Source organism: Zingiber officinale, chromosome 6A (genome assembly GCF_018446385.1).
Source record: "Zingiber officinale cultivar Zhangliang chromosome 6A, Zo_v1.1, whole genome shotgun sequence".
In the NCBI taxonomy this organism is placed as follows: Eukaryota; Viridiplantae; Streptophyta; class Magnoliopsida; order Zingiberales; family Zingiberaceae; genus Zingiber; species Zingiber officinale.
Window position 1 is genome coordinate 124,937,259 of NC_055997.1, and position 60,948 is coordinate 124,998,206.

Below are 60,948 nucleotides of genomic sequence, written 5' to 3' on the forward strand. Positions count from 1 at the left end.
GAGCATGATGTCGCGATAAGACATTCAAATTATGATCTAGACATTCGTAATTCAATCCTTAAATGTATTTGTAAAAATTTTCCTCCAAAAAAAATATATAATAAAAAAATATTAGATGTCTGAGTTGACCGTCACATGTATTTCCTAATTTATCTTGATGATGTCTGATTGAAAACTTCTATGGAAATCATCCCAAAGATAATCAATAAAGTTAACTGAGATTCATCATTTTATTTTCCAAAAGCCATTTATGATGATGAACCTCAACAAGGAATCTAGTGCCCTCCAATCGGAAATAAAAGCAAATTTATCTTATTTGGGAAGTAGGAAAAGCCACACACAACGTTCTCAGATCTAACTATTTCTCCTTCCGAAGTCACACAAGAAGCTTCCCCTTCTGCATCAAATTCAAAGAGAAAATAGTGCATACATCAAGCTATGACAGAGAAGGATATAACTACGGCACGAGTGACAATGATACAGCAATGAAGATACCTCGCACTAAAAATGCCAAAATTATGCGGATTACAACAAAACAGTGATAAAAATAAACAACTCATGCAATTCAGAGAAAATTTGGCATCCTCGAAAGAGTTGTCATACAGACATTGGATCTCTTCACAAGAAGCAACATCATATTAATTTCAAACTACTAATTATCATAATTCAAGAGTCAATCAATCTACGAAGTCATGCGCTTATGTGTTGCATTGAGAAATGCAAAGATATCACCATAAATCTTGTGCGAATCCACCTCAATCTTCATTTCGTCTTCCAAATGCTTCTTCCACTTTGCTTGTAAAGCTTCGGCCTTGGCGGAATCCAACCGCTTCAGACTTGCCTCCAACAGTGCACTCGACAAGCCATATGTTTTCCAATGAGCCTCTGCAGCATCGATCAAATATCGGTAGGATTGACGTGCATCTAATTTTTCTTCGTTCTCCTCAAGATCATCTTTTTCTTCCATCTGCACATCCTTAATCGGCTTCTCTGTCTTCTGTTCCTTCTTAACATTCTTCACGTCCTTCGTGTTATGATCCTTGGTCCAGAGCTCGGCGGCGAGTTCGTAGAGTAGGCCGCCATTCGGTACATGGCTATTGGAAGGCGCCTGGCTGAGCTTGGTGCGCAGACGGCAATACTTATTAAAAACACGTTCCTGCGACAGGGACTCGTGAAGTTTGCCCTTCAATGAGTCGTAGAAGGCGGGCAGGTTAGACTTGGTCGGAAGCAAGCCCGTCAGGCGGCGAAAATCCACGGCACCACGGAGGATCACAATGGCAGCGTCGTCGCCAGAGGGGTCACCGGCTTTGCCGCTGCTCTTCTGCTGACCGGGAGAGGGCTCTGGCGGCGCCGAGTCAAGATTCACGCTTTTACGCTCGCCCTTGGAGCCAGAGGAGCCTCCGTCGTACCTTGTGGTCTTACCTTTGCTGCGGCTCCTCTGCTCAACGGGAGAGGGATCACGCGGTTTCGAGTCGGGACTTAGGGTTTGACGGCCGCCCTTGGAGCCAGAGGAATCGTCGGCATTCCTTGAGATCCTGCCTTTGCGGTGGCTCCTCTTCTCGACGGGAGAGGGATCACGCGGCTTCGAGTCAGGATTTAGGGTTTCACGGTCGCCCTTGGAGATAGAGGAGTCGGCAGCATGCCTCGCGGCCTTGGCTTTGCGGCGGCTTTTGTGGCCATCGGAAGAGGGAGAGCGATCGCGCGCCATCGAGCCAGGGAATCTCTCGACACTCGAAGGAAAGAACTGGAAATTTTAGGGCAAAGTTGGGTAAGGACTTGCCCCCGGCGGCCCGATCTCTGAGATTTCTTTTATAGGAAAAAAAAGGGAAGAAAGGCCAGGGCGTGGGCGTCGTAGAAGCTCGCGTCAAATAGACAAATATCTCGCCGCTGGCACGCACCTCCGATAAAAAGAAATATAATAATAATATGATCGGAACAATATTATTTTTATTATCGGTAAAAGATTAAAAAATGCATTTGGAAAAAAACATTAAAACAATATTAAATTTTTATTTTTATAATATTTTTTAAAAAATTATTTATAACGGATAACAGATTTAATTAAAATTATTATTCATCATATCCGAGTGCTGAGTCGATGAACGCTGGAAACGTGGCGCTCTCTGCTATCCTCTGATGATGGTGTAGATCTTCGGTGAACCTGCAAAGAAGCCGAGCCGGGAGGGGTTTCCTGGTGACGACCCTCCGACGCTCAAGTCAGGCAGTGAAGAAGAAGAGGAGCAAAATAACGCTACTGTGGCTACAGTGATGAGAATCGCATACCTCCGTCGAAGTCTGAGGGTCCTTATATAGGACCTCGGGGAGGCGCGAGCATGTTTCTCAATACGTGCACGCTTCCCCAAACATACCTCAGTAGGGTTGTGTCAGAAAAGCATGTCTGACGCCATTCCGCAATCGTCCGAACATATCCCTGACGTGACAGTGGAAACTTCCACCGTACGACACTCTGTCCACTCTGGCCGCCGACCACGCTGTTTGTCGGCGGCAGGTGTCTCGATGATGATGTTACCAGCTGCCCCTTTTGTCCCTTTGCGCCTCTTGCCTGTTCCCGGGCCGAGTGGACCGGCCGCTCGGCGCTCATGGCCTCCGGAAATGCGCATACCTCGGACCGGGCGAGGAAACCGTGCTCATGCGCTCGGATGAGATTGCACCTTATTGTCTTGTGGCTCGGCCGAGTGGCCTGTCCTCTCGGCCCAGAGACTTTTTTACCTTGAGCATCGGAAATCCGACCCCTGGTCGTGCTGTCTTTCGTCTGGCCTCGGAGACCCCTGGTTGGATGTTCGGTCGGCCCGCCAGTCCGCTCGGCACGACCTCTGTCCGCTCGGCACGACCTTGGGGTTGACTCTCTTGACCATTGACCTCCACGTGTCGTTGACCTCCCGCCAACGAAGGTTCCCCTTCCTTACAACCGGATCAATTATAATATAAAATAATTTAATCAAAATTAATTGTGATAATTAATCGAGTTTGGAAATTCTAGGAGATATTTTGATAATTTTAAAACTGTTAGAGGTATTTTGAAATAAAGTGAAATGTAGAGGGCAAAATGAAATATTCCTTATTGCTTACTTGTGTTTACCACAACGAAGCTGGTCTATAAATACCCCCCACTCTTGCTCATCCTCTGGTTCTCATTCTCACCCTTCGGTGGTTTGATCATAGAAGAAAAGGGGCCGCAGTTTTGCCCGATCCCCCCGGAAGAACGATAGAGAACAAACTCCCCTCCGCTTCTTCTCTCCCTCGAAGGAGACGATTCAGCCGCCGATCTGTGCCTATGCTTATCGATAGTCGAACTGGCGGAGGTAATTTGGCGAGAAAGATTGGATCGTTCTTCTTCTCTAGCTGCTAACACCGTATCGTAACCTTTCCCCGGCCAAAATCCCGATGGTTTTGCTACTCTTTTTTGGAAAAAGTGGTCCATCTTTGTCCCATTTGTGATTCGTGCTTTCCCGCTTCTACACCCTTGTGCGAACCCCTGTAAAATTCCTTCTTTTCGGTCGCTTTTGTGGATTTGGAGCGTTTCTTCTCGGCCTCTCATCGGTTTCGAGGATTTAGTTGTCGGAATAGGTGAATCTGACTCTAGAAGGTTTCCTGAGCATTTTGGAGATCGGTCTTTGTGCTTTGAGTTCGGATCTTTGCGGCTGCAAGGGCTACGGTGTTCCTTCTTGGGGTTTGCTTCCTTATCAAGGGTAAAAAGGTCGTCTTCTGACCTCTGATGGTGTTTACTGGGACTACGTGTGGTCACTTTTTGAGACACGGAGGTTGATCCTCCTCATGTATTCTGTTGGATATTGTGCTTATTCTGGTAGACCACTTCATGAATTCCTGCAGTTCGTTTCGGTAGTTTAGTTGGCGGGCAACGCTCCATGAGTGTTATCTGAACTTGGTTGCTTTCCAGGTCTGTCGCTTGCTTGCTCTTCTCTAGTATTTCATGGTTGATTTGGCTTAGATACAGAAAAGGAGGATCTTGGCTGGTGCTTATTGAGCTACAGATTGTTTACGGCCAACTTTAATATTATCTGGTTGCTTGGGGTTGCTGGTGGTGATTTGCAGTAAGAGCAATGGGGAGGAGCTGAATTTGGAAATGAGTGTGGGGACATGTTGCAGAGACAGGAGATTGGCTGGTGGTCTGTTCCCTTACTGGAACAGTTGTATTGGATACTAGGTTACCTGGCCAACCAAGGCTCACTGTGCAATGTCTCGCTGTTTTCCATTTCCTCCACCAGGATATGAAAAGAGGACAAGGAGTGACCACTTAGACTCACTAGCCGAGGTGCTTCTTTTATTGCTTAAATCAGTTTAATATATATATTTTCTTTCTTGTTTCTTCCGAAATTGTTATAGTTGGCCTTGCACTTTCTGATTGGAAAATTGTTACGATGAATTAAGTAGTTGTTCCATGTGAAGTTCTTATATATCAGTTTATCTTACTATTTTGATCATGAATGAGTTGCTGATTTATACCATGAAACAAATCATTTGTACAGTAGCAAATTTCTCCTACTTGCTGAAATGGGTCTTCCTGTATTAGTCTGAGAAACTAAAATTGATGTTGTGTGATGTATTTGAGTTAATGATACTCCTCAGATGCTGTTCTGATACAAACATTGGAAAACATATGTTTTTGTGTTCACAGTGAAAATTAGGCTTAGAGTAGGAAATTTAATGCATTAGTGGACTTGATGAATTGTCACACAATTGGCAAAGCCATGAACTTTATCTTTTACATCATATATGGCTTCTCATTCAATAAGCAAAAAACAGGTGATTGGATGTAATAGCACATTACTACAAAAGTCTAATTTCACTTAGATGAATGTTCAAACTTCAAACTAGTATAATATGAAATCTTCTTCACTGGAACTATTTGATACTCATTACGATAATTAATATGATAAAGTTTTATATTTGACATGCCACTTAATGGTTCAGCTACATGTGATAAAATTGTGGTTGATCATTGATTATCTGGTTCTGCTTAATATTCTTATTTTCAGTGTCAGTTACCTCACTACTTATGTTTCAGGCAGTGTATTTGCAGCTTTCCAATTCATTTCATCTTGTTGCTCTAGTCGTCTAGACTTTATCACAGTGAATGTCAAAAAACTAAGACTTTAGAGCATCCCTCATAGATGTTTGCAAATAAAAGTTATGGTAGATGCATTAGATTTTATTGAAAACCTATCCTTGATTGTAGTATATAAGGCATGCCATTCAGTTATGTACCACCGTCAAAGAACTTCTCTTAGGACATGCAAGACCTTTTCTCTAACAGTATTTGAGATGCATGACTCTCATGAAGTTATGGTAAAACCAGAAGATTTGGGTGGTTTTCCAACATTTGGGCATATTACTACTGTGAATGAACTTATTTTTATTTTTATTTTTATTCAATCTGATAACATAAATTTATGAAGTTGGTTATCTGCTGATTTTCATGGAGTTGAAACTAAGGTTATGTGGCGCAAAGGTTAGAGATTTTATGCTCCCGACAGTGCATGAATCATTTTGTGTAGTTGGCCATTTGCACTTAGTTGAAAAGATAGTGGCACGAAGCTACTGTGTGCAAACTGATTCATAGCTATTAATTTTGCCTCTTGATATGCAGTAGGAGTATCAGCCCTCATGAGTTTGTGTTGTAGGCGTCACCCCTAAGGTGAAGTGGCAGAGGGTCACCTAGGATCACATTCTACATGAACATGGCAGAGTCCTTCACGGATGACTTAAATTACCTGACCTACTTTTGGGCTTCTTAAACCTTGAGACAACACTTGCTCTCTATAGGTTTTTACCCGAAATCTTTCTGTTATGTAGCACTAACCAACAAGGATGTATTACTATAGCTGTTTGACTTGTAAATATATTGTGTTTTACACTGTAATGAAAATTTTTGCGTCTTAAAAGCAAATCAAATGATACACTCACAGTTGTTTGAGATCGTTGAAACATACTTCGTAGTGAGGTTAGACTCTTTTCTAGCCATTAGAGATGAACAAAAAGAGTTATTGAACAGGGTGATTTTAATGCAATAAACATATATGCATCTTTCTTCTTCTGGGTATGTCATCAGTTTTCGATTTCAAAGTTTAAGAATGATGAATGGATTAGAGTCTAAGGTAGAGAGAAATCAAAGAAAACTTTAATTGACAAATATGATTTTCATTGAAATATTACTAGTAATATGACCTTGCATTAGGCTCAATGGAGGGATGAAATCGAAGTAGGTGATTCCAAATGTGTTGGGACAAACATGGCTAGATGATGATGACAATGACAACATATATAATTTCTTTATCAATATAGACATTCTCTAATTTTGAGAACAATTAGCATTTAGCATACCTGTCAATGAGGCACCATTTTTAGTTCATTTATTGTCAGACTAAGAAGGGGAACAACTTTGGTGCAATGATAAAGTTGCTGCCGTGTGATCTAGAGGTCACGGGGTCGAGTTTTGGAAACAGTCTCTTGCAAAGTAGGTAAGACTGTATACAATAGACCCTTCCCCGGGACCTTGCATTAGCGGGGGTTTTGTGCATCGGGGTGCTCTTTATTGTGTCAGACTAGTCCCATTTATTAGGGTTGTTTTCATAATTAATGTTTTTGTGATTTTAATGTGTGTTTGGGCTGATGAAGGTGGATACTAGTAGGACTTATTCTAGTTCAATTGTTGGCCATTAAATAGACTATTAACGTCTGATATTTGGATCACTCTCAGTATATTACACCACACTGACTACTTGTTACTTTTTGTAATAAAAGCAGATTGTGTATTAGCCATAGGAGAGAATATTGGCTTGTTGATTCAAACAAATCAACTCAGTATATGATTTTCATCTGGCAAGCTGCAACCCATTGTTTTATAGTTTTTCCCTCCAAAAAATTAAGACAATCCATGTAAATGCAAATATATTATACCATTATTAAATTAGAGGATAGTTATAGCCTTTCTAGATTTAATCATGATTGTCCAGGGCTCTGCTGCTCCTTTGTGTGGTACAACTTATGTTTCTATCCTTTGTTTGTTTAGTGATTAAATACTTTTCATTGACTCACTGATGCTACTGAGAATTGTTTAACTACCTGTAGGGAGGTTAAGCTTTGGAATGAAGCATAACTTTTGTTGCATCTGCTGACCAAATCCTTAAGGTGCCTTAATTGAAATTATACAGATTGATATAGATTTATAGGGTAATAATAACGTGATTGGAGTTGGCTGCATCAAATTTGTCAATACTGATGGAGCATAGATGTGTATTTATTGAGTAGGTCATTGGCTTCCTGATGCATCAATCGATTTAAATCAGCTCTTTATTTGTTGAACTATTCAAATAAAGTAAATATGGTTTGCATGATGGTAGTTTCTGTTTTACTTCTTTCTTTTTTTTTGTTGAGAATTTGAATTTTTGGAGCTGATATGCCTTGATTGTCAATTGTTAACTTTCAGGAGAAACGCAAAGAGAAGCAGCGGAAGAAGGAGAAGAAAGAAAAGAAAGAAGGTAAAGAGAAAAAGGAGAAACATCGAAGTAAAGAAAAACACAAGGAGAAGAAAGACCGAAAAGAAAAACACAAAGACAAGAAGAAAAAGGATAAAGACAAGGATAAAAGTAGGGCACAGAATGATAGGGCCAACAAAGAGAGTCAGTCTTCCCACAGAGATGTGCTTGGAGAGTGCAGCCATAAGCCCGAGGAGATTGATCATTCTAAGGTTAAGGAGGAGTTGGACAGGAGGATCAAGGGTGAGCAAAAGGTGGCAACAAACAGAAAGGTTGAGTGCCCAATTCAAAAAAGTGTTGGCAGCTTGGGTGTTGCAACATTTTCATCCTCCATGGTTCCTCCACAAAGGCAGGTTGATTGCTTGGAAAAGCCAGCTGACAAATTCAATAATTCGACTCACAGAAAAAATGAGGTGTCTGCAAGTACCATACAAAAGGAAAGAAGTACAAGTGGTAAGTTGGCACAGAAGCTTCCTAGTGCTGGACAAAGAGGAAATGGTGGCGCGCCACTGCCAATGGAAAGTTCAGCAGGTTATCTTCATAGAAAATTTGAAGGCCTGCCCTCTGCAACTTCTACGGAGATTGATAGTCGCAAGAGTAATAAAGTTCCCTTTCATTCGGGTAGTTCTGTGCAAAGAACAATCAATGGAATGGGGCAATCAGTCCAAAGCCTTTCTGCTCCCAAAAATATCAACTCAACTAGCCTTCCCATTAAGATGGAAGGCGGAGCAGATGCTAGCAAAAGTATTGCAAGGAGCCATATGTTTGCAAAAAAAGTTGATGGAATCAATCGACCAGTGGAGAAAGATGCAGATAACAAGAGTGAGGAAGAGAAAGCAAAGAACAAAGAAAGAGAAGCTGGTATTAATGGAGAAGAGAAATACAAGAACAGGGATCATGATAAGAAGATCAAGGATAAAGACAAACATAAGGACAGAGAAAAAGAAAAGGCAAAAGTAAAACAGAAAGTTGAACAACTTAAGGAACAAAAAGAACCTGGAGAAGACAGAAAGAAGAGTCAGCTGGATATCCTCAGACTAAAGTCTTTAGGTCCTCAAACAGATAATTCAAAGAATAACGTTATTGATGAGAATATCAAGAAGAGGAAGGAAGCTGATAAAAATGGCTTTCTTGATGGTAAGTCATCTAAAGTACTTATATTTTTCTGCAGTTCTGCAAGCATTCTTACTTGCTTTGGTGTTATAAACCTATTTTGTTTGGTTTATATCACTACGTTTGCCATGACATTGCAGACACTAATTTGCGGCCTAACAAGGTTCAAAGAGCAAACTTTTCCACCCACCTTCATGAACAAAATGGGAGGACACTTGGGTCATCCTATATTGCTCATACTTCATTAAAACCTGAAGCCGCAGGTAATAAACTACCTACAAATGCAGTGGGTCAAAAGGAACATACGATGAATGGCATATCTGAAGCTAAGCCATCCTCAGCTGGCTTGATGCACTCAGTTGCTGCAGAAACAGATATAAACAGAAAAGTTCATGCAAGTCCTCACCCTGATTTTGTATATCTCGAGCAACTGTACTCGATACCTAAAGTGGATGAATACCCCGAGTATGATGACCAAGAGTGGCTTCTTAGGAGCCATCACGCTCAGAAGTCAAAGTCAAAGCTTGACGCCTGCGAAATTCCCCAGGTTTGGTCAGAAGCAATGAGAATTGAATCAGTGGATACTGTTGCTTTGCCTTATGTTGTTCCTTTTTGATACATGATATTCCTCTCATTTTACTTGAAGTGGCTCATTTATGACTGAAAGATAGAGCAGCATGATTAACTCGTCGATTTGGCAATTTAGCTGCCTTCAGTTGCCGAAGCCTGTTATTTCTGGTTTGAGCTCAAACATGTTTCAGATTCAACAAATGGCACACTCAAAACTAGTGTGGCTTGAAATACTAGAATAACTTGTAGTTGTTTGGTCCCAATTGGGTGACCAACTCATTTCAGCTTCAAACAAGTTAAGCTTCAGTATTTCCAACGCAGAAAACAGGAGGAAGAAATGAGAGTGCACAAGTTGTGCTGGAGTATCAGATCATGTGGGAGGTGTGGCTTTGCTGCAATGTGCACAATTTTGATTTGTATTAATGTACATTTTCCAGAAAAAAGAAGTAATGTACAATAGAGGGCAGGTGGAAATGAAAGATGATATTTTTCATTATTATTACAAGTTTGTCTGACTTCATTGTTCTAGAGGGCAGTTGGAACTTTTCACTGTTCAGTAAACAAGAACGTTAGTGATTGACCAACGGTGAGTTTATTGATAATATTTTATTGAAACAGTTATAATGATTGTTTCCTATTTACATGTTCTTGGAGATGACGAAGGATTTATTGCTGTAAAATAGGCTGATTAATTTTTCTGATCTTTTTTTTATTAATTGGAGACTTGAGGTTTGATCTATTGCACAACTAAACTTATGCCAATTTGATTGATTTCAGACTTAAAATTTGATTAAATTTAGTGGCTAGTTGTTTAGATTTTATTAAATACATTGATTGATGGATCATGCCCTTCATTAATTGAAGATGACTGTGTGGCTAGGGGCTAGTTGTGCGGGACGTCCGGATGTCGCGTATGATCAAATGTCTTTCATTAATTGATTATTTAGTGCTTTCTATCATGTCCGTGCTACAGTGTATTTTCCAATTAATGCTGATAATTTTGGTCTGTATTCCTACAGGTTAGTTAATTGCTAATATGGATAATATTTAAAATTGAAAAATAGTGGTGACAAAAATGACTTGCTAACCTCAATATTCATATCTTTATGTGAAAGAATAATTCTTAAATGTTGGTCAAGTTTTTGGCTCGTCGTCCATATCCAATATTATTAATAACCATGGGTGCTTCGTAACCAATATTATTAGTTAACTCTGCTCAACCCTAAAAATCTGTTTTAGGGATAAAAACTCAATAAGTATCTTTTCATTCCCCCGCATGAGATACTTTCAATACTAATGAAAATAAATTACATTATGTCATTATTAATCGATTTTGATTGAAATTAATTAATAGATTTAGAGAGTTCAAAATAAATTAAGTTCTATATGTTCGTATAATTTTCTTAATTATATTTATTGTTTCAAATATCAATTTGATATAATATATTAAAGTCAATAATTTTTTTAAATAAGAAAGTGTCCGGAAAAACTAATTCATGTTAAAAAAATATTTGCACTTAATATATTGATATTTGAGAGCAATATATTAAATAGAGCGATTTTTTTTAACACATTAGATTTTTCAGATAGATTTCTGTTCAAAAAAGTATTACTCTCAATATATTTTATCAAATTGATATTTGAGAGTATATATATAATTAGGAGAATCACACGAACACATGGAACCTTATTCCATGTCATTTTGAGTTTTCTAGGTTTATCAGCTGATTTGGGTCAAAACCAATTGATGGATCTACAGAGCTCGAAATGATATAAAATCAAGTCTTATGTGCTCGTTTAGTTCTCTTGATTATGTCTATACTCTTATCCATCAATTTTATAATAATATATTGAGAGCAATAATTTTTTTAAACCTAAAATGATCTTTTAAAAACTTATACTTATTTTTTTTAAAAAATAACTCGATTGGGATAAATATGAAAGAGTAAAATGAGTATTAGGTATAATTTTGGAGGTCGGATCCTTTGGTCCACTTTTTATATACCAGGGGATGATCCACATGTTAGTATTTGCTCTAAGAGTCAATTATGAGATGATTGATATATCTGGATTAAACTCATTGAGTTAGATTCAAGTGAATCCAACCATATAGATCCAATCTAATCTAAATTACACTTGAGTTTGACTCAAGTGAATTCATTCACTAAAGAGGATTAATGGAGATTAATGAAACATTAAAAGAGTTAATTTCGAAATTGATTATTCATTCAATTTTAAAAATTGAATTCAAGAATGAAGAATTCGAAAATGACCTTAATGGAGTGTTAATGCTTATTAAGTGAATTAATGCTAAGTATTTTATTGGATGAAGTACAAAAGTTTTTTTTTTCTCTCATTTTTGAAGTAGGGATTCATTCTTTTTCTTCTCTCCTCTTGCTTTGGCCGAAACTTACTAGAGGGTTGCTAGCACAACCTTAAGTATTAATTTTCTCCATTTTCTTGTATTCATGTGGATACCAGAAGAGGCACGGACACGTGATCGTGCTGAGATCCTTGTTGTCGGGAGATCATGTTGGCGCTTCAAAAGTAGAACTCTTTCTTATAAAACTTAGTATATGTTATTCTTCCTCTTTCGTACGGATCTTCTAAAAAGATCTAGTAAGTTTTTTCACTGCGCTTTTTCTGTATTTAGCATGCTAGATCTTAATGGTGGTATTAGAGCCGCTTGCGAAGACATATACTAAGTTGTAGTAGATTTTATATGTGATATAGAAATTACATGAGATGTTACTTTGATCTGCATGATTATGAGTCTTTGTTTTTATTGAAACAAAATAGTTTGTGTTGAACAAACTAAAAGATATAACATCTTCATATATGCACTTCCACGTACTTCGTTTGATAAAAATATGTACTTCCAAGGTCTCAACCAAAAACTGTTGTGAACAGCAAGGTTTCGACCAAATTGTTGAGAACAGTAAGGTCTCGATTTTTATGGGCAGCAGGATCTCAGGTATGGCAGCAACTCATACAATGAGTATACAAAATAATTTTGTGTCGGGGCGCTGCCCCTGACCCTGTTCACTAACCGACAGACCGCTGTGACGTTGCGGCTCATAAGTCTTTGTTGAAATCATAGTAGATTTTATGTAATAAAGATATTGTGAATGTTATATAACATAGTACATGGTTATGACCCTTAACCCCGATATGATTGGATGCGTGTGTTGTAATTCATAATATGGTCTGCGTGTTGTGTCTCTCCTTTTTTTATTCTTTTTGTAAATTTAGACTACCCTCAAATGTAACTTAAGGTTTCTTTAGATTTTATAATGTACAAATTAGAAAAGAACTAGTTTACTGGATGATGGTGAAAAATGGAGAAGAATAATATCACACAATGACTAAGCACTTAGAGAAGCTACTTTGACCTAGGTTGACATTTTGCTCTTCTCATTGGCTTGAGAAGATCATAGTTGATGGGGCCATAACCATGTTACATTTAATTTAGCATATATGTTGATATGCTATGATATGCGATGTATGTATAGTTTACTCATAATTAGGTCTATTTTAAATACGTCTACTAAAGTTTGGTACTTACTTTTACCTAGATCAATTGTAAACATGTTTGCCATAGAAAAATGGCTCAATTTATCGTGGTAAAGTATGAGAGGACAATTGTGATGTTTGCTTATTAAACTTTGGGTGTGACTTAACTAGGTTACCTCAATTAGATTGAGAACTTAGAGACATATCCTATACAGTGTAATTCAAATTATACTAGTCTTAAGCGAATAGCCAAAACTAACTCAAGATGAGTTATAATGTGGATTTCATAAGATGGGAAAATGAACAAATAGTCTGATTCACCCAATGATACAAGAGTTACATATGATGTAATTGGTAAATATTGTCTACCTATGTTATACTAAGTCTTGAGCGATTAGCTAAAGCTAACTTAAGATGAGGTATAATATGAATCTTATCCCACATGAATGTCATCGCGATTAGATTTGGAGCTAGTAGTGTGGGTAAAACCACATCCATGACTTGCTCCTACCAAGTTTTACAATTCAGTGGGAGAATCATTTAATTAAAGACCTAATTAAATGACCTAAATATGATACTTATTTCTACATTTTATTGTTATAGATCATCATTTCATCCAATGCGTCGAATACTCTCTCTCTCTCTCTATGCGATCTGTCCTTGATAAAGACAAATCTCAATGGAGCTAACTTCTTGGACTGATACAGAAACTTGAGAATAGTTCTCAAATAAAAAAGAAAACTGTACATTCTAAAGCAGTCCATTCCTGAGACACCCCCACCACTGCCACTAGAGCTGATAAAGATGCTTATGAGAAACATCAAGATGATGTATTAGATGTATCATACCTTATGCTTGTCACCATGAATTCTGAGCTTTAGAAGCAACATGAAAATATGGATGCTTATGATATGGTTGAACATCTTAGACAACTATATCAAGAACAGACAAGACATGAGAGATTTAAGATCTCTAAGTCTCTATTTCAATGCAAAATACAAGAAGAAAGTCTCGTAGGACCTTATATGCTTAAAATGATCGACTATGTGGAGAATCTACAAAGATTGAGATTTCCACTAGGCCAAGAATTGGTCATAGGGATGGCAATAGGTAGGATTTGAGTAGGATTTCATATCCTCCATACCATTCTCATTTATTATATCTATACCCAAACTCATCCTCATCCCCATACCCATTGGGTATTTAACTTTCATACTCATGCCAATACCCATCAGAGTTTCGGGTATCCATATCCTACCCATCATCCTATTAATTCTTACCATTCTCATTTTAAAAAAAAAATATTTCAATGTACTTGTCAGCACTTCCTCGTCTCACACTCATAATCAGGTATAAAATTTCATCTATATTCTCCTCTATTCGGGTCAGATGTAGGATTAATCATCATATTCGGGTGAAATTGCCATTCCTAATTGGTCCCTGACCTTATTTTGTAATCATTACTCGAGAGCTATAGTCAATTTGTCATGAACTATAACATGAATAAAATTGACAAGTCATTGTCTGAGAATTGTTGAACTCAATCTTAAGAAGGTAAAACATAGTAATGTACTTGATCCGGCGGTAAGAATGGGGGATCCACTTCCTGAAGGGTCTCAGCCTGAGGACAGAGGGAGGGCTGACTAAGCGGTTAATGGCTGCGCCGAGCAGCTGAGTAGGTCCGAGCGGAACCAAAGATAACCCAGCCAGGCTTGGGTTTCCGACGCCAAGGCAGGAGGATTGAATGGCCGAGCGGGGCGTCTGCCCGGCTGGAACCGAGGGGCCGAGCGGGTTGTCCGTTCGGCCAGGATAAGGGCGAGGATACAAAGGTTAGCCGAGCGGCCTATTCGTTCGGCTCGAGATATGGGATGTCAGCAGAGGCATGTCTATTGATTATGTCGTACACAAAATTTCACGATAGAAGATCTTGCCGTCACATCATAGAGAGGTTGATACAGTAGCGGTATGGCCTCATGGATGCCCTTCTGACAGACCCATACCTGGGCATGGTCGAAAGCAGGAGATTGCTTCGATTGGCGCGCCCAGGCTTCTTGGAGAGGTCTATATAAGGTCTCCATTTCTTCACCGGAGGTACGCGAGTCTTCATTCTGCAGCCACCTTCTTCATCCATTCCTCGCCTGACTTGAGCGTCGGAGGGCCGTCGCCGGGACACCCCCCCGACTCGGTTTTGTTGCAGGTTCGCCGGAGCACTCGAGGATCCAGCAGGGAGCGCCACGTCCCCAGCGTTCGTTGACCCCTGGTTCGGACAGGATCAATTTGGCGCCGTCTGTGGGAATCGCACCTGCATCCGAAAGGGAACAATGGACGAGGCTGGACGACAACACACGGTGACGCTTTCGACGGAAGAACTCGACGCTCTGGTCGAGATGAGGGCCGCCAAACTTGTGGAGTTAAAACAAAAAGCATCAGCCGAGCGGCCGGAGCAACAAGCAACATCTGCATCGGGTGGCCGAGCGGACGCACCTCAAGCCACCGTTGCATTCCATCGGGCCTTATTCCGCACCCCTGAAGCCGGGCCAGCTCGGAGAGATAGAGGATCTTCTTCCGACGAAATGCCTAGGCGAGACGCCAGAAAGGGGAAAACCCCCCGAGCGGACTCATCTCCCGAGCGGATCAATCGCCAATTTTCGGAGGCTATTCTACGAGACCCTCTGCCTAAACATTACGCGCCCCCGGCGATCGGCGAGTACAATGGAACAACAGACCCGGATGATCATCTGGGTAAGTTCGATAACACAGCTACGCTCCATCAATATACAGATGGAGTAAAGTGCCGAGTCTTTCTTACAACTCTCTCGGGATCGGCTCAACGGTGGTTTCGGAGGCTGCCGGACGGATCCATCACTAGCTTCAAGGACTTCCGAACAGCCTTCCTCCACCACTTCGCCAGCAGTCGGCGTTATCAAAAGACAAGTGTCAGCTTGTTCGCCATCAAGCAAGAGCCGAGAGAATCGCTTCGAGCTTACATACAGCGATTCAACCAAGTGGCGATGGATATTCCAACGGCCACATCGGAGACGATGATGAATGCCTTCACGCAAGGCCTTGTGGACGGGGACTTCTTCCGGTCGCTCATCCGAAAGCCGCCCCAAGATTATGATCATATGTTGCACCGGGCCAATGAATATATCAACGTGGAGGAAGCGCAGGCAGCCAGGAAGAAAGAAACACCAACCGAACGGGCTCCTCCTGCCGAGCGGAGACCCTTGGCCGCTCATCAACCGCCAAGAGGACCGAGGGCTGAAGCAATCCGATCCCCCCATGCCAGATCACACGTACAAGAGGTAGCTGCCGCTCGGCCCAAGCCAAAGAAGAGATGGACCCCTATGTTCTGCTCCTTCCACCGGACGGATACGCACAACACGAGGGATTGTCGAAGTCTTCCCTTCGTGGCTAATCCCATTCCCAGGAGTGTCGAACGGCGGTCTCCTCCCATCGACAGGAGACAAAGGACCCATGAAGCCGACCGGACCCGCACCGAGAGGCGACATCAACAGACGCCCGATCGGCACCGATCTCCAAGACAGGAGAATCGACGGGCATCTAGAGAACGGTCCCGACCGTCCGCTCGAGAAGAGGAGAATAGAAGCAATATTGCCCGAGGCGAGATCAACGTTATTGCTGGTGGGCCGACCGGAGGAGACTCCAACCGAGCCAGAAAGGCGGGCGTCCGGCAGCTACAGATCCACGCAGCCGGTTGTAGCCAAGAGCAGGCAAGTGGACCGGAAATCACCTTCGGGCCCGGAGACTTAGAAGGAGTGGAAGTGCCCCACGACGACGCTCTGCTCATCAAAGCGGTAATAGCAAATTACACTATTCATCGCATATTTGTTGACACAGGGAGCTCGGTCAACATTATATTCAAGAAGGCGTTCGATCAGCTGCAAATTGATCGAGCAGAGCTGATGCCCATGATAACGCCGCTCTACGGGTTCACGGGTAACGAAGTGCAGCCGGTCGGACAAATACGGCTGGCTATCTCACTAGGAGAAGAACCGCTCAGGAGGACGCGAACAGCAAACTTCGTGGTGGTGGACTCTCCCTCATCATATAACGTCATTATGGGACGACCGGCGCTCAGCGAGTTCCGGGCGGTTGTCTCCACCTTCCACCAGAAGATCAAATTCCCCGTGGAGGATAGAGTAGGAGAAGTACGTGGAGATCAGCTAGCAGCTCGGCGGTGTTATATAGAGATGATCCGAGCAGAAGCCTGTTGCGCTCGGAAGGCGCCCCGGATCGAGGTGCACACCATAACCGAGAAACCTCTTGCTTTAATTTATGATGAAAAGGAGGAAGTTCAGATCCATCCGACCCGATCGGAGAACACGACTTTTATCGCCTCTGATCTGGAGGAGGAGCAGAAGGAGGAGCTGATCCAATGCCTCCAACGAAATCATGATGTCTTACGTTTGACAATAAGTCTCAGATAAATTAGGACTCAAATCGGACAAATGTTATTTTGTAGGATATCCCAAAGAAACAAAGGGATATTACTTTTATAATCTCACACAAGGTAAAGTGTTTGTTGCCAGAAATGATGTGTTTCTAGAAAGAAAATTTATTTCTAGAAAAACTAATGGGAGTACAATCATTCTTGAAGAAATTCAAGATATACAAATAGCACCGAAGCCTTAATGGAAATTGAACAGGCGCCATAAGATGTTGTGGATCATGATTTTGTTACTCCATAAGAAGTTGTGGAGCAACAACTTGTTCAAGTAGCATAAACTCTATGCATATCTGATAGGACCCACTATCAACTCGAGAGATATTCTTTTCTCTTATCTGACCATGGTGATGTAGTGCTTGTTGGTCTCAACCAGCCTACATCTTATCAGTAAAGCTGTACAGGGCCCAGATTTTGAGAAATAACTAGAGACCATGAGATCCAAAATAGAATTCATGTATACTAATCAAGTATGGACCTTGGTTGATCCACCTGAAGGATCAAACTCATTGGGTGTAAGTGGGTCTTCAAACTGAAAACTGACATGGATAGTTATATGCATACCTATAAAGGTCGATTGGTGGCTAAAAGATTCAAGTAGATTCATGGTATAGACTATGATGAAATCTTTTCACTAGTTGTGATGCTCAAGTCTATTCAGATCATGCTTACTATTGCAGCTTACTATGATTATGAGATTTGACAGATGAATGTCAAAACTGCATTTCTTAATAGAAATCTACTCGAGGATGTGTACATGACACAACTAGATGATTTTATCGATCCAAAGCATGTTGGAAAGGTGTATAAGTTGTAACAATCTATTTATAGATTGAAGTAAGCTTCTAGAAGTTGGAATCTTAGATTTGATGATGCAATCAAAGCATTTGGTTTCATCAAGAATGTAGATGAACCTTGTATCTACAACAACGTTAGTGGGAACACAGTCATCTTTCTTATATTGTATGTAGATGGCATACTTCTCATTGGAAATGATATCCCTACTCTTCAGTCAGTGAAGACGTGGCTTGCGAATTGTTTCTTAATGAAAAATTTAGGTAAAGCAATCTACATTTTAGGCATCAAGATCTATAGAGATAGATCTAAGCGATTGCTTGCTTAAACTAGAGTACATATATTGACAAGATGCTTAGATATTTTGCTATACAGAATTCCAAAAAGGGATTTCTGCCAATGCCACATGGTGTGAGTCTTTCAAAAACCCAATCTCCTTCTTCTAAGGAAGAAAAGGACTGTATAGATCAGATTCCTTATGTATCTGCTACAGGGTCTCTCATGTACGATATGCTTTGTACTTGCCTTGATGTCTCGTATGCATTAAGCATGACAAGCAGATACTAGTCAGAACCAGGTGAAGGTCACTAAACAGCAATCAAGAATATTCTTAAGTATTTAAGAAGAACTCAAGATTAGTTCTTGATCTTTGGAGGCGATGAAGAGCTTACTGTAAAGGGTTACACTGCTGCTAGCTCCCAAACTGACAAAGATAATTCCAGATCACAGTTAGGGTATATATTGTGGTTAAATGGTGGTGTTATGAGCTGGAAGAGTTCGAAGTAAGATACAGTCATTAATTCTACAACAAAGGCCGAGTACATTGCTAGTTCAACTGTAGCAAAAGAGGCTGTTTTGATCAGGAAGTTTATTTCATAGCTTGGTGTTGTTACTAGCATAGTGAATCCAATATACCTCTATTATGATAACAATGAGACTATTGCACAAACTAAGGAATCTGCTCTCATCAGCGTTCCAAACGCATACTACGGTGATTCCATCTCATTCTAAAGATCAACGTTAGAGGAGACGTGAGGATATGTAGAGTGTCGACCGATGTTAACATTGCGGATCTTTTGACCAAGACTTTGATATAGAGGAAGCATGATGGTCATACTAGTTCACTGGGTATTAGATATTTCAATGATTAACACCAGTGCTAGTGGGAAGTTGTTAGTATCAGCCCTAAAAGCCAATTGTGAGATGATTGACAAGGATATTTTTTGTATCATATTTCATTAGTTAATAAAAGGTAAAGTTGGTTATTATATTTATTTTAATTCAGTGCCGAATTAATAAGTATAATAATATCCTAGGATAGTAGATTTAGTCTACAATATATCAATTGGTTGAATTGATAGTGAGATATGTGTGTGTATATATATATATATATAACACTACTCTAGATTACTTCTAGTCAAACATTAGTATATAAGGACAATATTAATGCGTTGAGACTAACATGTAGGTTAATGGATGACTTAATCTCACAAATCATGGATATGAGATATCAGGTTGGCACATGTAAAGACACAAGAATGCATAGTCATGCTCAAATTAGTCAATATGAGATATTGAGCTTATTTGTGTTGGACTTCCAAGGTTGTTTTGGTGTGATCAACAAGTTAAGTTAGGTCCTGTGTGTTTTTAACCTTGTGTCTAAGTGTGCAGGAGCTTAGGAGCACAGCTAGTCGAGCGGAAGACGCAGCTAGCGAGAACGACGGCACACAGTGCGTCCAAGGGATGAGGCGCTGCGGAAGAGTACACCAGCGGACGAGAAGGAAGCGTGCGGTGGTTCCGAGGGACGAGAAGCCGGAGCGGAAGATTGCTCGAGAAGTAAGAGACGCAGCTAGCGAGAAGGTCGGCACGGGGTGCGACCGTGGGACGAAGACTACGGATGAGTACGCTTGTGGATGAGAAGGAAGCACGCAGCGATTCCGAGGGATATGAGAAGCCGGAGCGGAAGTCTGCTCGAGAAGACCGGAAGTTGAGTTCAAGTGAGCTATATTCTGGATGACAGAGATCACCCAAGCCAGCGGAAGACTCGGTCTGAGGCGAACAGAGCCGGAGCAAAAGACCCGAGCTGAAAAAAGTCAATGAAGTTGACTTTCCCAACCGAGGCGCCCGGAACTGTCCGGGCGCCCTGAACTGTCCGAGCACCCTGACCCCTCCGGGGCGCCTGGAACCCTTCCGAGCGCCTGGAGTTGACTTTTTGACCAAAACATGTCAATCATGATCTGAACGTTGGGAGATAAAGTTTTATCCTCCCAGGACGCCCGGAACCCCTTCGGGGCGCCCCGACCAAGGCCATAAATACAGCCTTGGTCCAGAAGCTTTTCAACAATTCCAAGCAATTCATTTCAGACACTTGTGCACTTCTTTCTAGAGTTAAGCTTCTGTTTTTTGTACGTCAACGTTGTAAGAGACTTCTCCACCTAGAGGAGATTTGTTAGTACGTTTTTCATCTGCCTTGAATTAACAACCTCCCCAGTTGTAACCAAGTAAATTGTGAGCCTCGTCCTTTCTGTTTTATTGACTTACTCTTTATATGCAAGTGTTAGTTTAAGAAGTCGAGAAGGGTTGTGCTTTTTGTTTTTGCAGGATATTCAACCCCCCTTCTAGGCGACCGCCGCGATCCAACAAGTGGTATTAGAGCCAAGGCGTTTCAGGAGGACTAACCGTCAATCAAAGCAAAGATAATAGCCGGACCAAATATCTACCTACCGACATTCAAGGGGGATTTCACTACCTGGAAAAAGCGAATGCAGGTATTTTTTTACAACAGATTTTGAGTTAATTCTAATAATGGAATTTGGTTTTATATCTCCAGAGGGCAAAGAAAAATACCAATGGACAAAAAAGGAGCAAGCCGACTACATGGCGAATGGAAAAGCAGAATATCATCTGCTAAGCGTTCTTCCGCCACAAAAAGTCAACTAAATCGGCAACTACAACTCCGCGAAGGAACTTTGGCAGAAGTTCCTCGAGCTGCACGAAGGCGCGTCCGAAGCCAAGCTCGCTAGATGAAATCTACTTCGCAATCAGCTCACCAGCTTGCAACATGGGGAAGACGAGGCAGTTGCACATCTGCACTCGAGAATTAAAGAAATCCTCACCAAACTTTCGAATCTCGGAGAAAAGGTAAGTAACCGAGATTCACTCAGGTACGTGTTAAATTCTTTTCCGAGAAATTCAAAATTAGCATCACTAGTAGATTCCTTTTACATTTCGAAAGACTTAGAAAAAATTTCATTAAAAGAGTTCTTTTTTTCTACATTTGAAGTGCATGAATCAAGATGTGCAGGTACGAAAGAGCCCAAGAACAACGTCACCCTCAAAGCATCGAGAGATGAACCTGAGTCGGAGTCTTCTCTCGACAACGAGGAAATGGTAATGATGGTAAGACGATTTAAGAATCTTTGTAAATCTAGGAAATCTAGCATCCGCAGGGGAAAAAGAAAAGGACCATCCGCTGCTACCACTGCGACGAAGAAGGGCATATCAAGGACAACTACCCCAAGTTAAAGAACAAGGACAAGGATAAAGGTAAGAAGCCTATCCAAAAGCGCAAGGCCCTAAAGGCGACGTGGGATGATACGTCGTCCGAATTGGAAGTCGAGGCATTCTCCGGGCTTGCACTAATGGCGAGTCATCAAGACGACGATTGTGATTCAAGCTCTTCCGAAATGAGCATCGAGAGCATCGATGAAGGGAGAGCTACGTCGAAAGAAAGCAGCACTTCAGGGGGAGACAAGGACAAAGAGATCGACAAGGTAAGTCAGGTACGATCTATTCCTCCCGATAAACTCTTTAAATTTGTTAAATTGTTAGCAAAATATTGCTGCAAATTAGAAAAAGAAAATAAAAGTTTAAAAGTAATACTAGCTAAATCTTGCCCTCTAGAAGATTTAGATAAATCAAAATTAGAAAATGAAAAATTGAAATCAGAAAATAAAAATCTGAAAATTCAAGTAGATAACTTGAAAAACCATGCATGCTCATCTAATACAAATTTTAGAAGATTTAATAATTTAAATTAATATTTTCGAAATCATAAGGGACAGATTAGAAATATTTCAAAGAAATATGTCCCTAATAAATTTTTAGTCAATCCAGTAGGCTGGAACCTATATTGAGTTCCAAAATCCTGTCTGACTTGAACTTGAATTAATCAGATTTAGAGCTTTCAGCAAGAAAATTAGACATTAAAATTTCTTTATGAGGCTTTGTCTAAGGAAGTGGTTGTTGCTCCAATAACCAAGAAGGCTTAGTGCCTCGCCACGACCTGGAAACCAAAATATTGAAATAAAATGTTTAATAAAAGCATTAAGGTGGAAACTTAATAATGCTTTAAAAAGTTTTTTAAACATTTTTTAAAAAAAATCATTTTTTTTACTTAGAATTGTTTTTTAAAAACTTTTACATAAAAATTAAAAGTTTTTCCTAAAATTTCTGCTTAAAATCTTTACTTAAATTTTTTTTAAAAAAAAAATTCTTACCCAAAAAGTTTTACTTAGAAATTGTTTAACTTAGAATATTTTTTTGCTTAAGTTAAAAAATTCTTCTAAACATTATAAATTGTTTCGTAATTTTTTTTTAAGTTAGAAACATTTTTTCAAAAATATTTTTTTTGCAAATTCTCTCACTTAGAGTTTATTCAACTTAGAATTTTTTTAAGAAAGTATAAGCCCCAAGCTAAAGGACTTTTTCGCTTAGTCTTGTTCGGAACCCCATTTTTTTATGTGATCAAAGGGGGAAAAGGAAAAATATAAGTCTAGGGAGAGGTAGACCAAAATTTAAATTTTCTATCTTTTTACACTTTATTGCAAAATTAGTTAGTTTATTTTTTTATGACTATTTTCCCTAGCTTAACTTGGGTTGCTCACATCAAAAAGGGGGAGATTGTTGGAACCCCAAGGTTGTTTTGGTGTGATCAACAAGTTAAGTTAGGTTCTGTGTGTTTTTAACCTTGTGTCGAAGTGTGCAGGAGCTTAGGAGCACAAGTAATCGAGCGGAAGACGCAACTAGTGAGAAGGACGGCACGCAGTGCGTCCGAGGGATGAGGCGTTGCGGAAGAGTACATCGGCGGACGAGAAGGAAGCGTGCGGTAGTTCCGAGGGACGAGAAGCAGGAGCGGAAGACTACTCGAGGAGCAAGAGACACAGCTAGCGAGAAGGTCAGCACAGGGTACAACCGAGGGGCGAAGACTGCGAATGAGTACGCTGGTGGACGAGAAGGAAGCACGCGACGATTCCGATGGACGAGAAGCCAAAGCGGAAGCTTGCTCGAGAAGACCGGAAGTTGGGTTCGGGTAAGCCCTATTCCGGATGACAGAGATCACCCAAACAAGTGGAAGACTCGGTTTGAGGTGAACAGAGTCGGAGCAGAAGATCCGGGCTGAAAAAAGTCAACGAGGTTGACTTTCCCAACCGGGGCGCCCGGAACTGTCTGGGAGCCCGGACCCCTCTGGGGCACCCAGACCCCTCCGGGGCACCCAGACCCCTCCGGGGCGCCCGGAACCCTTCCGGACGCTCAGAGTTGACTTTTTGACCAGAACACGTCAATCGCGATCTGAACATTGGGGGATAAAGTTTTCTCCCCCAGGGCGCACGGAACCTCTTCGGGGCGCCCCGACCAAAGCTATAAATGCAGCCTTGGTCCAGAAGCTTTTCAACAATTCCAAGCAATTCATTTCAGACACTTATGCGCTTCTTTTTAGAGTTAAGCTTATGTTTTTTGTACGTTAACACTGTAAGAGGCTTCTTTCCGCTTAGAGGAGATTTGTTAGTACGCTTTTCATCTGCCTTGGATTAACAACCTCCCCGGTTGTAATCAAGTAAATTGTAAGTCTCGTCCTTTCTGTTTTATTTACTTACTCTTTATTGTTGGAACCCTAAGGTTGTTTTGGTGTGATTAATAAGTTAAGTTAGGACTTGTGTGTTTCTAACCTGGTGTCTAAGTGTGCATGAGCTTAGGAGCGCAGGTAGTCGAGTGGAAGACGCAGCTAACGAGAAGGACGACACGCGGTGAGTCCGAGGGACGAGGCGTTGTGGAAGAGTACACCGGCGGACGAGAAGGAAGCGTGCGGTGGTTCCGAGGGACGAAAGGCGGAGCGGAAGACTGCTCGAGGAGCAAGAGACACAGCTAGCGAGAAGGACGGCACGCGGTGCTCCCGAGGGACGAAGACTGCGGATGAGTACGCTGGCGGACGAGAAGGAAACACGCAGCGATTCCGAGGGACGAGAAGCCGGAGGGAAGCTCTCTCGAGAAGACCGGAAGTTGGGTTCGGGTGAGCCCTTTTCCGGATGGTAGAGATCACCCAAGCAAGCGAATCCGGAGTTGAAGACCTGCACCGAGGAGAACTGAACCGGAGCAGTGGTCCCCGGATGAAAAAGTCAACATCTGTTGACTTTAGGCTCCGAGGCGCCTGGAACCATTACGGGCGCCCGGACCTAGTTTGTTGACCAGATCACGTCAAACGCGATCTGAACGTTGGGGGGATAAAGTTGTATACCCCCAGGGTGCTCGGAACCCCTTCCAGACATCTCGACCAAGACTATAAATATAGCCTTGATCCAGAAGCTTTTCAATCAGTTCAGAAATTGTAACAACGCTTGTGAGCTTTTCAATCAGTTCAGAAAATGTAACAACGCTTGTGCGCTTCCACTGTTTAGATTAGCTTCTTTCTTTCTGTGCCTACATTGCTGTAAAAGAGGCTTCTCCGCCTGAAGGAGATAGTAGTGCGATCATTTTTCTTGGATTAACAACCTCCCCGGTTGTAACCAAGTAAACATCTGCTGCCTCGTCTTTTTCTATTTTGATTTATTACTTTTCTATTTTATATGCAAGTGTTAGTTTGAAAAGTCAGGAAGGATTGTGTTTTATTTTTACAGGGCTATTCAACCCTCCCTTCTAGTCGGCCGCAATGGTCCTACATTTATATGCAAGTGTTAGTTTAAGAAGTCGAGAAGGGTTGTGCTTTTTGTTTTTGCAGGCTATTCAACCCCCCTTCTAGCCGGCCGCCCCGATCCAACAATTTGGTTGAGTGTGCCTACTAAGAGATCAAGAAACGCAAAAATTGATAAGAGGATGACACGGTGTATGCCTCATTGATCAATCTAGATATCAAGGATAGAAAGATTGAGTCATACAAGATAATAGACACGGAAAGGTTAGGTTGGATCTCAACATTCTTGTCACTTGGGTAGCAATGATGTCTTGCTAAATGTCACTCATTGCTTATGTATCTAAAATAGTTTTAGAGATATTGCCAATATTATGAGAACTTATTGGGTCACACACAAATAATATATTGATTTGGAAATAGGTTCATTTTAATTTGACTAAAATATGATAACCATTGGATGAGATTATTTTAGTGATTAACACTCTGTTAAGTGTGTAGGAGCTTAGGAACACAGGAAGTCGAGCGGAAGACGCGGCTAACGAGAATGACGGCACGGGGAGAGAGCCGACGGGCTCAGTGTGTCTGAGGGATGAGGTGACCGCTGAAGAGTACACCGGTGGACGAGAAGAACGTACGCGACGTTCGAGGGACGAGAAACCGGGAAAGAATGTTGCTCAGGAGAAGGCCGGAACTTGGGTTCGAGTGAGCCCTATTCCGGATGGCCGAGATCATCCAAGCTAGCGGAGCCGGAACAGAAGACCCGGACCGAGACGAGCTGAACCAGAGCAGTGGAACCGGACCACAAAATGTAAACTACGTTGACTTAAGTGGTCCGGGCGCCCGATCTGAACGTTGGGGGATAAAGTTTTATCCCCCTAGGGCGTCCGGAACTCTTCAGAGTGCCCCGACCAGTGCTATAAATATAGCACTGATTTGCACATATTAAACAACTCACTTGTAATCAGTTTCTTAGTGATTTACTTTTCTGTCTGTGCTCTCAATGCTATAAGAGGCTACTCCGCCCAGAGGAGATCATCAGATACTGCGCCTTCTTTTCCTTGGATTAGTAATCCCCTGATTGCAAACCAAGTAAACACTCTGTGTCTAATCTCTTTTAATTAGTCTCGTTTTTTTATTACAAGTGTTTGTTAATTAGTCGATATATCCGAGAAAGGCTAGATTTATTTTTGTAGGGCAATTCGTACCCCTCCCCTCTTGCCGGCCTCCAAAGGGACCAACAAGTGGTATCAGAGCAAGGCGCTTCAGGAGGACTAACCGCCGATCGAAGCAACGAGATGGCCGGACCAAGCATCGTTTCACCAAAATTCGAGGGGGACTTCGCACACTGGAAGCGTCGTATGGAGATATTCCTAGGAACTGATTTCGAAATTCGGTTAATTATAAAATATGGCTTTGTAGCTCCGACGAATCAGAATGGAAAAGAAAAAGAAGAGAGCCAGTGGACAAAAAAGGAGCAGAGTGATTCTGTAGCGAACAACCGTGCAAAATATCACCTGCTGAGCATGTTGCCGCCTCAAGAAGTCAACCGCATCGGAAGCTACTCGTCGGCCAAAGAACTCTGGGAGAAGTTCCTGGAACTTCACGAAGGGACATCCGAAGCAAAACTGGCTAGAAGAGACATCCTCCGGAACAAACTGACGAACATTCTTCTAGAAAAAGGTGAGAAGGTAGCCAATCTACACGCAAAGGTAAAGGAATTGATTACTAGTCTCGAGAACCTCGGTGAAACGGTAACAAACCGGGACACCATACGCTACGCACTCAATGTGTTTCCTAGAACTCCAGAATGGACGTCAATCATCGACGCCTATTACATTTCAAAGGACCTGGAGGTAAGTACCTTATAAGAATTATTCTCTACACTTGAACTACATGAAACCAGGTGTGCAAGGACAATAAAGGAATCAAGCCAGATGATCGCACTAAACGCAACTAAGAAGGAACCGAGTCAGATTCAGAAGAGGATTAGGAAGCATATATGGTAAGAAACTTTAAAAAGCTTTTTAGATCTAATAAGTTTAAAGAAATACAGAATAAAAAGAATCCAAGAAATAGAAAAAGGATGCGTTGCTAACAGTGTCAAAGGGAAGGACACTTAAAAGAAGACTGCCCAAAACTAAAGAAGAACAAAGGCAAGATACCCAAGAATCACAAGAATCTAAAAGCAACTTGGGACGATAGTTCATTATCTGAGTCTGAGATTCAAGAATATGGTAGGATAACACTGATGGTAAGCTATGAAGGGCAAAGTACCTCAGAACCCAGCATCGATGAAGGGGGAGCGACCTCAGATGAAAAATAGCGAAGCAGGGGGAGATTCAGGCTTCAAGTCTGATATGGTAAGTGAGGTATGCGTCTTACCTCCTGATCAACTTTACTTTGGAATTAAATCTATGGCAAAATCCATGTATAAATTAGAAAATGAAAACACTAAATTAAAAAATAAAATTTTAGAAACAAAAAGAATTTTGGCAAAATCATGTCTAATAGAGGATTTTGATAAATTGAAACTAGAAAATAATAAATTGAAAGAAGAAATAGAAAATTTGGAAAAGTCTACCTGTTCAAATATTTATGCTTTTAAAAATTATAGAGGATTAAACTGGTATTATAGGTTTCACCAAAGTTAAATTAGAAAAATATTAAAAGCCTATATACCTAGGAAATACTTGATTAACCCTATAGGTAGGAACCTCTATTAGGTTCTGAAAACATGTTTAACTTGAATTTAAAATTAGACTTAGCGTTTTCAGCAAGGAAATTAAACATCTAATTTCTTTATGCGGCTTTGTCTAGAAAGTGGTTGTTGCTCCAATAACCAAGAAGGCCTAGTGTCTCGCCACTTCCTGAAAGCCAAGTATTGAAATGAAAAGTTTAATTGACTAACTGAAAAAGCATTAATTTAAATTACTTAATGCTTTAAAAGGGTTATTCAATTTGTTTTAGAGAAAATTTTTAAAAATATTCATGTTCTCAAAAACTTAGATTTTTTTAAATTATTCCATTGCACATTTTCTTTTAACTTAGGAAATATTTTTTTGGTTTTGCAACACTTAACAAATTCTAATTTAAAAAAAATCAAATTTTTGGTTAGAAATTTCCTTCAGCTACTTAAATTTTTATTTTCTTCTAAAAATTTTCTAACTTAGTTTTTTGTTTTACTTAGAAAAATTCAAGTATGTTAGAAATTTACTTAGAATTTTTTTTCACTTATGAAAATTTACCTTATACTTGTTTAGGGACCACATTTTTTTATGTGATCAAAAGGGGAGAAGTATGTTAAGTCTAGGGGGAGGTATATAATTTTTTGAATTGAATAATCTTTGGACTCATTTGCAAAATCATTTGTTTTTATTGCATTTGTTTACCCTAGCTTAACTTAGGTTGCTCACATCAAAAAGGAGGAGATTGTTGGAACCCTAAGGTGTTTTGATGTGATCAAACAAGTTAAGTTAGGTCCTGTTTTGTCTAACCCTTGTGTCTAAGTGTGCAGGAGCTTAGGAACACAGGAAGTCGAGCGGAAGATGCGACTAATGAGAAGGACGACACGGGGAGAGAGCCGACGGGCTCGGTGCGTCCGAGGGACGAGGTGACCGCGGAAGAGTACACCGGTGGACGAGAAGAACGTGCACGACGTTCGAGGGACGAGAAACCGGGAAGGAAGGCTGCTCGAGGAGAAGGTCGAAACTTGGATTCGGGTGAGCCCTATTCCGGATGGTCGAGATCACCCAAGTTAGCGGAGCCGGAACAGAAGACTCGGACCGAGACGAGCTGAACCGGAGCAGTGGAACCGGGCCACAAAAAGTCAACTAGGTTGACTTAAGTGGTCCGGGCGCTCGGACCGTCTGGGCACCCGAAACCATTTCGGGTGCCCGGAAGTGGATTATTGACCAGGTTGAGGTTTGACTCAATCTGAAAGTTGGGGGATAAAGTTTTATCCCCTAGGGCGCCCGGAATCCTTCGGGGTGCCCCGACCAGTGCTATAAATATAGCACTGATTTGCACAGATTACACAACTCACTTGTAATCAGTTTCTTAGTGTTTTACTTTTCTGTTTGTGCTCTCAACGCTGTAAGAGGTTACTCCGCCCAGAGGAGATCATCAGATACTACGCCTTCTTTTCCTTGGATTAGTAATCCCCTTATTGCAAACCAAGTAAACCCTCTGTGTCTAATCTCTTTTAATTAGTCTCATTTTTTTATTACAAGTGTTTGTTAATTAGTCGATATATCCGAGAAAGGTTAGATTTATTTTTGTAGGGCAATTCACCCCTCCCCTCTTTCCGGCCTCCAAAGGGACCAACATTAGTTCTAAGAGTCAATTATGAGATGATCAACAAATCTATATTAGACTGATTGAGTTAGATTCAAGTGAATCCAACCATATGTATTCAGTTTAATCCGAATTAGACTTGAGTTAGACTCAAGTGAATTCATTCACTAAAAAGGATTAATGGAGATTAATGAAACATTAACAGAGTTAATTTCGTAATTGATTATAAGAATTTGAAAATGATCTTAATGGAGTGTTAATGTTCATTAAGTTTCATTAAGTGAATTAATGCTCGTTAAGTATTTTCATTGGATGAAGTACAAAAGTATTTTTTTTCTCTCATTTTCGAAATGAGGATTCATTCTTCTTCTTCTCTCCTCTTTCTTTGGCCGGAACTTACTAGAGGGTTACTAGCATAACCTTAAGTGTTGGTTTTCTCCATTTTTTTTTTTGTGTCAGGAGATCGTATCTACACTTCAAAGGTAGAACTCTTTCTCATAAAACTTAGTATATGTTATTCTTCCTCTTTCACATGGATCTTCTGAAAGAATTTAGTAAATTTTTCCGCTACACTTTCTATGTGTTTAGCGCGTTAGATCCTAACACCACAATCCAATTGCGGTCGGATTGTGACCGTAATTCGGTCGCAATTAGTTGTGATCCTCCATGGGTTCACCTTCTAATTTAGGTTGTAGTTTGGGTTTGAGCAGGTTGTTGGAGGCCGCCCATCACTCGGCAGCTTGACGACTCGCCCACTGCAGTGGCCTCCGAACGACTTTTGCTGCCTGCCCCAACATAAACTACAACCTATGTGGAAAGATGAATCCAGAGATATCACAACCAATGATGATCAAATTAAATTACGACCACGATAAAGACCATAATTAAATTATAGACTATCCCTTAACTAATAAAAAAAATGTACTAGGGAATCCTCTCCCATAATTTTGAGAGAAATACTTAGGGCATTTAAAAAAGTTTTTAGTACGGTTACCTAAAAAGTTTATTTTTTTAAAAAAATATTATATAAAATAGAAATTCTAAAATATTAAAATTATATTTTAAAAATATAATTTTAAATTTTATGAATTTAACAAATAGTCGACGTTTACGAGATGCAACAGAAGAGTTATGGATAAATTAATTGAAAATTCTAATATTTGCCAATTGTCTCACGTTTTTATTATTATTTTCCTAACGAAAGTCTTTTCCTATTTATTTGTTAGATCCAGACTCCGTTAACCGTTAACCCTTTTTCCTCCCTCAATAAATAATCTCGACAGTCCGCGTCCACATCCTTCCCCGTTCCATCTTTAAACCCTAATAAATCCCCAAATGGCACGCGATCGCTCTCCCTCACCCGGCGAGCAGAAGGATCGCTGCAAACGCAAGAAAACGAGGTCCGCCGGCGACTCTTCCGACGCCAAGGGCGACAGCCAAACCCTAACTCCCGACTCGACGCCGCGGGATCCCTCTCCCGATGAGCGGAAGAGCCTCGGCAATGGCAAGACCACGAGGTACGTCCGCGACGACTACGTCGTGATCCTGCGTGGCGCTCTGGATTTCCGCCGCATGACGGGCTTGATGCCCTCCAAGTCCATCTTTTTCGCCCTTTACGACTCTATCAAGGACAAGCTTCACGAGTCCCTGTCCCAGGAACGGGTATTTAGCAAATTCCTCTTCCTGCGCTATAAGCTCAGGCAGCCTCCCTCCAATGGACATTCATCATACAGTGACCTCCTCTATGAGCTCGCCGCCAAGCTCTGGCCCAAGGATGAGAACGCGATAGGCGTGAAGAATGTTAGAAAGAAAGAGAAGACACAAAAGAAGATTGAGGATGTGGAGATGGAAGAGAAAAATGATCTTGTGGAGATGGAAGAAGTAGAGCAATCCTACCCTTATTTGGTCGCTTCTGCGAACGATTTTTGGAAAGCATATGGCTTGTCGAAGGTACTGTTGGAGACAGGTTTGAAGCGGTTGGATCCCTTGAAGGCCAAAGCTCTAGAGGCGAAGTTGAAGAAGCATTTCGAGGCCGAAATGGAGATCAATGCAGAATTGCAAAAGATTGACTCTGACATCTTTGCACTTCTGAGTGCAACATCCAAGCCTATATATGAGCTCATAGATTGATTCAAGCTATTCTTGGAGAGTAATAACGCTGCTTACAATAAATCCACAGGAGCTTCGATCACCAGACTGCTGCTCAAGTTATTTATAAAGAGTAAAACCACTACTGTCATTGCGTCACTGTAGAACTATTTGTGGGTTGTTACTTATTGTATAAAAAGATAAGATTTTGTGAGGAAACTAGCAGATCAACATATATGAACATTATTTTGATCTTACTGCTGCTAGTTTGCTTTTATGTTTTTGGTCAATTGGATCTTAATGCCATCAAGAATTTGTGCATTCTCGTGAGGTATCATAACTGTTATGATGCCACTTTGATGCGCTAACAATAATCCAAGACATTAAATTTTATAACTCCCGGTTATATTAATCTACTGTCAATAATCATTTTGCCAAACCTAGTGAAGTTTCAAGTTTATGCTATCAGGCTCTGTTTAATATTTGGCACCAAATCATTGGAAAATGTAGCTTTACATTATAGTTTAGATCAAACGGATCAATTGATACACTTTTTAGTAATTACATGGAAGAACAAGTGCTCCAAACTGCGGTCACAGAAGTCTTAAATTTTGAATGATAGAGCCTGTGCCTGAAGAATTTGGTTGTCCTCGAGTAAACGATCATATTCCAGAAGAAGTTCCTCTGACTGTTTTTGAAGGGATGCAACATGAGCTTCGGCAGTCCGTGCCCTTTTCCCTTGCTCCTCGGACTCTGACTCGACTTTCTGTAGTTTCTCTTTTAACTTTGTCACCTCTTCATTTAGCTTTTTTATTTCGCTAGAAGATGTTGCATCCTTCTTTTTAAATCTTTGGTTCTCATTCTTTAGATTCTCCACTTCTTCTCGAGAAGTGTGAACAGTTCGTCTCAAGTTAACCAGCTTCCTAAGGTAGTGATGCAAACGATCAATCACTAGAGCAAGAAACAGAGTATAGCCTGCAAAACAAATTGTAGGTTTAAGAATCCTGTCTGCATAAATGGCATGTAATTTTCATCTTAGACACCTATGACACTATTTAAATAATGAAAGAAAGTGGCAGGGATGTTAACGGCAAGCTTGTGTGTTAGAGACAAATAACCTGACTAGGGAAAGAATGATTCAAAAATTCAACGAATTGAAGGGTAGTCTAAGGCATCAAAGAAAGGATACTCAATTAGAATTACTTAAGTTCACGTAGGACCTTCACATTTGACTTTGGAAAGGGCTTTTGCAGCCATAGGTTGATACCATTTTGTAACGACAGCAAAGTAACTTCTGCAATGTAAGAGCAAATCCCCTCCATTTCAACCATTGATTCAGACAGAGAAGCTGTTTGTTGATGTCCTTGGTAATCTGGTATACCTAGTTTGCACCGAAAATGCTTACCGAGTATGCCACTTCTAACCATTTCAATTTTGGAATCGATATGAATACCCTAGCAAGATTGACATTTTGACACTAGTAATTGTAGGACAGACCAAGAATTTAAAAACAGAATGTTCAGTCTAGGCATGGTTAACAACGAGATAGAATTTGTTGGCGGGAGAATTCTGATGAAAACTAATTCTCTTTGCATGCAACTACCCTTCTTGTTTCCGTCATGTAACCTACTCGATGTTCCTCCTAGATCCTTCCTTAAGTGCTGGTTACTTTTTCTAAACTTGTAGGGACAACTAGAGAAGTTCGGCATTTTGCTTAACAAAATACTGAAATGATCTTCTAGAGAAACATGGGTCTATATATTTTGATAATCCAGGTGTTTGGGGTTATTAATCTGGAAGTTCGTCTATCGGGTAAGTCCAGAGTATAGCTTATTCACACTCAGAAGTTCTTTAGGATATGGCAACATGGAGAGCAGCGAAAAAAAGTAATGTATTTGTAATTGGAATTACCGATGAGTGAGGCTTCAATTAAGTGAGTCCTCCACAAGACTTGATCCATTGGAGTGACTGTTCCAAGCTTTGTGCCCCTGTTCTGGATCTTAAGAATGCTGGTTATGCTCGACACAAAAATCACCGACATCGTGCATGCCAGTGTCTTCATCGTCGCCGGTCCCTTGCCTATTTTCAACTGGTCGAGCCCCTTCATCGCCAACTCCCGCAGTGGCCCAATCTTCCAAATCAGAATGAGCGCCACTGCCCCCTCGGCAAAGAGTACGAGAAACAACAGCTGAATCATCTCTTTTTAATGGCGGCCCCAAACACCTTCAGTAAACAAGGTGGCTATCAATTTACACTCTATTCTATTTCTCTCTACCTTCAGCAAAGATCTCTCTTTTAAAATATCAATTTTTATAAATAAAAAAAATTACCAGATCGGAGGAGGTGGGGCGGCGGAGAGGACGAGAGTGGAGAGCGGCCGCTGTTAGAGGCGGCAGTGGCGGTGGCAGCAGCGGCAGAGTTGCCGGCAACAATAGACAAAGAAGAAAAGAGGAGGTCGGGAGAGGAGGAACGGCTAGGAGAGGAAGAGGAGCAAGAGACGACGTCTCCGCCGCAAAGTCCTGGAGAGAAGAGGGAGTCGAAGGGCGGGCCAGCCGAGAGAGAGAGAGAGAGAGGGAGGAGAGATCTAGGGCACACGATTTAAAAAGTGCATCTGCAATCAACGGCCAACTAATTTTTAATGGATTTGGAAATTTTAGAAGTTTTAAGATCTTTTTGGTAATAATTAACCCGTGCTTTTATAACGTGCGCCTACCGGCTACCGCGTAGGGAAGAATCGTATCCGATCCGCTCGTCCTCCTGGCTTGAAGCCCTAATTTTGGACTGGTTCGTTTCCTCCGCGCTTTGATTTCCTCTCTTCCCTTGATGATTCTTGTTTCAGTAGCATGATTGAACGTTATTTTGTCCAATGCCACCGTAGGGGTTTTCTTTCTTGCTGACAGTCTCGCTATTTGCTTTCGTTTTGTGATCGAAAACATGCGGGCTGCGAACTTGTTCTTCTTTTTAGTGTTCATCTTTTAAGGGGATTCTGCTGGATTCTTGCTAACCAGATGATCTTGATTTAGAAATTTGTGCAAATTTTTAATTTTGTAGATTTTTTTTATGGAAATATTGGTTTCTACCCTTTTGATTCGAGGCGTGTATTCTTTTCCCGTGAATTCAATGATTTTGGTATTATATAATCACCTTTCTTTTTCTTCTTCTGCTTCTTCTTCTTCTTCTAGGGTTCTAGGCTTGAATGAAGTAAAATAGTATGCATTTTCGTTTCTTTTTTTATGCTCTTTGGTTGGATTCTTTTCTGCCCAGAATTTGGGTTTTATCTCTTGGAATATGAATCTACTGCTGGATCTTTTTATTAAACATTTTTGGAAGTATGTTTAAGATTTTCTTATGATGTGCAGTTGAGACTGATATCACTCACAACATGACCACTCTGGGGCCTTCTAGGAGGATTTCAAAAACGCGTTCCCAAGTCAACAATCGTGTCAAAATAGATGTAGATATCAATTCTCTTCCCCCTAGGAGCTACGATTTGGAAAAGTCTTCTGGTTCCGTACTCCTTCAGGTATCACAAAGGACATCTGTTTCCATGAATTCACAGCGCATTCACCCCACTGGACGGCATCGTAGTTCCAAGAATGGTCCAAATAGTTCTGTCATTGATGTAGAGGAGATTGAGGATGAGGTCCAGCTGCTCTCATCCTCCATAGGTTTTCAACAGGTTTGCTCTTTCTGTTTTTGCTCGTTAGAACTTCTTTTAATGACCCTATTTGTATTTTTTTTTGTCATCATTTTTAAATGGACGATCCATTAATCCAATTGAAAGAAGATTTTAAATGGATAGATATTTCTGTTTTTCGCTGGAGTCTTGGGATTGATGGACTTTCAACAGAACCCGTTTACCGACACAATGTAATCACTGGTTTACCTACTTTTTTTAGGCTATAAGGAATTTTCTAAAAGGCTGTCATATGATCTATCATATTTTATTTTATGGTTCAGGGTGGTGAGTTATCAGGTAACATATGCACAAAATGTTAGTACATAAAATGTTAATCTTTTAGAGATAAAAAAGTTAAGATATATGTGCAAACTTATTAAAAAGAATAAAATAAAAATATTAATTTTTGAAAGTAATCATTTGAAGCTTCGATTGATATTAAGATAGAAAAAATCAATTGAGATGGTATGAACATGTTTTGAGATGATCAATAGATTTTATAGTAGAAAAGCTAAATCTATTAGAGTGAAAGATGTAAATGAAGATCATAGAAAACTTTAGTTAATGTTATTAAAAATTCTTTAATTAATTTGAATACTAATGACATATCCTTGCATAGTGCTCAATGGGAGGAATAAGGTTCATGTAGCTGACCGATTCTGTATAGTTTGGAGAGAACACAAATTGACGACAACAAAGGAAGTTGGTGAAATAGAGAGAATGAAACTTTACAAATTTTAACTCAGTAATCTGCGAAATTTACTAAAGCACTTCTCCTAAGACTAATGACTGAACTTTACATGAGTTAAGTCTTCTTTTGCTAAGTTTTCTGTAGTCTATTGACTCTTTCAGTTGCTTGTGATATAGATGATTCAAAATTCATGGTAAACTACCTTGTTTTAGGCAAGAAGGAACCATTCCAGGAGAAATCGGCCTTTGACAATATTCCTAGATGAAGAACTTGACCCTCACACAAGAAGATCAGGTTTGCATTGTTTTCTTCTGTCATCATGTCAATGTCATCTCATGGCATACAGATTAAGAACTTTTTGGATGACTTTTATTTAAAAGGGAGGAGATAAGGCACTCTGAGTTCTCCCCTGAAAGCCATCTTGATTTCTGCCAATAAGCTATGCCCCTGTTGAGTCAGATTAGGTCTTTCAGTTTGCTATGTCCTTAATCCATAGGAGTAAGGTGGTATAATTAAACTAGATCTAGGTTCTATGATTTAACTTGATCTTTTAGTTCTTTTTTGAACATTAGATGATAGCTAATAGATGATAAGTGCTGACTTCTTACACTGCAGTGGCAGGAAGCTTATGCCATACTTCATTGGCATGTGCCTTTGTGTGCGGTTCAGCGGATGTAGTAACATAGTTTATTGGAGACATTTTCATATAGTATTTTGCAAACTATAGTTCCCTTATATAAGAACAAGGGAGACATAAAATTATGCAAACTATAGGAGTATTAAACTAATGAGTCATACTATGAAACTTTGGGAAAAAATAATAGAAAAAAGATTAAGGAAGGAGACCACAATGATAGAAAATCAATTTGGGTTCATGCCTGGAAGGTCGACAATAGAAGCTATACATCTCCTTAGACAATTAATTAAAAAATATCGGGAGCAAAAACAAGATCTACATATGGTATTCATTGACTTAGAAAAAGTTTATGATAGAGTTCCAAGAGAAATTATATGGAGAATTTTAGAAAAGAGAGATGTTAGCGTAACATATATTGAACTAATTAAGGATATGTATGAGGATGTAACGACCAGAGTAAAGACTTCAGGCGGAGTAACTGAAGCATTTCCAATAAAGATAGGGTTACATCAAGGATCAGCCCTAAGTCCCTATCTTTTTACACTAATTATGGACGAACTCACTGCGCACATTCAAGACACAGTACCGTGGTGCATGTTGTTTGCTGATGATATTATTTTGGTAGATGAGATACGTGAAGGAGTAAATGCTAAGCTAGAATCTTGGAGGGAAACACTAGAAGGGAAAGGTTTTAAGCTTAGTAGATTAAAGGCAGAATATATGGAATTTAAGTTTAGCAATATTAGAAATAATGAAACAATTGTTAAGATAGGAGAGGACGAGTTGCCCGGAACCGAGAGATTTAAATATTTAGGATCATTTTTACAAAATGATGGAGGGATTGAGAGAGATGTCGTACATAGAATACAAGCAGGATGGGTGAAATGGAGGGAAGCGTCGGGTGTTTTATGTGACCGTAAAGTACCTCTTAAACTTAAAGGTAAGTTCTATAAAATCACAGTTAAACCTGCTATGTTATATGAAGCTGAATGTTAGGCTATGACTCAAGCACATGAGCATAAGATGAGAGTTGCAGAGATGAGGATGTTAAGGTGGATGTGTGGACATACGAAGATGGACAAAATAAGGAATGAGAGCATTAGAGAGAAAGTTGGAGTTGCATCTATTGAGGACAAACTCCGCGAGACACGTTTAAGATGGTACGGATATGTACTTAGACGACCAATAAATGCTCCAGTTAGACGATGTGAAACTATGATAAACATGAATATCAAACGAGGAAGAGGACGACCAAAAAAGACTTGGTTAGTAACAATAAAACAAGATAAAATTTATTTAAATATAGATGATGATATAATAGGAGATAGGGCTCAATGGCGTAAAAGGATTCATACAGCCGACCCCACCTAGTGGGAAAAGACTTGGTTGTTGTTGTATTTTCATATAGTATTTTGAATAATGCATATTCATTTGCTTTCACCCAAAAAAGTAAGTTTATATGTGTTTGTCAGCAACCATGATGATTCCATTGCATGGGCATTGAATCGTGATATTAGAAAACTCTTTGGTTTTTTGTTGTTGTTCACATTTTACTAATCAAAGTACTGCTAATCGAATTTCCATGGTTTGTTGTATAAACAAAATGGTCCTGTTGCTGCACTGATAGGAAGTGGTAGATGTGTTTCTTACATGCAACAATAACAAGTTGCGAGGTGCTAAGAATTTGGACCGTTTAATGGATATTTTTTTCTACATTAATTTAAGTTTGATCTTCCTAACTTTATACGAGTTTCTGTCTCTTAGCTCTGTAATGTCAAATATTTGTTGCTTGTCTACCTTGATGGTCAGTCAAAAACATTTTTTTTTATTTTTCTCCAGTAACTACAGAAGGAAATTCAGGAAGCAAAATAGTCATCAACTGTGAACTTTATCCAGATTTACAGGATATTTCGAAGGTAATATTCTTGTATCGTTTGTGTTTTGTCTTGTTTTTCTTCATCGAATTTATTGCTTGTGAACTTCCACATAGATATACACACGCGCATATATGGGCTTTTAGGATTGGTAGATGAGATCCATGGGATCATGATTTAACAAAGTAAAATATTTCAAGAATATTTTTTGAACTAATTTATAACCCAAATTTAAAATATCAATTTTTTTTGCAAAAAAAAAAACTATTTAGTGGTCAAATTAGTCCATAAGTTGCTGAGTGAGTTTGACCACTCATTTGGAACCAGAATGGAAAAAAAACAGTAAGCTTAGAAATTTACTATTAATGTTTTCTAAACTGAAAAGGTATTATTTTTTAGCTTTCACAATGCTACTTGCAGGGTAAGGAAGTCGTCAAATCCATACCAGAACCACCAAAGCAACCATCTTTCACTTGCCCTATTTGCATGAACACAATGATTGAGGCGTCGTCAACTGTTTGTGGCCATATTTTCTGTAAGAGCTGCATTGTAGCCTCCATTAAAGCACAGAAGAAATGCCCTACTTGTCGAAGAAAGCTTAGTATGAACAATTTCCATAGGGTGTATCTTCCAAATACTGACTGATGTAGTTCAGGGTTTAGCTCAGAAGAAATGCCCTACTTGTCGAAGAAAGCTCAGTATGAACAATTTCCATATGGTGTATCTTCCAAATACCTACTGATGTAGTTCATTTTTAAGGGCTTCAACTCTCATTGATGATCCTTTTTTATTATTATTATTATTTAAAAACGCTCTAGGCATTCTTAATTTTTTTTTTTTTTAGTACTTTCTATATCAACTTGTAAGCAACTGCTCACTTGCCTGGCATAAAAGTTTGCAAGTTGACAATAGCATTGATTTATCTAGTTACTATGTTGTTTGTAATGGTATTTTGTTATCCGACAGCAATTTATCTAGATATTTTGTTATTTGTTTGAGGTTTTGTGGATCAAAAATCTTGGACTAAGCGTGTCTGTTGTAGTTCTCTCCCATTGGCCCAAATACTTTGGTTTGTTTTTATATGTTCTTGATAAATTGTGATTCAATTCCTACATGCTCTTGTAAAATCTAGTGTGTTGCAGTAATTGTCACTAGGTTAATAATACTTGTAAGTAAATTTATGCATACAATAGCGAATATCTTGCCAAAAAAAAAAAAGCTTTAAAGTAAAGGCAATTCACAAATTTGGCACTTTGCTTATAAATATTAATGATAGGGCATCGGACACTATTAGGCTACGTTTGGTAGAATATTATTATGCTATATTTGGTATGATGTAATCTATCTTGTAATGTAATCAAAATTACATTATAAGATTGATTATTTTATTTGGTTTAACTTTAAACTTGTAATATAATCTCGATTATAAAAGGTAGTGAAGTTTTATAATCTGGATTACAAAGCAAATACTATGTAATCTGATTACATTATCGAGTTGTTCCCCTTGCCTCCGCTTGTTGTCGGTCGCTCGCCGCCCGTCCGCTCGTCGTCGGGCGCATGTTGCCCGCCGCTGTCGATGGCAGCGACTGCTAGTTGGCAGTGGCTGTCGCAAGCTCTGAAAGAGGTGCTACAACTCGTCGGTAGAAGTCGCAAGATATTTTTATCATTTTATAATAATACGAAATACATTCTTTATAAAAAATAATGGACATCAAATAAATCATCCTTGTAATCAAAGATTATATATATTATATCACCAAACATAGTAATATAATCAAAATTAGATTATATTATATCCAACCAAACGTAACTTTACTGTCTGAACAAAATATATTGATGCAAAGCCTTCCAAATTACTCCCACAATTCCAATCCATAACAATAAGGTTCAATAGACAAACTGTAGATGATACAAGTAAATTGTTGGCGAACACATTAAACCCGAGGAAACGGGCTCAACTTGCGGGATAGTGGGTGACCGCAATCAGGATTTCAGTAAATGTAACAATGCCAACTACGGTGTCGTCCTCTATTGCGGCATCGATCACCCATACATGGGTTGCTCTGTAGGACAGCATTTGTGCCATGACGGCCGCCAGAGAGCTAGTAGGCTTGCAGGTTAATGGTGCACTCCTCCCTCGATACATGTTCCTCAATCTCCCAAGTGGCATTTGATTCACTTGACTACTAGAGAACCCCATACTTCTGCTGCTAAACTTTTGTCGCCTAAGGGAGGCTCCAGCCACTGTATTCTCTGGTGGCGAGTCGATTGAAAAATCAGGAACAGAATCTAGAGCGGTGCCGTAGTCATCTGCTCCTAAAACAAACTGTCCAGCCGACAAATTCCTCATAGCCCATGCAGCTGCCCAGTAGTCACATTTCCACAGCTTATACGCAGATATATCTCCGATTATTTTGTGGGTGCCATCGGAGTTTGTCTCGACAACTGCAATTGCACATGGATTGTGAGGAATCTTTTGGATAGCTTCAAGCGTAGGCGAGAAGGCTTCAATAAAAGAGTAGTTTGAGTTAATTGCTCCGAGTGAGGATATAGAAGACAGAGGAAGAGGAGCCAAAGCACCAAGGCAGCCGATTAGGAAACGGACTATATCTTCCCGAGAGAGGCAGCAATATTTATTCTCATGGAGTACAGAAGATGACGGCCGATCACTATTGCTTGCTCCACCTACAGATGAACTCTGACTGTTTTTGAGCCATTTTCCATTGTAAAGAACAGAAAAACGCTTGCTGAAGCCTCTCCACATGACACTTTTGCGTACAAGGAGCCGTCTCACACCTTGCTTCATCATGTCCAGTGCATCAATTAACCTTACAGATTAAAGGATGAAAACAGGGTAAGAAGACCAACTCTTTGGAGGGGAAGTGAGAAGGGAAAACACAATTAAATGGCAACATCATTTTTTTCTTTCAGTAAAAGAATACTGTATAATGCTAAAGTTTTAATATTGAGTAGTATCAGCTAAATGCATAATCAAAACATACGCTGCCAGTGGCCTTCAAAGAACAGATCGCCCTCCTAGACAATGTGCTTCCAAGAGGAGTTATGAGATATGGAAACAAAATTATAGGTTACAAATATTCTAACATCTTGTTCTACCATTGAACAAAATTGAATAACATGGTGGTAATAAAAAAAATATAATTCTTTTTCATAGATCAAGCAATTATTTATGACAAAAATAGAAAATCAAAAAACTAAAGTCACCTCGAACTGCCTGCTACTAACTCATTTCATGGTACCATAAGATCACAGAATTAGAGGATCAACTTGTCCATAACAAAAAATACAGTGCAAAAGCCTCACAGCAGATCTTCAGGTATGCAACTGAGAAACTTAGACTAGATACCTTCCATGTTAAATAATCAAAATGAGTATACAAGGAAAAGTTGTATGTGGTAGCTATGGACCCAAGGAAGAGAAATCCAATCAAGTACAATCTGCAATAAATCAACATGCTAATTGAACCTAAATTTTGTTTAAATATAAATGAAGATATAATCGGAAATAGATCTCAATGACGTAAGAGGATCCATATATAGTCAATCCCACTTAGTGGGATAAAAGTTAAGTTGTTTATTGTTGCCTAATTGAATATATACTTATCAGTGCCTATCACCCCATGGAGGATGTAAATCCAATCAAGTACACCTGCAAAATCAGTGTGCATAAATAATCAATATTTATCTATAACCCTAGTGCAAATCCGTGTCATGTAATCCACTTGATTGAAGGGAAGTTGAATTTACATTTAATGACTGTTGCAAGAAATTTGATACAAGTTTGACAAATTACCTAAATGCTATGCTCTGGATGCAAAAAGGCATAAAAAAGATACAAACTTCCTTTACAATCTGACTAAAAACTTAAATTAATTTTCTAATGCATTGTCTCAATAAATATAAGAGGTTGATTAGATTGAACAAAAAGAGAATGAATACATGATTTATAAATGTTAAAAATTTTCCAAAATCCATTACAAGTTTTCAGTTCTTCAAGTAACAGGAACAGAGTAACCTTTCTAATACTAATATCGTGCATGTTACACAATTATTCAATCAGTACCAGGATGCTACTCTCCAGGTTTCTGATTTTTTTAATATTACCAAAGGGATTGTATTTTTTTTTTATTCAATCTGCTCTTTGCAGCTCAGAAATCCAAAAGGCTGTTGTTGTTATTTTACAGATAGAAGAAGGTTTCCATCGCAAGTCTAACAGGCTTGAATAAACATATAATAATCTGGTCAAATTATGGCAGTAATTGTATCACTTGGACAAAGAAAAGGAAACAACACATCACCTTCAAACATTCATGCTAAGATTCCCATTATCAGTCTAGAGGAGAGTGATTTCTAGTGGACAGTGGTTTCTATAATTTAGCATAGTCGTCAACGTACCACAAATTTTCTTTAAGAAAGCCTCATCGCCAAGAGTAAGATGAATCCTGTCATTCTTCAATGTTCCAATCAAACACTATAATTATGATGAAAGGAATACATTGAGAAATTCTACAGTGTAGGGTAAGAGAGAAGCAACTTCACAACATCACATCAGTTTTCAAATATCTTGAAACAGAAGAACCAAGTTGATTGATTAGTATTGGCAATTTAGATCTGTAGATGTATCTCAGTATCTGAGAATAGCATAGAAATGCATATTAAATGGGTAATGTAGACCAATATGAATGATATCAGAACATTTCAGTAATCAGCTTCAACAGATAAAGTGGACAACCCACATGATATATAATAATGACCTATAGAAAACTGATTACATATGCATGGTCGACAATAATGCTACTAAAGAACAACAGACATGAAGTTGATGGATTTTTTTTTTTAAAAAAAAGTTAGAAAAACCGAGAGCATAATAAGTACATATATTCTTCTTCCACATGAAGATTGGTGCTTGCTTTATGATCAAAATAGGACAATAACTAAACGAATAAAATCTGTAATTAGATTACAACATTAGCAAGTAGAGAACCCAAAGAGGTCAATTCGTTAGCAAAAAACACTAGCAGTTCATCGAATGTAAGAAGAATGGAATTGAGTGATTCATAAAGCCAAGGGTAAGTCAAATGAATAAAGAACAATTATTTTCCCCAAATTTCAGATCCGATTAATCGACAATCGCAATAAATCATTAAAAGATCGCACCTTGTTGCCGGATCCACCTCCTTCAAGAGGTCGTGGTTGGGAGTGATCAACTCGGAGACCGGCGTCCTCATGGATTTCTCCTGATCGTGGACGCGGGCGCGTGCTAGGAACAAGACGACGTCCAGCGAGTTGAGCATCCCAACGAACCTGTCAGCGGAAGGGGGAGGCCGAGGAACGGCGGCGGAATCTGGAGATGGGGAACGCCAGACTGTGATGGCGCCCTCGGCGGAGTCCCCGATGGCACGGACGGCGGCTTCGACTGGCTCGGAGTCGTAGAACTGGACGAGCTCCGGCTTTCCGAGGGTGAGATCTCCAACGACGTGGTGGAGGAATACGTGGGCCATGGGCAGATGGGGGCTAGGGGTCAGGAGAGGGAGTGAAGGAGGGTGAGATGGAGGAGGAGGAAGCCGGTGATGGGCTTTGATCGGGTGGAGCAGAGGGAGGAGGCTACTAGCTCAGGAAGGGGGCGACCACCGCCGACGGAGCGAGCGGAGGGGACGGCGCCGGCCATGGCGAGGAAGAAATGCCCATCAAATAAATAAAATAATAAAATAATCTAATGGCCAATCGATAACAAGAAATGGAAAGTGGAAGAAGAATTGCGAGTAAGACGACGACAAGGAATAAAAATGTTATACCCGTACGTCAAGCAACAATGGCAAATTTGTAAATAGTTTTAAAGGACTGGTTATAAATAGACTTTTCCATCCTAATCCATTCATAGGAGCGTAAATGAATTATGTCGTTCATGAATTATTTCGATTCGATAAAAATTTATTTGAAATCATTTAAAGAACTCATTAAGATAAATAAATCAAATTCAAATTTTATAATATTAAGTTCGTTAATTTATGAACATATTTGAATCAATTTTTAAATAAAAAATAATAATTTTAATATTAAATTTATATATTTACACTCAATCTATAAAATATATATATAAATATATTAGATTTATTTATTAGAATAAAATTATAAATTTTAATAGGATATTATAATTTTCTCTAAATATATAATTTAATTTTTAACAAATGTTTAAATTTATAATTTATATTTATTAAGCTCGATAAAAATTCGAATAAACACGTGAGCGATGAATATATTTATTAAATAAAACTCGAATTCGATTCGATTAGAAATGAGTCCAACTCAAATATTCAAAAATTTGACCAGACTCAATTTAATTATACCTTCAATTATTGAAGATGGACTGAGTCTTCAAAAGGAAAAGAATTTTTTTTAATAATTTACATATTCGGTTGTTATAATTCATTAATTTCGAAGATGACTAATTTAATTTTATGAAAATTTTTTATTCATCATTCAAATAAATTAAGAAAATATATTTCAACTAGTAAATAATTAACTATTGTAAATGTCCAAAATAAGTTGCGTGAGTCTTAAGCTTACTCTGTCAGCGTAGCGTAGAGATGATAATTTTCTCTAAATTTAATATTTAATTTAAATATCTTAATATTTAATTTGAATATCCGATTATATATATAAATGTTTAAAATTTATAAATTATTTTAGTTTATATTAGGAATAAATTATATAGTATACAATTTTGTAATTATATATATATATTTTTTTAATATTATAGAAAGAAAAAAATTACTAATATAAAAGATACCTAATTTAATGAATATAAAAATAAATATTCAATCCTGACAAATACAAAGATAGAAAATATAAAATACGATTCCAATATGATCTATTGCCATTCCCATGGGAGCTGGAAAAATAGTTAATGTATCATGAGCCGCCTAATCTTTCCATAGTTGTTTCATTTTCTTTTCAAAAAATTAATTTTGGATAACTTCGTAATTAAAACAACCAACTTAAAAATAAATTATTGTTTCATTCGCCACTACAAACAAAAATCATGAAAAACGAATAGTCGTCATATAGACCAGGAATAGACCTGGGAATGGGTGGGACAGGGGTGGATTTTTCATCCCTATCTCTATGTCTGAATTATAGTCTCGTCTCCAATTTTTTCCTCATCCCAACTACGTCCTTCTACAGAGGAAATTCGGGATGAAAAAAAAAAATTCAAAATAAATTTGGACCTTAACCATTTAAGGTCTCAATTATATGTCTAAAAAGATAAAAATAAAAAATAATATTAAAAAATTCTAAAATATGAATTTGGGTCTGACTATTCAAGACCCCAATTATATACTTAGAATACATAATACTAAAAAAAAAAAAAAAAAATTTTAAACCCTCTCAAATTAAAAATCTAAGATCATCGTCCAATGCCATCCTCCTTCAAGGCTGGCCCTGCCTAATCCTTAGTTTTGTTTAAGCAGAAAATCCCATCTCCAATTTTATAGGGATTAAATCTTTATCTCAGTCTCCATGCAGGAGTAGTGGTGATGGTAGAATCGATTCGAAGATAGAGATAATTCAACTAATTGCAGGATTTGAAAAGTCTCCAAACTTGAATCCGAACCCAAAATTTAAAAAAAGAAAAAAAAAAAAACTTCGAATCCTTCCTGTTTTAGATTTTTCCTATCTGATATGGTGAAGAAGTAGGGCGGATTGGTATTAGAATTATTGATGATGCTGGATCGTCCTTAAAATTTATCATTTTAGGATTAATCGGTTGGTAGAGATGGAAAATTAGATTAAAAAAATAATAATCTGTGAGAAGGAAAAAAAAAATATAAATAAATAATCCTTTCCATATCATTCACGGTGGACCGAGGCATGAATGCATGGCTGGCATTGACTCTCACACACAGACTCTCTCTCTCTCTCTCCTCTTAATGCAACCTGCCTTTCAATCGGATTTATTTGCCTCCATTCACAGCTCCAGGAGCAAAGAACCAAAAGGAACACTCTCCTCTTCCTTCTTCCCTCTTTCTTCTTCCTTTTTCTAGGAATATCATCGGAATCGCAGCGCAAAGAGCAATTTTGAAGCCTTCTATAGATGTCCATGAGTTCTTTTACCTTAAAAATATGATCTTTTTGGTTTTCTCCTCCTTATGCGAGTATATTTACTTCCCTTTTCCATCCTCCATTTTATTTGCAGCTTCTTTTTTTTTTTTTTTTTTTGTTGTTGTTATCATTGCTCTCTTTTTGTTCCTTTCAGGATTTTGTTCGACAAAAAATCCAATCTTAAGGATGGGGGCGTGCACTTCGATTCCAAACGATTCAGATTCCTCCATGAGGTATCGATTGGGTTTAGCTTCCAAAGCCAAGAGGTTCTTCCTCGCGTCGCCCGCAAAGGATAAATCTCTGTATGAGGCGAATCCAGTCGATGGATTCTCTCTGAAGAGCCCCAAGTTAGGTATGCCAATCGAATTGATTCATGACCTTTTCTGTTTAATTTTGGTAATCACAAAAGCAAACTAAAATCTGGAGATTATGGCTTCGGAGTGCTCCTTAGATTGAAGAGTGATTACAGACTTTGGTAACTTGCAATTAAAGAAAATTGAACCCGAGTGGGATTATAAATTTCAGTTCAATTAACATAAAACTTGTTTGGGAGCTGAAAGAGTTGAATTGTATTGTGAAAGATAACTGAACTGTGATGTTCATATTGTGACAGCTTGTGTCCTTTTTTTCATTTTCGGTAGCTCTCGCCCACCAAATCTTCCTATTTTTTAATTAGATAAACTCCTCTGTTTTAGAATTGTCAATGCATGTCCTTTTCGACTGGTTGAATGAATGGGCAATCTCTTTGTTCTTCCATTGCTGAATGTGTATCTTTTGACTAAAGCAGGGAGCAAGGATGAGATCTTCTTCGATACACAAGTGTGGTTAGACTCAGACTGCGAAGACGATTTCTTCAGCGTGAATGGCGGTAAGGTTTCTGAACTCCTAATTTGGGCAGGCTTAGATTACGACTTATTGGTCATATTTGCAACACAGACTTCACACCTTCAAGAGGGAGTACTCCAATTCATCCTTTGAGCATGTCATCGACCCCTAAATTGGACAACCACTTTCTCTTTGACAAATCTCCGTATTCGATATCTGAACCTTCTCCTACCGGTAGGAAGAAGCTCGCTGAGCTGCTATACGAGACGAATGTTACTGAAGTGAAAGAAGATGCCACTGCAAAATCAGACAGGGACAAAACAAGCACTACTCGAACTTCAAACTCATTGAGCACGAGCTCTGCTTGCAGCACTGAGGGGTCACCAAGTAGAGATCTCGGGAGCAGGAAGGACAAGGCATGGAGTGCTGGGCATTGTTGTTTGCCAAGCCTGCGAAATTTTGGCTTGGAGGAAAGGAGGCAAAAGATGAGTAGTCCCAGTCCCTGGGCTGCGTGATTCCTCCCTCTCCAAGCTTTAAACCGAGTCATGTAGTTGAGCTCACTCTGAAACATCATCATTTCGATAACAATAAGTGCAAACTTTGCTCCAATAATTTCATCATTACTAGGAGGATGTAATAAGGTTAGAGGGGGGAATCTTGTATTTATATTATGTGGTTGTACATGTTTGTACTCACATCGAAAGTATATACTTCCATAAACTATGAAGAAAGCTTAGAACCTTTCCATATTGTTTCACCAGACGGAATGCAATTATAAAAAGCAATATTTTTATGATGGAAGAACTCCTCCTATATCAAGAAAAATGTAATTCAAATGAGTGTTTTTTAGTTTTGATGTTCCTGCGAATAGAGAACTAATCTGAATTGGAAACTTGCTTTTTGCAGTTTCCAATTTAACTGATTGAATAGCAGATCCGTGTAGTGCAGATCTTGAATACACCGGACATTTAATAACCGATTTAATTTAGATTTTTTTTATAAAAAAATCAGTTATTTTGAATCGGTATTGATTATAAAATTCAAAATTTAATTAAACCGACTAAATCGAAAGAATCAGATGCATTATGAGCAGTCATATGTTGATCCACAGATCAAGCACGATAAATTCAAGAAATTGATTGATGTAGTTAACTGATGATATAATATAGGGTCTTTTGTTTAGGGGAATAAGAGTGGAAAATGAGAATAATAATAATTAATTGTCATCGTTAATTTTTGGATTACATGAATGGAAATATAAAAAAGGGAATGAATCTTATAATTGGGTAATGACTCATTCTCATGTCTCCTTTAAATGAGTCATTACTCTATTTTCAACAATTAAAATATTTCCTTATTCCAAAAATACTCTTGACTTAAAATTAAAATTTCTTCCCTTAATATCAAATATCAAAATATATTTATTTAATTTTTCTTTTATATCACTTTCTCGTTTCCATCACACTCTCTTCCCTCATTTTTTTTCATCACACTTTCTCTCTCATCATACTTTCTCTCCCTTTTTTTCTTAACACACTTTCTCTTATCATACTTTTTCTCTCATCAATCTCTCCCATCACACTCGCTTCCTCTTTTTTTTTCTCATCTCACTTTCTCTCTCCTCAATATTTCCCATCACACTTTCTCTCCTTGTTTTTTTTTCTCATTATACTTTCTCTCTCTTCATCTTCTCCGATCATACTTTCTATCTCATCATATTTTCTTTCTCATCTTCTCACATCATGCTCTCTCCCATTACACTCTCTTTTATCATTTTCTCTCATCACACTTTCCTTCTCTTCATTCTTTCCCATCACACTTTCTCTCTCATCATACTTTCTCTTTCATCATATTTTTCTCTCACATCTAATTTTTTCTCTTATTTTCCTTTAAGGGTAAAAAAAGAAAATTTTGATTTATTCCTATAGAAAATATTCAACTAATCAAATATTATTTTTAATAATGATATTCATGCTCCTACCCATTCACATTCAGATTCCTATTTCTAAGAAAAACCAAACGCCCGTAGACTATGATAAAGGAAGAATTTGATAAATTATCGTATTTTTAAAGTAAAAAAGTTTATAATATGATGCGGACGAATGAACTACCGATGCGTTAGTTCAGATACTAACTTGATCGCTAATTGCCTAACAACAACGAGAATCGGTGGAGAGATCTTTTGGAACCTGGATGGGAGAAGATGAGAGAAAAAGGATTAGAATGATGGCTAGGGGTTCTCAGCGCAACTACTCCAACGTTTAAGTTAGTTTCGATAAAAGTAGAAGAAGATGAATGAAGAAGACTAGTTTTAGAATTTTGGATGTCAATATGTGCATACATATGCCCCTCGGAGTGGACTACTTGTTATAGAGCAACAACCGATTCTCACGTTCTCCATGTATCCCAAGATTTGCACGGGCTTTTCTTGAAATAATCTGACATTTGTGCGTGTGTTATTCACTTTCCCTAGAATAATCTGAGATCCACGTGTGCATTATCCACTTTTCCCAAAATAAATGGTGATATCGTCCCCCTCTCGAGATGATCAATGAAGAAGACTAGTTTTAGAATTTTGGATGCGAATATTGTTAGGACCAAAAGTAGCTAGAGGGGGGGTGAATAGCTCGTCGCGTGCTCGTTGCTCGGTGTTGCTTGTTTCTTTAAGAATGCGCAGCGGAAAATACATAAACAAACACAAACACGCTAACACTAGGAGTTTACTTGGTATCCACCTCCAACGGAGATGACTAATCCAAGGATCCACACCACGCACGCACCCTCCACTATGAAAACACTCCTTTTCGGTAACTACCGAGGGCGGAGAAGCCCTACAAGACTCTCAGTACAAGAAGAAGAAAGGGTAGTAAAGAATAAGCAAAAGCTTACAAGAAATGCAGTAAAAACCCTAGCTTCTTCTTCTTCTCGTTGCAACTCGCCTCTTGACTTGGATGAACCTCCAAGAACCTTCAAGAACTGGCGGTGAGGAGCTTAGAGAGTGCTGGGAAGAGCTGTGTTGAATCTGGAATGAATCGGTGAAGTTCTACTGAAGAAATCGCCTGCAGCTATAAACGACGCTAACGGTGAATCCCAATCGATTGGATTGCTCCCAATCGATTGGGAGGCTTGGATCGATCCACGGATTGATCCGGCCATTCCTGGAAAAACTTCGGATCGATCCACGGATCGATCCGGACTGGTAGCCGCGTCCCAATCGATCCACCGATCGATTAGACCTCGGATCGATCCACGGATCGATCCAGAGTTTTCTCGGGGACTCACCGGATCGATCCACGGATCGATCCAGATCTTCCGGATCGATCCACCGATCGATCCAAACTCGGATCAATCCACGGATCAATCCAAACTGGATCAATCCACGGATCAATCCAAACCTCCTGAATCCACGGATCATCCAAACCTTGGTTTTGCCCAAAACCAAGCCCAAAGCCCCTAAACCAACATCTAGTCAACCATGACTTGTTGGTACATAAGACCTAGCATCCGGTCACCCTTGGCCAGCTAGGACTCTCTCACCAAGTGTCCGGTCAATCCCTTTGACCTACTTGGACTTTCTCTTCTTGCCAAGTATCCGGTCACTCCCTAAGACCTACTTGGACTTTTCTTCCTCGTGCCAAGTATCCGGTCAATCCCTTTGACCTACTTGGACTCTCACCAGATGTCTGGTCAACCTTGACCCATCTGGATTTCTCTTGCCTGGCTTCACTCACCAGGACTTTCCCAATTGCCTAGATTCACTCACTAGGTCTTTCACCTGGCTTCACTCACCAGGATTTTTCTCCTGCCTAGCTTCACTCACTAGGACTTCCCAATTGCCTAGCTTCACTCACTAGGTCTTTCACCTGGCTTCACTCACCAGGATTTTCCTCCTGCCTAACATCCCAGTTAGGACTTCCCAGTCAAGTATCCGGTCATCCTTGACCTACTTGACTCTTCTTCAATCAATATCTTATTGTCAAACATCTAAACCCAAACCAAGACTCAGCTTGGTCAACCAGGTCAACCTTGACCTGAGGGATGTTGCACCAACAAATATGTGCATACATATGCCCCTCAGAGTGGACTACTTGTTATAGAGCAACAACCGATTCTCACGTTCTCCATGTATCCCAAGATTTGCACGGGCATTATCCACTTTTCTTGAAATAATCTGACATTTGTGCGTGTGTTATTCACTTTCCCTAGAATAATCTGAGATCCACGTGTGCATTATCCACTTTCCCCAAAATAAATGGTGATATCATCCCCCTCTCGAGATGATCAAGTTTCCCATGATCTTCGAACAATAACGACTGCGTTGTTCGCATCTTCAACATTAGTAGGCCACCCCTATTGTTCTTGGTTGAGGGCTATTCAGAGTTAAGGATGGCCCAGGGTTAGAAATGTCATGGAGTTGGGGCGCCATCAAGTCGGGAGTGTCAGAGACAGACGACCCAGGGTCGGGAGTGTCATGGAGTCAGGGGCATTGTCAAGTTGGGAGGTGGCTCGGAGACGAACGACCTGGGATTGGGAGTGTCATGGAGTTAGGATTGCTGGTAGTTGAGGCCGTATAGATTCGGGGAATGACTCGACTCTTTTTTATTTTGGCCGACACCTCAATAAAACTGTTGATCTTTTTATCCATGTGATACTCTCTGACCTCCTGACTAATTTAGTTGACCGAATTAATCAATTTTATATCGATCTGATTTATTTGGATAAACTTTGTTTGGTTCAATTTATCAAACGGAAGTTCGATTAGTTCAGTTTTAGCAGATCATCAGATGTACATTTTTATTTTAAAGCTGTGGGAACTAGAAGACCATTTGCAAGACACAGAAGAAATACAAGTATATCAGCGTTGATCCTAGATATACAGATGATCAAATATGAATAACACATGCTTTTCATTAAGAAAAATATTTATTTTAAAAATTTTCGATGTATTTTTTTTTTTAATAAAACTTGAAATGGGACAAAGCCATGCCCAGTCCAGGAAAGCCCATTAACTCGTTACTTTCATGGGCCCTCAGATCATATCTGAGCCCTCTTCGAACCAGGTCTACAACAAAGAGACGACGCAGGCAGGGCAGGACAGGCTGCTTCTCCCCTCTCTCTCTCTCGATCTCTACCTTTCGCCCCCTTCAGTTTCATCTCCGCCATGGTCTACATCGAATCCTGGGACGAGTTCGTTGATCGATCGTTGCAGCTCTTCCGCGCTGATCCCCAATCGGTATGCGCTTTCTTCTATCCTTCCGGTATCTCCCCCTTTATCTCCTTCTCTTTGCCGCCGCGCTTTCTTCTGTTTTCTAGACTGATCCGTTTGCGGTTGGTGTGCTCTCGACTTGTCGATCGGAAAGTCGAGGTATGTCATGAAGTACAGGCACTGCGATGGGAAGCTGGTCCTCAAGGTCACTGACAATCGCGAGGTATGCCGCTGTTCTTGATGCTCTTTTGAGTTATTGCACGCTTTTAGAAGCCACTAGCCGGAGAAGGTTTCCTGCTTTTGAAGCATTTTGATGCAATTTGCTGGGTCAAGTATGAAGGATTGCAAATGTCAATAGGCAATACTTTTTAGGTCTGTGAGTGGATTGATCATTATTTTGGGACACGACGGCATGAACTTCCAGTTTACAAGGATGAAATAATTGTTATCGTGTCTTTTCTTTCCCTGTCCAATTAGCTCGGCACGTCGGGTTGATGATCAAGGGTTCTGAACATGGAATTTTCAGATTTGGTTTCTTAGCAAAGGGACTGCGAGATATTATATTGAATAGTTGATGTTGACTTATGTTTAGAAGTGCGCGTGTAAATAAAGTCTAGGAAATTGCATTTAACCTTTCATGCTAATTTTTTGCAATGTTGTTTATGCCCAAAGCTTCTGCATGACCGTCTTTATATTCTATGCTAACACAGCCTTAGTGTCCTTTTTTAATAAACAAGTAATCTCGCTGTCCTATTTCGAAGAACATAGATATAAATATGTTTATCAAACTTTATATATATTTTGTGTTAGTGTACTATGTCCTTTTTTCAGAATGTTGTCCATGGTTTGTATATGCATATGACTGCAGACTACAACTTTAAATTCGTTAAATGTGTATCAGTTGTTGCTTTAGTGCCCAATCAAGTTTGTTAGAGATATATCTAGGGCTGTAAATGAATAGGAGATTTGTGAACAAGTTCAATGCTCAGCTCGATAAGAGCTTGTCTATGTTTGTATGATAGTAAAAACATCTATAAACAAACAAGAAGAGCCAATTTGGTGACTTCCCTCATCTATCTAATTCCTCTTATTGCAACCGTACCTACCTTTATGGGTTTGCAACTATTACCACATATAATTGGACAAAAAGAATCATGCCTCTTAGGTCGCTGCTGTTTGAGTATAGTTCCTAGTCCAAGAACAGCTAAAGCATCTTACTACTTAAGCATTTGAGATTATGAGTCCATTTGAGCCATGTCGGAGTAGATAGATGCTCAACTAGTTGCTCTTCTGTGACAAACCTATTTATCCTAGTCTATTGAGTATCTTCCGCTGCTGCTTCTCTTGCTATGAGACTTGAATGCAAGCTCAGAACTTTTAAAAAGGGAGAAAACCTATTTATCCTAGTCTAATGAGTATCTTCCGCTGCTGCTACTCTTGCTATGAGACTTGAATGCAAGCTCAGAATTTTTAAATAGGGTGATTTCCTCTAGCTTTTAATGTAATTGGTTCTCTGTCCCAGTTACATCAAGTTGACAAATAGATGACCACTCACATAGATCGCTTTTATGATGGTGCTATTGATCTCAAAGATATGTTCTTCATCACTTCAGATGTTCTGGATATGAAGGGTCATTTTGACAAGCTGCTTGTCATCATGCTTCACCTTACTGTTTGCCTTCACTTAGAGTTGATAAAATCTGAGATCTAGGTAATTGTTACATAGTGACTTCCATTTAGTATTACAGGTATTAAAAATAGCAGACTTGATTGTGATGATTTTATCTCTTTTTTGGTTTTCTTTCTCTTATTTTATAAGTTTTTTTAAAAAAAATAAAAGGGTCAAAGCTACAAGGATGTTGATTATACTATTAAGTGCAAATACTAATTGTCTTGATACATTAACTATTTTTTCCTTATGTTTCTGTACAGAATATATATCACATTTTCTTGTAATGCAGTCTTCTTTTGCTTATTTGGATATTAGGATCATTATCTTTTAGTTTATTTTATTTTATTTTTTTTTTGTCTTACTGTGAATTGGTTGATATTGTTAACAGTAATAAGTGGATTTTAACTTGACTACTAATCCACACTCTCAAGTATACTTCAGTACTGTCTTCTTTTGTAGAACTTAAGAGCCATCATTTTTCTTCAGTAAGTGGCAATTGTTTGTCATTTGCTGCATATGATTTATCTAGCTGACTTAGCCTATTGTTGAAGCTCTAGACTTCGTAATAGTTTTCAATCATAGCAGAGCTTAACAGTTTGTATTTACATCAGGATCCAAAAGATTCTTAGCTTTCTTTATTATAGTTAGTGTTATCTATGGAGAAATTGTCTACAAGGAAACACTAGATTTTGATCAGCAGATAGCATGCTTTTGATATCTGGCATGTGGTTGAGAGAAAATTCTTTATGTTTCAATGGTGAACTGTCAACTACGATGTGCTACTTATTAACATGCACGGCAATGTTTGCAGTGCCTGAAGTTTAAAACTGACCAGGCCCAGGATGCCAAAAAAATGGAGAAGCTCAATAACATATTCTTCACTCTGATGGTTCGTGGCCCAGATGGTGTGTGATTATTATTCTGTTTATCTAAACTGCCCTTCCCCTCATCTATTGATTTTCTGAATTGTGTTCTTGTTTTTGACAGCTGACATATCAGAAGCATCCAGCAAGGAACAGATGGAACAGCAGGCATCAAAGAAGGGAAGGGGAAGGAGACAATAAGCACTTGATGCTTCTCGTTCAGTTGTTGCAAAAAAAAAAAAACGTTTGATTGATATTTTTGCTCTGACATCAATTGTTGCTTGAAGGACGAATTAGCAAAACATAAAGACAGACTCAAAATGCTGTATTTTGTTCGGGAGTACCACCAATCGTTGGTTTTCTAGTAATGCTCATTACGAGAACTAGTTCATTTTAAATTGGATTTAGTACCCCTTTGACTAAACATAGCCTGTGTCAATTCTTATCCCCCAAAGTCATATTTGACAATTCTATTCCAAGATATTATTTTGAAAAAAAAAATACGCATAATCAGTAAGACCATCTAGTTTTAACACAATTTATATATATTTTTGAACTTCATAAATCTGGTTCAATTGGAGTCCTATTGACATGACCCGATTGTGCTCCGGTTCAATTTAACTAGTTAAACCCGTTCCAGTCTGGTCCGGTCTCATAAATATTGATTACCGTATCCAGTTTCTAATCTCTCAAAATCAAATTAAGAAGCGATAATAAGCCGTTCTAGTTTGGTAGGTAAGATATAACCCATCAATCAAAGGGTGCTTTCTTTGGCCATCAAAAGTTCTCCTTTACACATCAAAAATTGGGGATTTATTTTAATTGATTTTTCAGTACATGTGATTGAGAACACCGTTTGTTAAAATCCTTGAAGAAACGCGATCGGCAATAACTCAATTGAAACAAGGCATTACTTCTTCTAAAGAAGACAAAGCACAGCAGCAATTTTAGTAACTGAACTTCTCATTTTCAGCGAGCAATTGAGGAAAATTTTCACCAAATGGAAGGATGAAAGATCTTCCTTTTCCCAAAATAAAATGTTAAATTCAACAGGTAAATATTGCAACACCTTAGCAAGGGGAAAGCGAAACAGACAGGACTTTAGATCTGGGCGGAGAGTGAGGAGGAGACGGTTAATCAGCCTGTGTAGACGTGGACATGGACGGCGAGGATGAAGATAGCGGCGAGGGCGAAGAAGATGATGGAGTGGACGAAGATGGCGACGCCGCTGGTCTGCATCGTGCCAAACTCCACGATCCGTCCTTTTCCAGGGATCTGGAAGAGCAGCCCCGGCGAGAGGAGCACGAAGAGCACCACCGCCACAAACACCGGCCCCCAATCCGCCATAGCTCACTTCTTAATTGGAAGTGGAAACGGGAGGAGGAGGAGCAGCAGGAGGTGAAAAACAAAGGCTAAGGATTGGAGCCACCGCGGCGCTCGTCGGCAAGAAACGGACAGGAGCAGAGACGCTGTGGTAGTTCTTGAAGCATCTTCTGTTGGGCCCATGTGACTGCTCTGCCCCAACCACCGCCATGGCCGCTGCCGCTAGCGCCAAACGTTCGGGTACGTTATGAATTAACGAGATCATTTTCAGTGAAATGAAATTAAATTTATTTATAAAAAAATATTAAATTGGAACCAGCTAGAGAGACATAAGACATTTATCCGCATAACTTATTTAAAATTCGATTTTCTTCAGAGTGATTTTTAGAAAGAGAAGAAAAAATGCATTTGTTTTGACAGAATTTAAAGGTTACATCTGCATAGTTGCAGAGGACTGGTCCAACTTTAAATTGACCAGACAAGGTCCAATCATTTGGATGACTTCAAAGGGTGCATTTAGCAAAAGGCGCAAAAGGGAAAAATCCTAATGAAAAATCAAAACAGAATGTTGCGTATAAAGAAATATATAAAAATAAAAAGAGCTTTCCTAATTATCTAATTATTTTCTTTAAAAAGGTAAATATGTTTTTAATATAGAACATATCCTTGGTTTAGCATTATTATAACGTCACTTCTATATTAATTTTTTTACCTATTAAAATCATTTCAGCATAATCAAATTAGTCTTAAAAATATTATAACAGTCACTAATTGGTAAAAAAAATGACATAAAAATGGATATATACTTCTTTAAATATTCTAATAATTAAATTCACCTTTTTTATTATTTAAAAAAGTTACCATTTTTATTAAAAAAAATAAAAGAGCATTACAAATTAAGAGAAAAATTAAATGAACGTCCTTTTCTTTCAAAAAGTTAAAAAAATCAAATAAGCTTCACTCTTATGAGTGTATCTTGAAATTACCTCTTGATCCAATGTGATTATAGAAGTTATCAATCTCACAGGACGGTCTAACGGCTAGCGATAAATATCTTCCTTGTGTTAACCTTGAGACGGGTTGGCCTTGTCTTAAGGGTTGGCATGGGTGTTAGAGGTGAGTATTTTCATCTTTTGTCATCATGATTATAAAAACTATCGAATAAACTATCTAGTATCTCCTAGAACTTGTTTAGTATGACTTTAGGATTTAAGGTATCTTAATATTATTATATTAAAATATTATTTTTAAATCTGATTAAAATTATTTAAACTTCATAAAAAATAATTTTAAAATAGTTGTAAAAATTATTTTAATATAATAGTGTTTAAATATCTTAAATGTTTAATCTTCAACTCATATAAATATGCGCTATAGTAATTACTAGATAGCTTCTACATATTGTAGCACTTACCGAGTAACTTTCGTTTATTGTAGTAGTTATTAGATAACTTCTATATCGTATAAAATCCTAAATCCTAAACTTATTCTAAACATGTTATAGCAGTTGGTAGGTTATTGTGTACCTTCTATATATTACCACAGCTATCAAATAGCTTGTACATAGCAGTTATTGAATAATTTCTACATACCCCCAGAACGTAGCGCAGACAGTGGGTACATAAAATCTCTGGCGTAATGGCTAAAAGTTGATTCTCAGGAATTGACAACCTGAGGTTTATCCCAATATGCGTCTATGGTTAGTGTACCTATCTGTACCTCCCTCCATATCTATGAGATCAGTACTAGGGGGACCGTTAAGATAGCATATTATATAGTACAGGTTATATAAATTTTACATTATATAAATTTTAAATTTTAAAGTCATTCTAAATATATTATAACTGATCCGGTAGTAAGAACAGGGGACCCCGTCCTGTGGAGTTAACGCCACGTGGAAGTCACAGTGGCAGTTGTCTATCCGGAGAGGGTCGGGTCTGACCGGACGGCCGACCGGCCGTCCGGTGGAATCGAACGTCCGGAGAGGGATGGGTCCGATCGGCTGGTCGACCGGACGATATTCAGCTGATGGTTAAAGGCGCCCTGTCGAAATCAGGGTTCCGGCGCTCAGTGGAAAAGGTCGCGGGGCCGAGCGGACCTCACGCTCGGCCAAAACCATAAGGTAACACTGCTAATAGTCCCCATAAAGCACGTGATGGAGGATCTCCCCAAGTAAACCACCGCATATGTCCGGCCGGATGTTGAGGGAGCTGTCCGCCCGGAAGCCAGATTTGGAGCAAAGGGGAAAAGGACAAGGAACGTCTTTTTCTGACAGCAGGTATGTTTCATGTGTGGGCCATGCTCCAAATCTTGTGACAGGGGATTCCGCTGTCCCATCGAGGACATGCTAAAACTGTAGCAGTATGAGTTAGGGAAGCTCACTGACAAGTCCTTACTGGAGTATGGGCCATGGACACGTGTACACCTCGGTAGGTGTACACTCACTTCTTCGCTGCCCTATATAAAGGCCCTCATTCTTCGCCGGAGGTACGCATCCTACGAGTTTTAAAGCCACTGTTTCTTTCTTGAGCTTCGCCTGACTTGAGCGTCGGAGGGTCGCCGCCGGGAACCCCTTCTCGGCCCGACTTCTGTGCAGGTTCGCCGGAGCTTTGTGCCACCAGTCGAAGATCTACGCCAGCAGCCGGAAGCGCCACGTGCCCAACGTCCGTTGATTCGGCATTCGGACAGGATTAATTTGGCGCCGTCTGTGGGAACGTTCCTGTATTCGAGCGGAAACAATGGAGGAGGCTGGACGACAACACATGGTGACGCTTTCGAACGAGGAACTCGACGCTCTGATCGAGATAAGGGCCGCCAAGCTTGTGGAGCAAAAACAGAAAGCCACAGCCTAGCGGCCGGAGCAGCAAGCAACGTCAGCGTCTGGCGGTCGAGCGGAAGCACCGCCGGCCACCGTTGCATTTCATCAGGCCCTATTTCGCACTCCTGAAGCCGCAGCAGCTCATAGAGATCGGGGATCTTCTTCGGACGAAATGCCTAGACGAGATGACCGAAAAGGGAAAGCCCCCCGAGCGGACACATCGCCCGAGAGGATTAATCGCCAATTTTCAGAGGCTATTCTACGAGATCCTCTGCCGAAGCACTACGTGCCTCCGACGATCGGCGAGTATAATGGGACAACCGACCCAGATGATCATCTGGGTAAGTTTGATAAAACGGCAACCCTGCATCAATACACAGATGGGGTGAAGTGTCGGGTTTTCCTCACCACCCTCTCGGGATCGGCTCAACGATGGTTTCGGAGGTTGCCGGACGGATCCATCACCAGCTTCAAGGACTTCCGAACGGCCTTCCTCCACCATTTTGCGAGCAGTCGACGCTACCAGAAAACGAGCGTGAGCCTGTTCGCCATCAAGCAAGAAGCCCGTGAATCGCTTCGAGCTTACATCCAGCGGTTCAACAAAGTGGCGATGGACATTCCAACGGCCACCTCGGAAACCATGATGAATGCCTTCACACAAGGCCTAGCGGATGGGGATTTCTTCCGATCGCTCATCCGAAAGCCGCCCCGAGACTATGATCACATGCTACACCGGGCGAACGAATACATCAACGTGGAAGAAGCGCAAGCGGCTAGGAAAAAAGAAACTCCAACCGAGCGAGCTCCTCCTGCCGAGCGGAAACAGCACGCCGCTCATCAGCCGCCCAGAGGACCAAGAGTCGAAGCAATCAGATCCCCCCACGCCAGGTCCTATGTGCAAGAGGTAGCTGCCGCCCGGCCCAAGCTAAGGAAGAAATGGACCCCGATGTTCTGCTCCTTCCACCGGACGGATACACACAACACAAGGGATTGCCGAAGTCTTCCCTTCGTGACTTATCCCGTGCCCTGGAATGTCGGACAACGGTCTCCCTCAGTCGACAGGCGACAGAGAACTAATGAAGTCGATCGGACGCGAGCTGATAGGTGACAGCCACAGACTCCCGATCGGCATCGTTCTCCAAGGCAAGAGAATCACCGAGCGTCCAGAGAACGGTCCCGACCGTCCGCTCGGGAAGAGGAAAATAGAAGCAATACTTCCCGAGGTGAGATCAACATCATAGCTGGTGGTCCGACCGGAGGAGACTCCAACCGAGCCAGAAAGGCGAGCGTCCGACAGCTCCAGATCCATGCAGTCGGCTGTAGCCGAGAACGAGCGGAAGGACCCAAAATCAGTTTTGGGCCTGGGGACTTGGAAGGAGTTGAAGTGCCCCATGACGACGCTCTGCTCATCAAAGCGGTAATAGCCAACTACACTATTCACCGCGTATTTATTGACACAGGAAGCTCGGTCAACATCATATTTAAGAAGGCGTTCGATCAACTACAAATTGACCGAGCCGAGCTGCTGCCCATGACGACCCCGCTCTACGGGTTTACGGGCAATGAAGTCCTGCCGGTCAGGCAAATCCGACTGGCTATCTCGCTGGGAGAGGAGCCGCTCAGGAGGACGAGGACAGCGAACTTCGTGGTGGTCGACTCTCCTTCTTCCTACAACGTCATTTTAGGACGACCGGCGCTCAGCGAGTTCCGGGCGGCCGTCTCCACCTTCCACCAGAAGATCAAATTCCCCGTCGAAGACAAAGTGGGAGAGGTACGGGGAGACCAACTGGAAGCTCGGCGATGCTACATTGAAATGGTCCGAGTAGAAGCAAGTTCCGCTCGGAAATCGCCCCGGATCGAGGTAACGCCATAACTGAAAGGCCTCCCTCTTTAGTTTATGAAGAAAAAGAGGAAGTGCAGATACACCCGACCCGATTAGAGGCCACGACCTTCATCGCGTCCGATCTGGAGGA

General features: G+C 39.8%; 8 protein-coding genes across 10 annotated transcripts; 4 read left to right on the forward strand and 4 right to left on the reverse strand.

The window, feature by feature from the left end:
- Positions 1 to 682: 682 nt before the first annotated feature.
- LOC121995281 lies at positions 683 to 1,708 on the reverse strand. Its single transcript, XM_042549060.1, has one exon. The coding sequence runs from the start codon at positions 1,706 to 1,708 to the stop codon at positions 683 to 685; it is 1,026 nt and encodes a 341-aa protein (XP_042404994.1).
- A 1,445-nt stretch (positions 1,709 to 3,153) lies between these two features.
- LOC121997912 (DNA ligase 1-like) lies at positions 3,154 to 9,784 on the forward strand. The gene is made up of 3 exons (XM_042552581.1): positions 3,154 to 4,294; positions 7,469 to 8,654; positions 8,771 to 9,784. Exons 1-3 carry the CDS (start codon positions 4,217 to 4,219, stop codon positions 9,244 to 9,246), a joined length of 1,740 nt encoding a protein of 579 aa, XP_042408515.1. The 5' UTR covers positions 3,154 to 4,216; the 3' UTR covers positions 9,247 to 9,784.
- Positions 9,785 to 31,708: 21,924 nt separating this feature from the next.
- On the reverse strand, positions 31,709 to 33,837 carry LOC121997914 (B-cell receptor-associated protein 31-like). The gene is made up of 3 exons (XM_042552585.1): positions 33,595 to 33,837; positions 33,176 to 33,487; positions 31,709 to 32,239 (listed from the first exon to the last, which is right to left on the reverse strand). Exons 2-3 carry the CDS (start codon positions 33,459 to 33,461, stop codon positions 31,869 to 31,871), a joined length of 657 nt encoding a protein of 218 aa, XP_042408519.1. The 5' UTR covers positions 33,462 to 33,487; positions 33,595 to 33,837; the 3' UTR covers positions 31,709 to 31,868.
- Positions 33,838 to 33,937: 100 nt separating this feature from the next.
- LOC121997913 (E3 ubiquitin-protein ligase BRE1-like) lies at positions 33,938 to 39,143 on the forward strand. 2 transcript variants are annotated; one of them, XM_042552584.1, is made up of 5 exons: positions 33,938 to 34,048; positions 34,624 to 34,943; positions 35,847 to 35,928; positions 38,111 to 38,187; positions 38,566 to 39,143. In XM_042552584.1, exons 2-5 carry the CDS (start codon positions 34,647 to 34,649, stop codon positions 38,788 to 38,790), a joined length of 681 nt encoding a protein of 226 aa, XP_042408518.1. In that variant the 5' UTR covers positions 33,938 to 34,048; positions 34,624 to 34,646; the 3' UTR covers positions 38,791 to 39,143. The 2 variants fall into 2 exon arrangements, with proteins under 2 accessions (XP_042408518.1, XP_042408517.1); XM_042552583.1 differs by lacking the exon at positions 33,938 to 34,048 and adding an exon at positions 34,053 to 34,138.
- Positions 39,144 to 39,916: 773 nt separating this feature from the next.
- On the reverse strand, positions 39,917 to 43,923 carry LOC121997915 (CBS domain-containing protein CBSX6-like). Its single transcript, XM_042552586.1, has 2 exons — positions 43,323 to 43,923; positions 39,917 to 40,973 (listed from the first exon to the last, which is right to left on the reverse strand). Exons 1-2 carry the CDS (start codon positions 43,664 to 43,666, stop codon positions 40,100 to 40,102), a joined length of 1,218 nt encoding a protein of 405 aa, XP_042408520.1. The 5' UTR covers positions 43,667 to 43,923; the 3' UTR covers positions 39,917 to 40,099.
- Positions 43,924 to 46,069: 2,146 nt separating this feature from the next.
- Positions 46,070 to 47,889, forward strand: LOC121997916 (uncharacterized protein At3g27210-like). Of its 2 annotated transcripts, none has more exons than XM_042552587.1 (4): positions 46,070 to 46,321; positions 46,423 to 46,620; positions 47,053 to 47,136; positions 47,205 to 47,889. In XM_042552587.1, exons 2-4 carry the CDS (start codon positions 46,455 to 46,457, stop codon positions 47,606 to 47,608), a joined length of 654 nt encoding a protein of 217 aa, XP_042408521.1. In that variant the 5' UTR covers positions 46,070 to 46,321; positions 46,423 to 46,454; the 3' UTR covers positions 47,609 to 47,889. The 2 variants fall into 2 exon arrangements, with proteins under 2 accessions (XP_042408521.1, XP_042408522.1); XM_042552588.1 differs by having other exon boundaries at positions 46,072 to 46,321; positions 47,056 to 47,136.
- A 4,263-nt stretch (positions 47,890 to 52,152) lies between these two features.
- Positions 52,153 to 55,232, forward strand: LOC121997917 (signal recognition particle 9 kDa protein). The gene is made up of 4 exons (XM_042552589.1): positions 52,153 to 52,326; positions 52,454 to 52,522; positions 54,783 to 54,876; positions 54,959 to 55,232. Exons 1-4 carry the CDS (start codon positions 52,255 to 52,257, stop codon positions 55,033 to 55,035), a joined length of 312 nt encoding a protein of 103 aa, XP_042408523.1. The 5' UTR covers positions 52,153 to 52,254; the 3' UTR covers positions 55,036 to 55,232.
- A 605-nt stretch (positions 55,233 to 55,837) lies between these two features.
- Positions 55,838 to 56,366, reverse strand: LOC121994382. Its single transcript, XM_042548436.1, has one exon. It carries the CDS (start codon positions 56,179 to 56,181, stop codon positions 55,972 to 55,974), a length of 210 nt encoding a protein of 69 aa, XP_042404370.1. The 5' UTR covers positions 56,182 to 56,366; the 3' UTR covers positions 55,838 to 55,971.
- Positions 56,367 to 60,948: the final 4,582 nt, after the last annotated feature.

What these genes read in the sequence shown, in the direction of transcription:
- LOC121995281 (XM_042549060.1), bottom strand. Translation starts at nt 1,708, where the DNA reads ATGGCGCGCGATCGCTCTCCCTCTTCCGATGGCCACAAAAGCCGCCGC.
- LOC121997912 (XM_042552581.1), top strand. Translation starts at nt 4,217, where the DNA reads ATGTCTCGCTGTTTTCCATTTCCTCCACCAGGATATGAAAAGAGGACA. An exon ending in ACTTAGACTCACTAGCCGAG is followed by an intron (nt 4,295 to 7,468) that starts GTGCTTCTTTTA and finishes GTTAACTTTCAG; the next exon opens with GAGAAACGCAAAGAGAAGCA. An exon ending in TAAAAATGGCTTTCTTGATG is followed by an intron (nt 8,655 to 8,770) that starts GTAAGTCATCTA and finishes ATGACATTGCAG; the next exon opens with ACACTAATTTGCGGCCTAAC.
- LOC121997914 (XM_042552585.1), bottom strand. Translation starts at nt 33,461, where the DNA reads ATGATTCAGCTGTTGTTTCTCGTACTCTTTGCCGAGGGGGCAGTGGCG. An exon ending in AATTGAAGCCTCACTCATCG is followed by an intron (nt 32,240 to 33,175) that starts GTAATTCCAATT and finishes TTTGTTTTGCAG; the next exon opens with GCTATACTCTGTTTCTTGCT.
- LOC121997913 (XM_042552583.1), top strand. Translation starts at nt 34,108, where the DNA reads ATGATTGAACGTTATTTTGTCCAATGCCACC. An exon ending in CCTCCATAGGTTTTCAACAG is followed by an intron (nt 34,944 to 35,846) that starts GTTTGCTCTTTC and finishes ACCTTGTTTTAG; the next exon opens with GCAAGAAGGAACCATTCCAG. An exon ending in ATTTACAGGATATTTCGAAG is followed by an intron (nt 38,188 to 38,565) that starts GTAATATTCTTG and finishes TGCTACTTGCAG; the next exon opens with GGTAAGGAAGTCGTCAAATC.
- LOC121997915 (XM_042552586.1), bottom strand. Translation starts at nt 43,666, where the DNA reads ATGGCCCACGTATTCCTCCACCACGTCGTTGGAGATCTCACCCTCGGA. An exon ending in GAGGTGGATCCGGCAACAAG is followed by an intron (nt 40,974 to 43,322) that starts GTGCGATCTTTT and finishes TTAATCTGTAAG; the next exon opens with GTTAATTGATGCACTGGACA.
- LOC121997916 (XM_042552587.1), top strand. Translation starts at nt 46,455, where the DNA reads ATGGGGGCGTGCACTTCGATTCCAAACGATTCAGATTCCTCCATGAGG. An exon ending in TCTGAAGAGCCCCAAGTTAG is followed by an intron (nt 46,621 to 47,052) that starts GTATGCCAATCG and finishes TTTTGACTAAAG; the next exon opens with CAGGGAGCAAGGATGAGATC. An exon ending in TTTCTTCAGCGTGAATGGCG is followed by an intron (nt 47,137 to 47,204) that starts GTAAGGTTTCTG and finishes TTTGCAACACAG; the next exon opens with ACTTCACACCTTCAAGAGGG.
- LOC121997917 (XM_042552589.1), top strand. Translation starts at nt 52,255, where the DNA reads ATGGTCTACATCGAATCCTGGGACGAGTTCGTTGATCGATCGTTGCAG. An exon ending in TCCGCGCTGATCCCCAATCG is followed by an intron (nt 52,327 to 52,453) that starts GTATGCGCTTTC and finishes TCGATCGGAAAG; the next exon opens with TCGAGGTATGTCATGAAGTA. An exon ending in GATGGTTCGTGGCCCAGATG is followed by an intron (nt 54,877 to 54,958) that starts GTGTGTGATTAT and finishes TGTTTTTGACAG; the next exon opens with CTGACATATCAGAAGCATCC.
- LOC121994382 (XM_042548436.1), bottom strand. Translation starts at nt 56,181, where the DNA reads ATGGCGGATTGGGGGCCGGTGTTTGTGGCGGTGGTGCTCTTCGTGCTC.